Here is a 70,981-nt window from a genome sequence, read left to right as displayed (position 1 = left end):
AGAGTCAATGTGGAGGCTATATACAGGGGTACGGTACAGAGTCAATGTGGAGGCTATATACAGGGGTACTGGTACAGAGTCAATGTGGAGGCTATATACAGGGTATTACGGTACAGAGTCAATGTGGAGGCTATATACAGGGTGTTACGGTACAGAGTCAATGTGGAGGCTATATACAGGGGTACTGGTACAGAGTCAATGTGGAGGCTATATACAGGGGTACTGGTACAGAGTCAATGTGGAGGCTATATACAGGGGTACTGGTACAGAGTCAATGTGGAGGCTATATACAGGGGTATTACGGTACAGAGTCAATGTGGAGGCTATATACAGGGGTACTGGTACAGAGTCAATGTGGAGGCTATATACAGGGGTACTGGTACAGAGTCAATGTGGAGGCTATATACAGGGTATTACAGTACAGAGTCAATGTGGAGGCTATATACAGGGGGTACTGGTACAGAGTCAATGTGGAGGCTATATACAGGGTATTACGGTACAGAGTCAATGTGGAGGCTATATACAGGGTGTTACGGTACAGAGTCAATGTGGAGGCTATATACAGGGGTACCAGTACAGAGTCAATGTGGAGGCTATATACAGGGGTACCAGTACAGAGTCAAAGTGGAGGCTATATACAGGGGGTACCGGAACAGAGACAATGTGGAGGCTATATACAGGGGGCACCGGAACAGAGACAATGTGGAGGCTATATACAGGGGGTACCGGTACAGAGTCAATGTGGAGGCTACATACAGGGGTGCCAGTACAGAGTCAAAGTGGAGGCTATATACAGGGGGTACCGGTACAGAGTCAATGTGGAGGCTATATACAGGGGTACCAGTACAGAGTCAGTGTGGAGGCTATATACAGGGGTACCGGTACAGAGTCAATGTGGAGGCTATATACAGGGGGTACCGGTACAGAGTCAATGTGGAGGCTATATACAGGGGTACCAGTACAGAGTCAATGTGGAGGCTATATACAGGGGGGTACCAGTACAGAGTCAATGTGGAGGCTATATACAGGGGGTACCGGTACAAAATCAATGTGGAGGCTATATACAGGGGGTACCGGTACAAAATCAATGTGGAGGCTATATACAGGGGTACCGGTACAAAATCAATGTGGAGGCTATATACAGGGGGTACCGGTACAAAATCAATGTGGAGGCTATATACAGGGGGTACCGGTACAAAATCAATGTGGAGGCTATATACAGGGGGTACCGGTACAAAATCAATGTGGAGGCTATATACAGGGGTACCGGTACAAAATCAATGTGGAGGCTATATACAGGGGGTACCGGTACAAAATCAATGTGGAGGCTATATACAGGGGGTACCGGTACAGAGTCAATGTGGAGGATATATACAGGGGATACCGGTACAGAGTCAATGTGGAGGATATATACAGGGGGTACCGGTACAGAGTCAATGTGGAGGCTATATACAGGGGGTACCGGTACAGAGTCAATGTGGAGGCTATATACAGGGGGGTACCGGTACAGAGTCAATGTGGAGGATATATACAGGGGTACCAGTACAGAGTCAATGTGGAGGCTATATACAGGGGGTACCGGTACAGAGTCAATGTGGAGGCTATATACAGGGGGTACCAGTACAGAGTCAATGTGGAGGCTATATACAGGGGGTACCAGTACAGAGTCAATGTGGAGGCTATATACAGGGGGTACCGGTACAGAGTCAATGTGGAGGCTATATACAGGGGGTACCAGTACAGAGTCAAAGTGGAGGCTATATACAGGGGGTACCGGTACAGAGTCAATGTGGAGGCTATATACAGGGGTACCAGTACAGAGACAATGTGGAGGCTATATACAGGGGGTACCGGAACAGAGACAATGTGGAGGCTATATACAGGGGTACTGGTACAGAGTCAATGTGGAGGCTATATACAGGGGGTACCAGTACAGAGTCAATGTGGAGGATATATACAGGGGGTACCAGTACAGACTCAATGTGGAGGCTACATACAGGGGGTACCGGTACAGAGTCAATGGGGAGGCTATATACAGGGGGTACCGGTACAGAGTCAATGTGGAGGCTATATACAGGGGGTACCAGTACAGAGTCAATGTGGAGGCTATATACAGGGGGTACCGGTACAGAGTCAATGTGGAGGCTATATACAGGGGGTACCAGTACAGAGTCAAAGTGGAGGCTATATACAGGGGGTACCGGTACAGAGTCAATGTGGAGGCTATATACAGGGGGTACCAGTACAGAGACAATGTGGAGGCTATATACAGGGGGTACCGGAACAGAGACAATGTGGAGGCTATATACAGGGGGTACTGGTACAGAGTCAATGTGGAGGCTATATACAGGGGGTATCGGTACTGAGTCAATGTGGAGGCTATATACAGGGGGTACCGGTACAGAGTCAATGGGGAGGCTATATACAGGGGGTACCGGCACGGAGTCAATGTGGAGGCTATATACAGGGGGTACCAGTACAGAGTCAATGTGGAGGCTATATACAGGGGGTACCAGTACAGAGTCAAAGTGGAGGCTATATACAGGGGTACCGGAACAGAGACAATGTGGAGGCTATATACAGGGGGTACCGGAACAGAGACAATGTGGAGGCTATATACAGGGGGTACCGGTACAGAGTCAATGTGGAGGCTACATACAGGGGGTGCCAGTACAGAGTCAATGTGGAGGCTATATACAGGGTGTTACGGTACAGAGTCAATGTGGAGGCTACATACAGGGGGTGCCAGTACAGAGTCAATGTGGAGACTATATACAGGGTGTTACGGTACAGAGTCAATGTGGAGGCTACATACAGGGGGTGCCAGTACAGAGTCAATGTGGAGGCTATATACAGGGTGTTACGGTACAGAGTCAGTGTGCGGGGACACCAGTTAGTCACGGTAATTGAGATAATATGTACATGTAGGTAGTTATTACAGTGACTATGCATAGATAATAACAGAGAGTAGCAGCAGAGTAAAAGAGGGGTGGGGGGGGCAATGCAAATAGTCTGAGTAGTCATTTGACTGGATGTTCAGGAGTCTTATGGCTTGGGGGTAGAAGCTGTTTAGAAGCTTCTTGGACCTAGACATGGCTCTCCGGTACCACTTGCCGTGATGTAGCATAGAGAACAGTCTATGACTACAGTGGCTGGAGTCTTTGACAAATTGTAAGGCCTTCCTTCTGACACCGCCTGGTATAGAGGTCCTGGATGGCAGGCAGCTTGGCCCCAGTGATATACTGGGTCGTATGCACTACCCTCTGTAGTGCCTTGCGGTCAGAGGCCGAGCAGTTGCCGTACCAGGCAGTGATGCCAGGCAGGGATGCAACCATGCTCTCGATGTTGCAGCTGTGGAACATTTTGAAGAGCTCTGGACCCATGCCAAATCTTTTTAGTCCCCTGAGGGGGAATAGGTTTTTTCGTGCCCTCTTCACGACTGTTTTGGTGAGCTTGGACCATGATAGTTTGTTGGTGATATGGACACCAAGGAACTTGAGGCTACTCCAACACTCAGACATCATTTAAAAACAAAGCATTTGTGTTTAGTGAATCCAGATCAGAGGCAGAAGGGATGACCAGGGATGTTCTCTTGATAAGTGTGAGTCCTCCAGATCAGAGGCAGAAGGGATGACCAGGGATGTTCTCTTGATAAGTGTGAGTCCTCCAGATCAGAGGCAGAAGGGATGACCAGGGATGTTCTCTTGATAAGTGTGAGTCCTCCAGTTCTGATGCAGAAGGGATGACCAGGGATGTTCTCTTGATACGTGTGAGTCCTCCAGATCAGAGGCAGTAGGGATGACCAGGGATGTTCTCTTGATAAGTGTGAGTCCTCCAGATCAGAGGCAGAAGGGATGACCAGGGATGTTCTCTTGATAAGTGTGAGTCCTCCAGATCCGATGCAGAAGGGATGACCAGGGATGTTCTCTTGATAAGTGTGAGTCCTCCAGATCCGATGCAGAAGGGATGACCAGGGATGTTCTCTTGATAAGTGTGAGTCCTCCAGATCCGATGCAGAAGGGATGACCAGGGATGTTCTCTTGATACGTGTGAGTCCTCCAGATCAGAGGCAGAAGGGATGACCAGGGATGTTCTCTTGATACGTGTGCGAATTGGACAATTTTTCTGTCCTGCTAAGCTTTCAAAATGTATTGAGTACTATTGGGTATCAGGGAAAATATATGGAGTAAAAAATACAATATTGTCTTTAAGAATGCAGTGATTTGATTTGAAATAAACTTTGATTTGATTTGAAGTAAAAGTTGTAAAAAAATGTAAATAGTAAAGTATTTTTACTTAAGTACTTTACACCACTGAGCCTGACCCTAGTGGCACAGGGAAAGCGGGATACCTTCAACTGAAATATGTCTTCCGCATTTAACCCAAACCCTCTGAATCAGAGGCTGCCTTAATCAACACTTCACCCCTATGTGTTAGCAACCAGGTTGCCAGAGAACAGAGTCAGCTGACCTGATCAGCCAATCAGTGGCCTAGCCTGGGAGTAGCAGAACCCCATTCTGCATCTCAACTCTTCACAAACACTCCTAGGTCTCATAGTGGGTGACGTTACTGATTTAATGCTTTTAATGCATATCAAATGTCATATTATGTGGAAATAGTTCAAGTACAAAAGGGAAGATTAATACACATAAATATGGGTTGTATTTACAATGGTGTTTATTCTTCACTGGTTGCCCTTTTCTTGTGGCAACAGGTCACAAATCTTGTTGCTGTGATGATGTCACACTGTGGAATTTCACCCAGTAGATATGGGAGTTTATCAAAATTGGATTTGTTTTCGAGTTCTTTGTGGGTCTCTGTAATCTGAGGGAAATATGTGTCTCTAATATGGTCATACATTGGGCAGGAGTTTAGGAAGTGTAGCTCATTTTCTACATCTATTTTTGTGGGCAGTGAGCACATAGCCTGTCATCTCTTGAGAGCCAGGTCTGTCTACGGCACCTTTCTCAATAGCAAGGCTATGCTCACTGAGTCTGTACATAGTCAAAGCTTTCCTTAATTTTGGGTCAGTCACAGTGGTCAGGTATTCTGCCACTGTCTACTCTCTGTTTAGGAACACACAGCATTCTAGTTTGCTATGTTTATTTGTAAATTCTTTCCAATGTGTCAAGTAATTATCTTTTTGTTTTCTCATGATTTGGTTGGGTCTAATTGTGCTGCTGTCCTGGGGCTCTGTAGGGTGTGTTTGTGTTTGTGAACAGAGCCCCAGGACCAGCTTGCTTAGAGGACACTTCTCCATGTTCATTTCTCTGTATGTGATGGCTTTGTTATGGAAGGTTTGGGAATCGCTTCCTTTCAGGTGGTGGTGGAATTTATTGGCTCTTTTCTGGATTTTGAAAATTAGCAGGTATGGACCTAATTCTGCTCTGCATGCATTATTTGGGGTTTTACGTTGTAAATGCAGGATCATTTTTGCAAGATTCTGTATTCTGTATGCAGTCTCAATTTGGTGTTTGTCCCATTTTGTGAATTCTTATTTGTTGAGCCCCAGACCAAACAACCATAAAGGGCAATGAGGTCTACTGATTCAACTAACTAACTGTTTCAAGTATTTTTAGCCAGATCCTAATTGGTACAGTATGTCAAAATTTGATGTTCCTTTTGTTGGCTTAGAAGGCCCTTCTTGTCTCTCAGATCATTCACAGATTTGTGGAAGTAACCTGTGGCACTGATGTTTAGGCCGAGGTATGTATAGTTTTATGTATAGTTCCCAAACTTTTTACAGTCCCGTACCCCTACAAACATTCAATCTTCAGCTGTACCCCCTCTAGCAGGGTCAGCAAACTCTCAAATTTGTTTTTTTTTCTCCATCATTGTAAGCCTGCCACACACACACACTATACGATACATTTATTAAACATAAGAATGAGTGTGAGTTTGTGTCACAACCCGGCTCGTGGGAAGTGACAAAGAGCTCTTATAGGACCAGGGCACAAATAATAATATAAGAGTAATCAATAATTTTACTCTTTATTTAACCATCTTACATAATACACCATTGAAAATTTTGAATAACCGTGAGTTAATGAGAAGGGTGTGCTTGAAAGGATGCACATAACTCTTAAATCATTTTCCACAAACAGTCTGTGCCTGTATTTAGTTTTCATGCTAGTTGGGGCCGAGAATCAACTCTCACATAGGTACGTGGTTGCGAAGGGCATCAGTGTCTTAACAATGCGATTTGCCAAGGCAGGATACTCTGAGCGCAATCCAGAAATTTGGCAGTAGGAAGTAGGCCTCTCGGTGGATGCTGCAGTGGACCCAAGAGCCTCTGATTGACCTGTGTGTTGTCCTCATTAATGCAGACAGAGAAGAGCTCCAACTTCTAAATCCTAGCCTCAATTTTGTCACGCACATTGAATATAGTTGCAGAGAGTCCCTGTAATCCGAGATTCAGATTATTCAAGCGAGAAACAACATCACCCAGATAGGCCAGTCGTATGAGAAACTTGTCATCATGCAAGCGGTCAGACAAGTGAAAATTAAAGTAAAGAAATGTTTTTTGTCTCTCAATTAAAAAAACATGTCAATACTTTGCCTTGATAACCAGCGCACTTCTGTTGTAAAAGCGTAATATCGCATATCGTTGCATATCGTTGCATAGTGCAGAAAATACACGAGAGGTCAGGGGTCAACTTTAACTAAGTTAACCATTTCCACTTTAATGTTCAAAATGTATTTTCTAAGCTGTCAGGCATTCCCTTGGCAGCAAGAGCCTCTCGGTGGATGCTGCAGTGTACCCAAGAGCCTCTCGGTGGATGCTGCAGTGTACCCAAGAGCCTCTCGGTGGATGCTGCAGTGTACCCAAGAGCCTCTCGGTGGATGCTGCAGTGGACCCAAGAGCCTCTCGGTGGATGCTGCAGTCTACCCAAGAGCCTCTCGGTGGATGCTGCAGTGGACCCAAGAGCTTCTCGGTGGATGCTGCAGTGGACCCAAGAGCCTCTCGGTGGATGCTGCAGTGGACCCAAGAGCCTCTCGGTGGATGCTGCAGTGGACCCAAGAGCCTCTCGGTGGATGCTGCAGTGGACCCAAGAGCCTCTCGGTGGATGCTGCAGTGGACCCAAGAGCCTCTCGGTGGATGCTGCAGTCTACCCAAGAGCCTCTCGGTGGATGCTGCAGTGGACCCAAGAGCCTCTCGGTGGATGCTGCAGTGGACCCAAGAGCCTCTCGGTGGATGCTGCAGTGGACCCAAGAGCCTCTCGGTGGATGCTGCAGTGGACCCAAGAGCCTCTCGGTGGATGCTGCAGTGTACCCAAGAGCCTCTCGGTGGATGCTGCAGTGGACCCAAGAGCCTCTCGGTGGATGCTGCAGTGTACCCAGAGCCTCTCGGTGGATGCTGCAGTGGACCCAAGAGCCTCTCGGTGGATGCTGCAGTGGACCCAAGAGCCTCTCGGTGGATGCTGCAGTGGACCCAAGAGCCTCTCGGTGGATGCTGCAGTGGACCCAAGAGCCTCTCGGTGGATGCTGCAGTGGACCCAAGAGCCTCTCGTGGATGCTGCAGTGGACCCAAGAGCCTCTCGGTGGATGCTGCAGTGGACCCAAGAGCCTCTCGGTGGATGCTGCAGTGGACCCAAGAGCCTCTCGGTGGATGCTGCAGTGGACCCAAGAGCCTCTCGGTGGATGCTGCAGTGGACCCAAGAGCCTCTCGGTGGATGCTGCAGTGGACCCAAGAGCCTCTCGTGGATGCTGCAGTGGACCCAAGAGCCTCTCGGTGGATGCTGCAGTGGACCCAAGAGCCTCTCGGTGGATGCTGCAGTGGACCCAAGAGCCTCTCGGTGGATGCTGCAGTGGACCCAAGAGCCTCTCGGTGGATGCTGCAGTGGACCCAAGAGCCTCTCGTGGATGCTGCAGTGGACCCAAGAGCCTCTCGGTGGATGCTGCAGTGGACCCAAGAGCCTCTCGGTGGATGCTGCAGTGGACCCAAGAGCCTCTCGGTGGATGCTGCAGTGGACCCAAGAGCCTCTCGGTGGATGCTGCAGTGGACCCAAGAGCCTCTCGGTGGATGCTGCAGTGGACCCAAGAGCCTCTTGTTGGATGCTGCAGTGGACCCAAGTGGCGTCGGGAGCGCATTACCACTCCACTATGTCTCCCTGCTTTTGCGCCATCATTACAGATACCAACATGAGCAGCAGTTACGTTTGGCTCCTTACGGACCATTAGGGGAATTCCCGTGAGAGAGTAACAGTTAATGTGATTGGATGTTAATTATTGGCTACCTGTATTTGTGTTGTTAATTCGCTGAACACTAGATGGTTTAATTTTATTTTTGGCAGTGAAATGAGGCTACTCAGGTGAGAGAAAAAAAACTCACCCAAATGTATAGCCCCGTTGGAAAATAGAAATGGACTGTTTTAATGTGAATGGCATTTTTATTTGGTGTACCCCAGTTTGGAATATTTGTTTGTATAGTTGTTTGTGTACTTTTGGGCAACGGTGTCTAGATGGAATTTGTATTTGTGGTCTTGGCGACTGGACCTTTTTTGGAACACCATTATTTTGGTCTTATTGAGATTTACTGTCAGGGCCCATGAATCTGTGCAGAAGATCTAGGTGCTGCTGTAGGCCCTCCTTGGTTGGTGACAGCACCAGATCATCAGCAAACAGTAGACATTTGACCTCAGATTCTAGTAGGGTGAGACCGGTTGCTGCAGACTTCTCTAGTGCCCGCGCCAATTCGTTGATATATATGTTGAAGAGGGTGGGGCTTAAGCTGCATCCCTGTCTCACCCCACAGTCCTGTGAGAAGAAATGTGTGTGATTTTTGCCAATTTTAACCGCACTCTTGTTGTTTGTGTACATGGATTTTATAATGTTGTATGCTTTTCTCCCAACATCACTTTCCATCAGTTTATACAGCAGGCCTTCATGCCAAATTGGGTCAAAATCTTTTTTGAAATCAACAAAGAATGAGAAGATTTTGCCTTTGATTTGGTTTGGTTGTCAATTAGGGTGTGCAGGGTGAATACATGGTCTGTTGTACGGTAATTTGGTAAAAAGCCAATTTGACATTTGCTCAGTACATTGTTTTCATTGAGGAAATGTACGAGTCTGCTGTTAATGATAATGCAGAGGATTTTCCTACAGTTGCTGTTGACGCATATCCCACGGTAGTTATTGGGGTCAAATTAAAGAGTTTAAGTATAGCCAATTGGAATTTGTGGTCTGTGTATTTTATCATTTCATTGAGGATACCATCAACACCACAGGACTTTTTGGGTTTGAGGGTTTGCATTGAATGTCTCCCTCCCTCCCTCCCACCCTCTCTTTCTCTCTCACTCTCCCTCCCTACCACCCACCCAACCAACCTCCCTCCCTCTCTGCCCTCCCTTTCTCTCTTTCTCTCCCTCCCACCCTCTCCCCCTCTGCCTCTCTCTCCCCCTCCCTCCCTCCCACCCTCCCTCACTCTCTCCCTCCCTCCCTCTCTCTCTCCTTCCCTCCATCCCTCCCTCCCTCCCTCTCCCTCTCTCTCTCCTTCCCTCCATCCCTCCCACCCTCCCTCACTCTCTCTCTCCCTCCCTCCCTCCCTCTCTCTCTCCTTCCCTCCATCCCTCCCTCTCCCTCTCTCTCTCCTTCCCTCCATCCCTCCCACCCTCCCTCACTCTCTCCCTCCCTCCCTCCCTCTCCCTCTCTCTCTCCTTCCCTCCATCCCTCTCCCTCTCCCTCTCCCTCTCCCCCTCCCCCCCCCCCTCTCCCTCTCCCTCTCCCTCTCCCTCTCCCTCTCCCTCTCTCCCTCTCCCTCTCCCTCTCCCTCTCTCTCTCCCTCTCTCTCCCTCTCTCTCCCTCTCTCTCCCTCTCCCTCTCCCTCTCCCTCTCCCTCTCCCTCTCCCTCTCCCTCTCTCTCTCCCTCTCCCTCTCCCCTCCAGATCCTGGCCATCCTGTCTATCCTGTTCATAATTCTCTCCACTATCGCCTTGTCCCTCAACACCCTACCAGAGCTCCAGGTGCTAGATGAGTTCGGCCAGGCCAACGACAACCCCCAGCTGGCCCATGTAGAAGCCATCTGCATCGCCTGGTTTACCATGGAGTACCTCCTACGCTTCCTCTCCTCACCCAACAAATGGAAGTTCTTCAAAGGTAGATACATACGCCTGGTCCCAGATCTATTTGTGATCTATTTGTGCTTGTCAACTCATTATCATGTTTGATAGTACAAACTGATCTGCGACCAGGTCATATAGGCCAGCCTTTCAACTAAACTGGTTCTGATCCACTGCAGGATGGATGATGATCATTTGGTTTCATTGATCATATATTTGGTTTTATTTAACCCATTTCATTGATCATATATTATATTTGCATTTTAGTGGTTGATGTCAGGTCATTATTGTAAAAGAGAATGTTTTTCTCAATTATATTTCCTGCTAAAATAAAAGCACAATAAATAAATGTTGCTGACACAACGTCTTGTTAAAAACATTTAAGAAAAACTCTCTCTGATTCTCTCCCTCTCTTTCTTTCTCCTCTCTCTCTCCCTCATTTATCTCTCCCCCTCTCTCCATCTTTATCTCTCTCTCTCTCCTTCTCTTTCTCTTTCCACCACCCTCCCTCCCTCCATCTTTCTCTCTCTCTCCCTCCTTATTTATCTCTCCCCATCTCTCTCCATCTTTATCTCTCTCTCTCTCCTTCTCTTTCTCTTTCCACCACCCTCCCTCCCTCCATCTTTCTCTCTCTCTCCCTCCTTATTTATCTCTCCCCATCTCTCTCCATCTTTATCTCTCTCTCCCTCTTTCTCCCTCCACCTCTATCTTTCTCTCTCTTTCTTTCTCTCTCTTTCTCTCTATCAGTGCATGCTGGGAGTTTTTTGGAGTTTGAGTGTTTCATGTCCTAACTTATTTTCTTGGTTCTTTCCTTGGTCTTTTATTTTCTATGGTGGAGGGTTAATGTTATTTTACTGTTTTGTTTTACAAAGTTAGGGTGGAAGAGGACAGAGTTTTAGTTTCCTGGGGTTTGGAAGGTATGGTGTGATGGCTTCTCAGCCTAGTGCGAAGGAGACGTTGTGGATATGTATTCAGGTGTGTTCCTGAGAACGGAGTTAAGGTGGAGGAGGTTCTGCTCGCGGTCGGTGAACAGGTAGGAGCTGAGTTTATACATTCTGCTTCCAGAATTAACAAAGCTGTGGTTGTGTTCATGAAAAGAGCAAATTTGGTGGGTAGGCTCATTGCTAGTGGAATATTTGTAAGGGGTGTGTTGGTGCCAATTTCTCCTCTTTCAACTCCTTCGACCAGGGTGGTAGTCGCACATTTACCTCCGTTCATTACAAGTGATCAAATCAGAAAAGAGCTGAGTAAATTTGCTATCGGGTTTCGTGTACTGTCGGCAGGTTTACGGGCAGATGCTGTTAAGCATGTTTTATTCGTTCCAGAGGCAAGTGTTCATGTTTCTGACTAACAACGAGCAACAGTTAAATGAGCATTTTAAAGTGAGGCATGGGGAAGGGCTCTATGCAGGGTTTGCCAGCACGGATAGTCTACGGTGCTTTGAGTGTGGGGATTTGGGCCATAAGAGCTTCGTGGGCCCACATAAAGGACATAGACAAGGTGAGGGCACTAGCGCCAGTGGGGGAAATCGAGGTCAATGTGCAGGGGGCCATGAGACGCAGGCAGCAGAGGCTGGGTCTAGTCAGGTTATAGATGGTGATGTAGATGAGGCTGGGTCTAGTCAGGTTATAGATGGTGATGTAGTTGAGGCTGGGACTAGTCAGGTTATAGATGGAGGTGTAGATGAGGCTGGGTCTAGTCAGGTTATAGATGGTGATGTAGATGAGGCTGGGACTAGTCAGGTTATAGATGGAGGTGTAGATGAGGCTGGGTCTAGTCAGGTTATAGATGGTGATGTAGATGAGGCTGGGTCTAGTCAGGTTATAGATGGTGATGTAGTTGAGGCTGGGTCTAGTCAGGTTATAGATGGAGGTGTAGTTGAGGCTGGGTCTAGTCATGTTATAGATGGTGTAGATGAGGCTGGGTCTAGTCAGGTTATAGATGGTGGTGTAGATGAGGCTGGGTCTAGTCAGGTTATAGATGGTGGTGTAGATGAGGCTGGGTCTAGTCAGGTTATAGATGGTGGTGTAGATGAGACTATGTCTAGTCAGGTTATAGATGGTGTAGATGAGACTGGGTCTAGTCAGGTTATAGATGGTGTAGATGAGACTGGGTCTAGTCAGACTGTAGATGGTGGTGTAGATGAGACTGTGTCTAGTCAGGCTATAGATGGTTGTGTAGATGAGACTGTGTCTAGTCAGGTTATAGATGGTGATGTAGATGAGACTGGGTCTAGTCATGCTATAGATGGAGGTGTAGATGAGACTGGGTCTAGTCAGGCTATAGATGGTTGTGTAGATGAGACTGTGTCTAGTCATGCTATAGATGGAGGTGTAGATGAGACTGGGTCTAGTCAGGTTATAGATGGTGGTGTAGATGAGACTGTGTCTAGTCAGGTTATAGATGGTGATGTAGATGAGGCTGGGTCTAGTCAGGTTATAGATGGTGATGTAGTTGAGGCTGGGTCTAGTCAGGTTATAGATGGTGATGTAGTTGAGGCTGGGACTAGTCAGGTTATAGATGGAGGTGTAGATGAGGCTGGGTCTAGTCAGGTTATAGATGGTGATGTAGATGAGGCTGGGTCTAGTCAGGTTATAGATGGTGATGTAGTTGAGGCTGGGTCTAGTCATGTTATAGATGGTGTAGATGAGGCTGGGTCTAGTCAGGTTATAGATGGTGATGTAGATGAGGCTGGGTCTAGTCATGTTATAGATGGTGGTGTAGATGAGGCTGGGTCTAGTCAGGTTATAGATGGATGGTGTAGATGAGGCTGGGTCTAGTCAGGCTATAGATGGTGGTTTAGATGAGGCTGGGTCTAGTCAGGTTATAGATGGTGGTGTAGATGAGACTGTGTCTAGTCAGGTTATAGATGGTGGTGTAGATGAGGCTGGGTCTAGTCATGCTATAGATGGATGGTGTAGATGAGGCTGGGTCTAGTCAGGTTATAGATGGTGTAGATGAGGCTGGGTCTAGTCAGGTTATAGATGGTGTAGATGAGGCTGGGTTTAGTCATGCTATAGATGGATGGTGTAGATGAGGCTGGGTCTAGTCAGGTTATAGATGGTGGTGTAGATGAGGATGGGTCTAGTCATGTTATAGATGGTGGTGTAGATAAGGCTGGGTCAAGTCAGGTTATAGATGGTGGTGTAGATGAGGCTGGGTCTAGTCATACTATAGATGGTGTTGTAGATGAGGCTGGGTCTAGTCAGGTTATAGATGGTGTAGATGAGACTGTGTCTAGTCAGGTTATAGATGGTGGTGTAGATGAGGCTGGGTCTAGTCATGTTATAGATGGTGGTGTAGATGAGGCTGGGTCTAGTCAGGTTATAGATGGTGTAGATGAGGATGGGTCTAGTCATGTTATAGATGGTGGTGTAGATAAGGCTGGGTCAAGTCATGTTATAGATGGTGGTGTAGATAAGGCTGGGTCAAGTCAGGTTATAGATGGTGGTGTAGATGAGGCTGGGTCTAGGGGCTGACCAGAGAGGTAGTGCAGGTGGTCAGGATGAGATGAGGAGGCTTTTATTTCAGACTCCTCCTCAATGGGTCCAGAGCGGACAGCCAGTCAAGCAGAGGGGTCAAAGTCCACGGTGAGGGAACTGACAAGGTTCCTGTCCACGGTGAGGGAACTGACAAGGTTCCTGTCCACGGTGAGGGAACTGACAAGGTTCCTGTCCACGGTGAGGGAACTGACAAGGTTCCTGTCCACGGTGAGGGAATTGACAAGGTTCCTGTCCACGGTGAGGGAATTGACAAGGTTCCTGTCCACGGTGAGGGAACTGAACAAGGTTCCTGTCCACGGTGAGGGAACTGACAAGGTTCCTGTCCACGGTGAGGGAACTGACAAGGTTCCTGTCCACGGTAAGGGAACTGACAAGGTTCCTGTCCGCGGTGAGGGAACTGACAAGGTTCCTGTCCACGGTGAGGGAACTGACAAGGTTCCTGTCCACGGTGAGGGAATTGACAAGGTTCCTGTCCACGGTGAGGGAACTGACAAGGTTCCTGTCCACAGTGAGGGAACTGACAAGGTTCCTGTCCATGGTGAGGGAACTGACAAGGTTCCTGTCCACGGTGAGGGAACTGACAAGGTTCCTGTCCACGGTGAGGGAATTGACAAGGTTCCTGTCCACGGTGAGGGAATTGACAAGGTTCCTGTCCACGGTGAGGGAACTGACAAGGTTCCTGTCCACAGTGAGGGAACTGACAAGGTTCCTGTCCACGGTGAGGGAACTGAACAAGGTTCCTGTCCACGGTGAGGGAACTGACAAGGTTCCTGTCCACGGTGAGGGAACTGACAAGGTTCCTGTCCACGGTGAGGGAACTGACAAGGTTCCTGTCCGCGGTGAGGGAACTGACAAGGTTCCTGTCCACGGTGAGGGAACTGACAAGGTTCCTGTCCACGGTGAGGGAATTGACAAGGTTCCTGTCCACGGTGAGGGAACTGACAAGGTTCCTGTCCACAGTGAGGGAACTGACAAGGTTCCTGTCCACGGTGAGGGAACTGACAAGGTTCCTGTCCACGGTGAGGGAACTGACAAGGTTCCTGTCCACGGTGAGGGAACTGACAAGGTTCCTGTCCACGGTGAGGGAACTGACAAGGTTCCTGTCCACGGTGAGGGAACTGACAAGGTTCCTGTCCACGGTGAGGGAATTGACAAGGTTCCTGTCCACGGTGAGGGAACTGACAAGGTTCCTGTCCACAGTGAGGGAACTGACAAGGTTCCTGTCCATGGTGAGGGAACTGAACAAGGTTCCTGTCCACGGTGAGGGAACTGACAAGGTTCCTGTCCACGGTGAGGGAACTGACAAGGTTCCTGTCCACGGTGAGGGAACTGACAAGGTTCCTGTCCGCGGTGAGGGAACTGACAAGGTTCCTGTCCACGGTGAGGGAACTGACAAGTTTCCTGTCCACGGTGAGGGAACTGACAAGGTTCCTGTCCGTGGTGAGGGAACTGACAAGGTTCCTGTCCACGGTGAGGGAACTGACAAGGTTCCTGTCCGCGGTGAGGGAACTGACAAGGTTCCTGTCCACGGTGAGGGAACTGACAAGGTTCCTGTCCACGGTGAGGGAACTGACAAGGTTCCTGGATGAGACCAAGGGGGAAAACGTTAATCTCTAGGCTTTTTTTTGTGATCTGAGAGAAAGTTTGTAAGATCAATACAACATGCTATAAAAAATGAGGGGCATGGTGTCCTCTCACCCAGGAAATGGTTTAGATTGAAGAAGTGGGTCAAAACAGGAAACGGTTTAGGTTGAGGAAGTGGGTCACAACAGGAAACGGTTTAGGTTGAGGAAGTGGGTCACAACAGGAAACGGTTTAGGTTGAGGAAGTGGGTCACAACAGGAAACGGTTTAGGTTGAGGAAGTGGGTCACAACAGGAAACGGTTTAGGTTGAGGAAGTGGGTCACAGCAGGAAACTGTTTAAGTTGAGGAAGTGGGTCACAACAGGAAACTGTTTAGGTTGAGGAAGTGGGTCACAACAGTGAGTAAAGGTCCACCTTCAGACACTGATTAGATGTATAGTTTCTTTCTGACACTGGGGCTTTTTGAGCTTTGCTATTAGTCTCTTTCTCTGCTGACTTTTCTCCCACTTCTTATGGAGACTCGTCGGGGTAGGTTCGCTCAATATAAATGTCACCAGAGATGCGGGAAAGAGGAGTGTGTTGGGTGAATATGTAAAACAAACAAAAAAAGTACAGGTGTTGTTTCTGTGATGTGGTGAATGAAGTCGATTGGGGGCTCTGGTGGAATGGGGCAAGTGTGTTGAACCATGGGACAGATCTTAGTGCAGGAGTGGCAGTCCTTTAGCACCGGGGCTGTCTGTGTGTTGAGCCATGGGACAGATCTTAGTGCAGGAGTGGCAGTCCTTTAGCACCGGGGCTGTCTGTGTGTTGAGCCATGGGACAGATCTTAGTGCAGGGGAGACAGTCCTTTAGCACCGGGGCTGTCTGTGTGTTGAGCCATGGGACAGATCTTAGTGCAGGAGAGACAGTCCTTTAGCACCGAGGCTGTCTGGAAAACCTCCTCAAAGGAGGTGTGTAAAGGTAGGCTGCTTGTTGTAAAAGCAGAAATTAACAACATGGGTTTTGTCTTTATAAATGTGTATGCGCCTAACACAGGGAGAGAAAGAGGGGTTTCTATTTGGGAGTCTTAGACAGGAACTCTCACAGGTAGAGCCTGAGGAGACGCTGGTAGACGGAGGGGACAGGAACTCTCACAGGTAGCGCCTGAGGAGACGCTGGTGGATGGAGGGGACAGGAACTCTCACAGGTAGTGCCTGAGGAGACGCTGGTGGACGGAGGGGACAGGAACTCTCACAGGTAGCGCCTGAGGAGACGCTGGTGGTCGGAGGGGACAGGAACTCTCACAGGTAGAGCCGGAGGAGACGCTGGTGGTCGGAGGGGACAGGAACTCTCACAGGTAGAGCCTGAGGAGACGCTGGTGGTCGGAGGGGACAGGAACTCTCACAGGTAGAACCTGAGGAGACGCTGGTGGACGGAGGGGACAGGAACTCTCACAGGTAGAGCCTGAGGAGACGCTGGTGGTCGGAGGGGACAGGAACTCTCACAGGTAGTGCCTGAGGAGATGCTGGTCGGAGGGGACAGGAACTCTCACAGGTAGCGCCTGAGGAGACACTGGTGGTCGGAGGGGACAGGAACTCTCACAGGTAGCGCCTGAGGAGACACTGGTGGTCGGAGGGGACAGGAACTCTCACAGGTAGAACCTGAGGAGACGCTGGTGGTCGGAGGGGACAGTAACTCTCACAGGTAGAGCCTGAGGAGATGCTGGTCGGAGGGGACAGTAACTCTCACAGGTAGCGCCTGAGGAGACACTGGTGGTCGGAGGGGACAGGAACTCTCACAGGTAGCGCCTGAGGAGACACTGGTGGTCCGAGGGGACAGGAACTCTCACAGGTAGAGCCTGAGGAGATGCTGGTCGGAGGGGACAGTAACTCTCACAGGTAGAGCCTGAGGAGACGCTGGTGGTCGGAGGGGACTGGAACTCTCACAGGTAGAGCCGGAGGAGACGCTGGTGGTCGGAGGGGACTGGAACTGTACAATGGATTTAACGAAAGACAGAAATGGGGAAGAGCCTCATTCAGTGTCAGCGGGAGTGTTAAGGGACATCATTAATCAGTTCGACCTAGTGGATGTTTGGAGAACTAAACATCACAAGACAGTGTACATGGGTGAAGGATGAGTGCAGCCCGATTTGATTGGTTTTACATGTCCAGGAATCGGAGCAATAGGCTGTTGGGCACTACCATTATCCAGGTGGGGTTTTCGGATCATCACATAACCATTCCTCGGCTGTCTATTTCAGCAGGGCTCGGCTGTCTGTTTCAGCAGGGCTCGGCTGTCTATTTCAGCAGGGCTCGGCTGTCTATTTCAGCAGGGCTCGGCTGTCTATTTCAGCAGGGCTCGGCTGTCTATTTCAGCAGGGCTCGGCTGTCTATTTCAGCAGGGCTCGGCTGTCTATTTCAGCAGGGCTCGGCTGTCTATTTCAGCAGGGCTCGGCTGTCTATTTCAGCAAGGCTCGGCTGTCTATTTCAGCAAGGCTCGGCTGTCTATTTCAGCAGGGCTCGGCTGTCTATTTCAGCAGGGCTCGGCTGTCTATTTCAGCAGGGCTCGGCTGTCTATTTCAGCAAGGCTCGGCTGTCTATTTCAGCAGGGCTCGGCTGTCTATTTCAGCAGGGCTCGGCTGTCTATTTCAGCAAGGCTCGGCTGTCTATTTCAGCAGGGCTCGGCTGTCTATTTCAGCAAGGCTCGGCTGTCTATTTCAGCAGGGCTCGGCTGTCTATTTCACCACCATCTTATTGGAAGTTCAATGTAAAGCTCTTACAAGATGATACTTTTTTTCAGGTTTCCAGACCTTTTGGGAAAGGTGGGGGCAGCGAAGAGAGGAGTATGAGTCTCTGAGTCAATGGTGGGATGTGGGGAAAGTCCCAATTCAGCTTTTCTGTCAACAGTACACAGCTCTCTCATCCTCAGAGGCTAGGAGAGTATTGGGGGAACTAAAGCGTTGTATTAGTGAGATGGAGTTAGAGATGGTGGGGCAAGGCAATGTAGGCCTCCAGGCTAATTTAGCTGAATTTACGTAGGGACCTGGGCAGTTTTCAAGCAAAGGGAGCACTTGTACGAGCCAGGTTCTCCATGCTCAAGGAGAGAGATGCTCCCAGCTCCTTCTTCTTTGGTTTGGAATGACCGAGCCGTAAAGCCAAGGGTATGCATTGTCTACGGCTGTCTGAACGGCGGGTGACCTCTGTGGTGGGGGAGATGCAGGAATGAACTGTGGAGTTGTATAGGGCAGAAATGTGTGAACCTATGTGTGCTCAGGACTTGTTAGAATTTAACCCTCCTGGGGGAGTTTGAGGTGGTGGGAGGTAAAGCCCTCTACAACCTCTGCGTTAAGGTTAGGAACATTAGGAGCCTGAGGGAGTATGAGGTGGTGGGAGGTAAAGCCCTCTACAACCTCTGCGTTAAGGTTAGGAACATTAGGAGCCTGGGGGAGTTTGAGGGGGTGGGAGGTAAAGCCCTCTACAACCTCTGCATTAAGGTAAAGCCCTCTACAACCTCTGCGTTAAGGTGAGGAACATTAGGAGCCTGAGGGGTGGGAGGTAAAGCCCTCTACAACCTCTGCATTAAGATAAAGCCCTCTACAACCTCTGCGTTAAGGTGAGGAACATTAGGAGCCTGAGGGAGTATGAGGGGTGGGAGGTAAAGCCCTCTACAACCTCTGCATTAAGGTAAAGCCCTCTACAACCTCTGCGTTAAGGTGAGGAACATTAGGAGCCTGAGGGAGTATGAGGTGGTGGGAGGTAAAGCCCTCTACAACCTCTGCGTTAAGGTGAGGAACATTAGGAGCCTGAGGGAGTATGAGGTGGTGGGAGGTAAAGCCCTCTACAACCTCTGCGTTAAGGTGAGGAACATTAGGAGCCTGAGGGAGTATGAGGTGGTGGGAGGTAAAGCCCTCTACAACCTCTGCATTAAGGTAAAGCCCTCTACAACCTCTGCATTAAGGTGAGGAACATTAGGAGCCTAACAGGAGTGAAGGCACATCAGTGGCAGGGGGTATGTGGGGAGGAGAGTATGGTGGGTTTTAGATGGAGGGGGCTCTACAAAGCCCCAGTTCCAAAGAGGTCAGGGGACCTCCAGTGGAGGGGGTATGTGGGGAGGAGAGTACGGTGGGTTTTAGATGGAGGGGGCTCTACAAACCCCCAGTACCAAATAGGTCAGGGGACCTCCAGTGGAGGGTTCTTCATGGAGCCCTGGCCACTAACACCTGGTTGGTACGGGTTGAACCGGGAGTCGGACAGGGGTGTCCTTTCTGTGTTATGAGAGAAACTGTGATTCATGTCTTTTCTGTGTGCACCAGGTTAATAACCATTAATGTCTCTGTTGGAATGTCTGTGTGAGAGGTTGGGGGTGGAGTTTACTGTTGGAATGTCTGTGTGAGAGGTTGGGGGTGGAGTTTACTGTTGGGATGTTTATAATTGGGGTACAGGTATTAGAATAAGGAAAAGGACAAATGTGTGTCATTGAATTTTCTGTTGGCGATCTGGCTAACAAGGAGGAACAGGGTCAAAGGTGGGGGGATAACAGAACCTATACTATATTTAATGGGATGGTTTCTGCGCGCCTTAGGGTGGAATTTGAGTTCTATAAATGATGAAAAGTGTGGAGATGTTTCAGGAGATATGGTGTGTTGGGGGAGCTGACTGTATAGAGGGCTGTCTGTATAGCTGGGGAAGATGTTTGAGGAGATATGGTGTGTTGGGGGAGCTGACTGTACAGCCGGGGAAGATGTTTCAGGAGATATGGTGTGTTGGGGGAGCTGACTGTACAGCCGGGGAAGATGTTTCAGGAGATATGGTGTGTTGGGGGAGCTGACTGTACAGCTGGGGAAGATGTTTCAGGAGATATGGTGTGTTGGGGGAGCTGACTGTACAGCTGGGGAAGATGTTTCAGGAGATATGGTGTGTTGGGGGAGCTGACTGTACAGCTGGGGAAGATGTTTCAGGAGATATGGTGTGTTGGGGGAGCTGTCTGTATAGCTGGGGAAGATGTTTCAGGAGATATGGTGTGTTGGGGGAGCTGACTGTACAGCTGGGAAAGATGGGTTGAATATACGGTTGTAGAAGAGGTGAGGATTTGGTTTTTGTGATGTGTGGTGGTGTTTTGGTATCGTGGTGTAGAGGGCAAGGTGAGTATGGTACATCTAGGCAGTACTGCAGTACAAGAGATTTTTGCGTGTTTTGTTTTTAAGGGGTTGTGAGGGTGGTGAGGTTTTAATGAAATGAGAATGTTTCAATTAAATAAAGACAAAAAAGTCAAAAGTCGCTCTCCCTCTCTTTCTCTTCCTGTCCGTCTCAAAGGTCCCCTGAACGTCATTGACCTGCTGGCCATCCTCCCTTATTATGTTACCATCTTCCTGACGGAATCCAACAAGAGTGTTCTACAGTTCCAGAACGTTCGGCGTGTGGTGCAGATATTCCGGATCATGAGAATATTGAGGATTCTGAAGCTGGCCAGGCATTCCACAGGGCTGCAGTCTCTAGGTCTGTATGCATGTTGTTTAGCCCGGTGTATCATAATCCTGGTCCTGGGGACCCAAAGTGGTGCATATTTGAGTTTTTTCCCTAGCACTACGCAGCTCAGTTGATTCATGGAATCAGGTCTGTAGTGCAAGGGGGGGAAAAATGTAAGTTTAGGTCCACAGAACCAGGATGAAGAAACACTGGCGTTTGCCTCATTGAGGACATTGAAGTTTTTCTAATGTAATGTAATGTAATCTAGGCTTCACCCTGAGGCGGAGTTACAACGAGCTGGGCCTGCTCATCCTCTTCCTGGCCATGGGCATTATGATCTTCTCCAGCCTCGTCTTCTTCGCCGAGAAGGACGAAGACGCCACCAAGTTTACCAGCATCCCCGCCTCTTTCTGGTGGGCCACTATCACTATGACTACGGTGGGTTACGGTGACATCTACCCTCAGACTCTGCTGGGTAAGATAGTCGGGGGTCTCTGCTGTATCGCCGGGGTGTTGGTCATCGCTCTGCCCATCCCCATTATAGTCAACAACTTCTCTGAGTTCTACAAGGAGCAGAAGAGGCAGGAGAAGGCCATAAAGAGGCGGGAGGCCCTGGAGAGGGCCAAGAGGAACGGTAGTATCATCTCCATGAACTTGAAGGATGCGTTCGCCCGGAGTATGGAGCTGATGGATGTAGTTGTGGAGAAAGGAGGAGAGGACAACCAGCTGTCTCCCAGCTGGGCCGGCACACACAAATACACTGCCTCCGACATCAGCCTGAGGTCGTTGGATAAGAAGTACCCCGAGTCCGTCCTCCTGGGGTCCACCCACCGCATCACCATCACCACCAGCGGTAGCCCCGAGCGGAGGCCCCTCAGTAGCTTTCAGTATAAAGGCCGTATCCCAGAATTCAGAGGCAGTACCTCTCAGCTTCTTAACGCTCAGAACCTAGAGATCATGTTCAACCAGCTGACCAGGTCTCAGTCCTTTACCAACCTCAACACTTCCTGCTCTGTGAGCACTATGAGCACCTCCGCCACCACAGCAACCTCTGTATCTTCGCGGCAACAGCACCCAGGGTCCCCGCCCTCCCCGGCCCGGCCCCCACAGGAAGTGGAGCTGGAGAGGCAGGAAGTCCCACCCTCTTCCTCGACAGAGCCCCTGCTGAAGGAAAGCGAAGCACTACGCAGCCTGTCGAGCATGCACAGCTTCGCCAGCTGCAGGGCTGAGTTCGGGGAGGGCTCTGGATACGGAAGAAAGTTCCCTCCGTCTCTCGACCTCCTCCCAGAATTGAGGGTCAACGATGTCCAAAGCCTCCAGGACGCCGCCTCCCTCAAAAACAGCATGTATGAGTTTGTCCCCTACAACCAAGATGGCTGCACACAGTTCCCGAGAGACGACGTGGAGAACATCCGTAGCACCCTGAGAGACGGCATCAACCTTGTCGTCAAGGGGACCAAAGAGCTAAAGGAGACCTTCATCAAGGGCCCATCCACCGAGCACCCCCCGACACCACCCAGCACCATCTCTCCCCATGACATCAGCTTCAGCTTCCTGGAGAATGAATCCCCAGAGAGGGAGACCTCGCTGCTCTTCCCCAGCACAAAAGTCGTCATCCTGGGCACAGAAGACGAGACCAGCCCCCTGTCCCGCGACAGGCTGGTGGTGGACACCCCGCCAGGGGATGAGGAAGGTCAAGGTTCGTCCAACGAGGAGAAGAATCAGATGGAAGCAGTGGAAACGGCAGGGGGGGCACCGGCTGGGAACTGCACCCAGGATGTGGTGGTGGTGGTGGGAGGAGGGGCAGGTGGGGAGGGCAAGGTCGACAGCAACCAAAGTGGACACGACAAAGCAGAGAACCACATGTTTACACCGGAGATTCACCTGATGCCTGGGGACGGCAGTATGTCCCCGACCTGCGAAACCAGCATGTAACCCACTGGAACTACGTTTAATTAACCTGACCCTTGACCTGCTGAAAAAGACCGAAGATGAATGAGGAGATATTGGAAAAAGAGAACACAGATCGTGAAATAGTGGAAGAGATATTTGCATGGCATGACATGTGGGGCTCAAAACGAGAAACTCATACGGACAGAGATCATTTATCCAAGTATGAGGACATTTTTTTTGATCCTGATGTATATTTCAACCGTGTTCCTTTTTATTCTAGCAACAAAATGCACGGAGGGATTTATCTTTAAGCATGCATTTAAAAAGAACTATATATACATATTAAGTACTTGGCTGAAAGCGTTCCACTGTACGTAATATGACAACAAAGGCAATGCACAGAAGAAGGGAAAGAAGAAATCCATGTTTGCCAAAAAAGGTACAAATATTTCCAATGTGAGGAGAATGGAAGTAAATACATTGACAGACCTCAGACAGAGTGTGTATCCCAAATGGCACCCTTATACCTTAAACTGTATAGTGCCACAACTCTTTCCCTATATAGAGAAGTGCACTACGTAGGGCATAGGATGCCATTTGGGACGTCGACCAGAGTGTTGCAACGTAGCGACCTATGACAAACATATCACAACGTTTCGTGGAAATGCAATGTGTATAAAAACCACGACAACTATGTCATGTTTTTGGCGTTAATGATGAGATTTATGTGTGTGAAATTTAATGTCATTAACATTATTGTTTTAAGTTTTCATTACAATTGGTTTGTCATTATTAAAAAGACCTTAGGCTAAATGACCAGAATATTATTATTTTTATAATTATTTATGTTACAAAGATGGATTTAAAAAGAAAACCTTTTCTTCCTCTCGAGTACACAACTATAAATTGCCTAAATCTGTAGTTAGTGAGGACAACTGGCAAATGCTTCAGCTACTAGCCTAAACATAATAAATAAGCATTTATATCAGCAAGCAATATAGGTTTATAGAAAGAATAAAATCATTAGGCTGGTTGAAATACAACACTATACCCTTTTCCACTTCTTTGATTCCATCAAAAAAATCACACTAATAATAAACATGTACTTCTGAATGTAGCTTTTGCGGATTTAAATTCTCTAAAAACAGTAAAAGTAGGCCTACAGTTAAGTTAGTTAAGATAATCCTAGATGCCTTCTATTTGGGCAGTGGGGAGGATCCGACTTAATAACAAGTTTATTGATCAACCTGATAGATATGTTAGTCATTGATCCTTGCATATGCTACCGTAGCTCTTCCTTTAGACAATGTCAACAATGGTACATCCCAAGTAGCACCTTGTTTCCCTATGTAGGGCACTATAGTCCCATAGGGTTCTGGTCAAAACTAGTGGGCTTTGTAGTGGGCTTTGTAGTGGGCTTTGTAGTGGGCTTTGTAAGGAATAGGGTACTACCATGTTGGAAGCAACCAATGAGAAAATATCACAGAGAAAAACTCAAGTACAGTATATTTGTACTGTCAGAGATTTTATCTATCAATCTATCAGTGCATCCAAGCTGCTAAATAGTGTCATCAGTAAATGTGTGCTTTTATTTTCCCTCGTGGGTGGTGGGTCTGTAGTATCATCAGAACCAGTGGGTCTGTAGTACCATCAGAACCGGTGGGTCTGTAGTATCATCAGAACCAGTGGGTCTGTAGTATCATCAGAACCAGTGGGTCTGTAGTACCATCAGAACCAGTGGGTCTGTAGTACCATCAGAACCGGTGGGTCTGTAGTACCATCAGAACCGGTGGGTCTGTAGTACCATCAGAACCGGTGGGTCTGTAGTATCATCAGAACCGGTGGGTCTGTAGTATCATCAGAACCAGTGGGTCTGTAGTATCATCAGAACCGGTGGGTCTGTAGTATCATCAGAACCGGTGGGTCTGTAGTATCATCAGAACCAGTGGGTCTGTAGTATTTCTAGTTTATTATTGTCATCCTGATCATCTGATAATTCAAAACATCTATTTGTTTTTATTGCTCTTGTGTCTTGGACTGTACAGGATTCAGTTTTAACCCAGAATGATTTCATTCAAACTTTAAAACACAAACTCGTACTTTCCCTGCTTTCTTTTTTCACTGAATGACAATATCTGTTTTTATGTTGCTGTTTATTCCAATTTTCTGCTGGAAAAAATATATATATATATATATATATATATATATATATATATATATATATTGCTTTAGCATGGCACTTGGCTGAGTTTATAATATTAAAACTAGCACTGAGTTTGAGAAAGCCACATAGATCCGAATGGTAGACCTACAGATAGGAGGATGAGAAGGAGGAAGAGGAGGAGGAGGAGGAGCTTTACAGTTTAGGGTGCGTTTATAAATTATAGTCTGAGTGGGCCAGAGTGCAGAATAACTGATGTATTTACCAACGCTCAACACCCGTTGAATATGGTCGTTGCCGGTAAACGTCGGAGAAAAAAAGCGTAATTCAATTATTGCCTGCAGCACAGTTACAGTCACCAACGCTCTGGATAACAGAAAAACAGCCTCACCAGCTCTGCTAGGGTGAGTAAAATGGTCAGAGTGAGCTGTTCTCTCATTTGTGTCTTGAAGTAGCTAGCAAGCTAGCCAACTTTAGCCAGTTACCTTGGGTGCTTGACTGCCGTTGTGAGGTCACCACGGGCTTGACGTACCCGTTGTGGTATGACACAACATTTATTTTTACTGCTCTAATTACGTTGGTAACCAGTTTATAATAGCAATAAGGCACCTCAGGTGTCTGTGGTATATGGCCAATATACCACGGCTAATAAGGGCCGTGTCCAGGCACTCCACTTTGCGTCGTGCATAAGAACAACCCTTAGCCGTGGTATATTGGTCATATACCACACCCCTTCTGGCCTTATTGCTTAAATCTTCTTAGGGCTGCAATCCCGTTAACGGGATTGATATGACAACAGCCAGTGAAAGTGCAGGGCGCCAAATTCAAAACAACAGAAATCTCATAATTAAAATTCCTCAAACATACATGTATCTTATACCGTTTTAAAGGTAATCTTGTTGTTAATTCCACCACAGTGTCCGATTTCAAATAGGCTTTACAGCGAAAGCACCACAAATGATTATGTTAGGTCACCACCAACTCACAGAAAAACACAGCCATTTTTCCAGTCAAAGAGAAGAGTCACAAAAAGCACAAATAGAGATCAAATTAATCACTAACCTTTGATGATCTTCATCAGATGACACTCATAGGACTTCATGTTACACAATACATATATGTTTTGTTTGATAAAGTTCATATTTATATAAAAAAAATCTCAGTATACATTGGCGCGTTACGTTCACTAGTTCCAAAAACATCCGGTGATATTGCAGAGAGGCACATCATTTTACAGAAATACTCATGATAAATGCTAATGAAAATACAATTGTTAGACATGGAAATATAGATATACCTCTTCTTAATGCAACCGCTGTGTCAGATTTCAAAACAACTTTACAGAAAAAGCCATGCAATAATCTGAGAACGGCGCTCAGAAAAAAAATAATTATCCGCCATGTTGGAATCAACAGAAACCAGAAATAACATTATAAATATTCCCTTACATTTGATGATCTTCATCAGAATGCACTCCCAGGAATCCTAGTTCCACAATACATGTTTGATTTGTTCGATAATGTCCATTATTTATGTCCAAGTAGCTACTTTTGTTATGGCGTTTAGTACACAAATCCAAACACTCGTGCAGGTCCAGCATAACGTAGGACAAAAACTTTAAAAAGTTATATTACAGGTCGTAGAAAAATTTCAAACTAAGTATAGAATCAATCTTTAGGATGTTTTTAATCATAAATCTTCAATAACTAATACTAATAATAATATGCGTATACTAGCAACTGGGACTGAGGAGCAGGCCGTTTACTCTGGGCACCTTTCATCCAAGCTCCTCAATACTGCCCCTGCAGCCATAAGAAGTTCATTATAACACGGTACTGTTGAATGCTTGTTTCTGATTGGCTTGAAGGGCATTCTAGACCGTGCATGATTTCCCTATAACGCACGGTGTATTTACACTGTAGAATTCAATAGTTCATTCTTACTTGTTCTCTGTTTAAGCTATAGTTCATTCTTACTTGTTCTCTGTTTAAGCTATAGTTCATTCTTACTTGTTCTCTGTTTAAGCTGCTTTTGAAAGCAAAAGTCGAATTTAAAACATTATTGGCGTTGTTGAATTCAATTTTCACAATGGTGAGCTAGGGCTGATTTGTTTGTTTAGCTAAGCTAGCTAAGTCTGTCTGCTTGGTTACCACGGCAACTACTGTGGCTCTCTAGTAAAAATGCTACTTCAATGGATGTTAAACAAGGTGCTACTTCAGCTACATTTAATTGGTATAAAAGGGATAAGGGATATGAAAGGGATGATGAACTTGGGGCTCCATGCGTTCTCTGGAAAGGTCGATTTCCCTCCAGAACATACCTTTTCACGTCTTTCATTATTTTCCATAGAGAGCATAGCCCCTCGCTGATTATTCCTTATACATATTGGTGTGGCTGGCGATGTGTTGTCAGTCATCCTAACCATTCCCCCACGGCAATAGAACTCAAATTCGATTCTGCTTTGGAGAGAGACTAATCCAAATGAACCATGAGGGCGTTTTACAATTCACAAAAAAAAAAAACTCCACACAATTATGGAAGATTTAAGATTTTATTTATTTATTTATTTATTTCCAATGGCCATTAATAAATACAAAGGATTTTATCTTTTTTTTTGTGAAATAATGTTATGAATAATTCAATTTTTTTCTAAACCAAAATCAAGAAGCAAGACCAGGATTTCCTGTCGTCACTGTTGTTTAACGATGTTTTATTCATGAGGTGGCCAGTCATATGCCTTTGTTTTATTCATGAGGTGGCCAGTCATATGCCTTTGTTCATACTCTAGTACTGTACAGAAAATTATCATTTTTATAGGAAGAATTCAGGTCTTTAAAAGTAATAGATACAACTAATATTATTGAGTTCTCAGGCTTTCTATCTATCAACGCTCTGATGTTTCGATTGGATATCGACTTTGTTTTCCATTTACAGGTATTATAATATCAGCTAGTTGTGGCTATTACTTTATAAAATATGTTTTGTGAAATCCACATTGATGTGTTGACTACCAGGGAGCAGCTGTTTCTGGATATCTTCCCCCTCATCAACTTATCATTGGATTGGCTTAGCAGGGAGGTAGGGAGAGAGGGAGAGAGAATCATTGGACCTCAGACAGGAAGACAACCCTCTGGGTGAATCAATCGCTCTGATTGGCTCCTACTGAAGCCAAGCCAATGATGTCAGTATTGTAGATAAACTGAAGGAGCAATGGGTAAGATCCCCATGGAATTCTCAAGGGAAGAATGGTCCATTGGGTACTGGTCAGGACAGGGAGGGAGACAGTTTTTTGGGATGCAGGGAGGGACAATAATCTTTGAGCAAAAGGAGACCTTGTCTCTAGGTGACAGCTGTATGAAGGGAGAGAGAGCAGTTCTTAGGTGTGAGTGTGACCAGTCATTGTAGACCGTGGTCAACAGTGATCCAACCTTCCCTAGCACACATATGAAACACATATGAACAATGGCTATATAACTTTATGCAGACACAAGGGAATGCAACCTGGTCTCAGTTGCATTTCGTATTATTCTGTACGTAAAATCCAAGACACTCCATTTAGTATGTTATGTTTGGTGTGGCTACATAAAAAAGTCAAGTCAAAAATGAAAAGGGGGGATTGGATGGGTCGGTGTATAACAAGAACATCTAGCAAATCAAAGATTACGATTTAGAATCTCATCATGGACATCTTTAGCATTTTATCTAATTAGCAACTTTCCAAATAAGTTAGCTAACCCTTCCCATAACTTTAACCCTTTTAGCTAACTCTTCCCTTAACCTAACTCCTAAACTTTACCCTAACCCCTAGCCTAGCTGACGTTAGCGAGCTTGCTAATGTTAGCCACCTAGCTAGAATTCGTAATATATCATACATTTTGCAAATCCTTATCATATTGTAGGTTTTGCAAATTTGTAACAAATAATACAAATTGTAATTTGTAACATATCGCACGAAATGGGTGATGAATATCCACAAATTAATAAATACCACACGAAAAATAACATACAACAAGGAGTGTATCAAATGTACGTACAGAATAATACGAAATGTACAGAGACCAGGTTGGGAATATCCTAATGAAAGACACAAGCTTAAATACAAAACAACACAGGAACACATGTAATCATATCACAAGACTTCAGTGTCCAGTCCACCCCACAGAACTCAATGAACTCAATGTTCTGTGGTGTGTGTGTTATGTCTCCAATCTCCCGACTTCCAAAAATCCTTTGACTACTTTTTAAAAATTATTATTATATTATATATATATTTTTTTAAACATTTTCTGCCCAAGGTTGATCTGCTAAATGTGAGAGGACATGATGCAATGTTTCTGTGTTCTCTCAAAGTGATCCTACATGCTAAAATACCTACCTGACGGCTACAATACCTACCTGACGGCTACAATACCTACCTGACGGCTACAATACCTACCTGACGGCTACAATACCTACCTGACGGCTACCTGACCTACCTGACGGCTACAATACCTACCTGACGGCTACAATACCTACCTGACGGCTACAATACCTACCTGACGGCTACAATACCTACCTGACGGCTACAATACCTACCTGACAGCTACAATACCTACCTGACGGCTACCTGACCTACCTGACGGCTACAATACCTACCTGACGGCTACCTGACCTACCTGACGGCTACAATACCTACCTGACGGCTACAATACCTACCTGACGGCTACAATACCTACCTGACGGCTACCTGACCTACCTGACGGCTACAATACCTACCTGACGGCTACAATACCTACCTGACGGCTACCTGACCTACCTGACGGCTACAATACCTACCTGACGGCTACAATACCTAGCTGACGGCTACAATACCTACCTGACAGCTACAATACCTACCTGACGGCTACCTGACCTACCTGACGGCTACAATACCTACCTGACGGCTACCTGACCTACCTGACGGCTACAATACCTACCTGACGGCTACAATACCTACCTGACGGCTACAATACCTACCTGACGGCTACCTGACCTACCTGACGGCTACAATACCTACCTGACGGCTACAATACCTACCTGACGGCTACAATACCTACCTGACCTGCCACATTGGTATTTAAAAAGGTTTGACAAGTGTAAAAGAAGGGGATTTGATATTCCACTGGTAGTTTTATTTTAAGTCATTGTTTTCCTCATTCTCTCATCTGTTTTAAAGGAGGGTATGATAACTAAACATTTTTGAAACTCCTCTACTGTCATTCTACATGTTTTTCTCTTCTCTTTGTGTTCTCGTCCTCGATGTGACTGTATAGTAATGATTCATTTCACAGGTAGTGTAGTGAAGCACTGGGCGATCTGAGTGAGCCAGAATGTTTCCTCAGGATGCTGTATTGATGGAGGAAAATCTGAAATGGCACCCTATTCTCTATATAGTGCACTATTTTAGACCAGAGCCCTATGGAACCCTATTCCCTATATAGTGCTCTATTTTAGACCAGAGCCCTATGGAACCCTATTCCCTATATAGTGCTCTATTTTAGACCAGAGCCCTATGGAACCCTATTCCCTATATAGTGCACTATTTTAGACCAGAGCCCTATGGAACCCTATTCCCTATATAGTGCACTACTTTAGACCAGAACCATATGGCACCCTATTCCCTATATATAGTACCCTACTTTAGATCAGAGCCCTGTGTATGGAATAGGGAGCCATGTAGGACACAAGCCAGTCTATGTGTGTGTGTGTGTGTGTGTGTGTGTGTGTGTGTGTGTGTGTGTGTGTGTGTGTGTGTGTGTGTGTGTGTGTGTGTGTGTGTGTGTGTGTGTGTGTGTGTGTGACTGTGTGTGTGTGTGTGTGTGTGCGTGTGACTGTGTGACTGTGTGACTGTGTGTGTGTGTGTGTGTGTGTGTGTGTGTGTGTGTGTGTGTGTGTGTGTGTGTGTGTGTGTGTGTGTGTGACTGTGTGTGTGTGTGTGTGTGTGTGTGTGTGTGTGTGTGTGTGTGTGTGTGTGTGTGTGTGTGTGTGTGTGTGTGACTGTGTGTGTTTGACTGTGTGCGTGTGACTGTGTGCGCGTGTGTGTGTGTGTGCGTGTGCGTGTGTGTGTGTGTGTGTGTGTGTGTGTGTGTGTGTGTGTGTGTGTGTGTGTGACTGTGTGTGTGTGTGTGTGTTTGACTGGGTTGATGCTGAAATGAACTCTGTGAGCGTTCACCAGAAGGACTGTGCCATGTGGTACTACAGTCTCACCATCGCTTGATCATTTGTGATTCTGCTAATATGGCAGAAAGAAATATTGTATTTTCTTTGAGAGATATATATCTGATCCCCATGTCTATATGTCTAATCCCCATGTCTATATGTCTAATCCCCATGTCTATATATCTAATCCCCATGTCTATATGTCTCATGCCCATGTCTATATGTCTAATCCCCATGTCTATATGTCTAATCCCCATGTCTATATATCATATCCCCATGTCTATATGTCTAATCCCCATGTCTATATATCTAATCCCCATGTCTATATGTCTCATGCCCATGTCTATATGTCTAATCCCCATGTCTATATGTCTCATGCCCATGTCTATATGTCTACTCCCCATGTCTGATCCCCATTTCTATATGTCTAATCCCCATGTCTATATGTCTAATCCCCATGTCTATATGTCTAATCCCCATGTCTATATGTCTCATGCCCATGTCTATATGTCTAATCCCCATGTCTATATGTCTAATCCCCATGTCTATATGTCTACTCCCCATGTCTGATCCCCATTTCTATATGTCTAATCCCCATGTCTATATGTCTAATCCCCATGTCTATATGTCATATCCCCATGTCTATATGTCTAATCCCCATGTCTATATTCAGTAGACACCCTTTTCAGCTGCAGACTGTTTTGACATATCTTTGTAAACATGTTATTAGTCCCAACAATGATGTGACCACAGAACACTGTTATATGTATGTTACATGTATGTCAACATTTCTGTCGCGATTAAAACAGCATTGTACCCCGTTAAATCTACTAGCATATGCAGGATGTCAAATAAATGAGTATATAAATCAGCCTTGTCTTCTCCTTCTACAAGATTGGCACCCTATTCACTACATAGTCCACTACTTTTGACCAGAGCCAAGTAGCCCACTATATAGGAAATAATCCAATTGAAACCAAATCAAATCAAACTTTATTAGTCACATACGAGGAATAGAACAATTGTAGAACTGTGAAATGCTGATTTACAAGCCCTTAAACCAACAGTCCAGTTCAAGAAAAGTAAAGAAAATAAACCTAAGTTTTAAAAATTATAAAAAGTAACACAATAAAATAACAATAACGAGGCTATATACAGGTGGTACCGGTACAGAGTCAATGTGGAGGCTATATACAGGGGGTACCAGTACAGAGTCAATGTGGAGGCTATATACAGGGGGTACCGGTACAGAGTCAATGTGGAGGCTATATACAGGGGGTACTCCATCGCAGTGCTAGCTGGCCACTAGGGATCCTGGTTTGAGTCCAGGCTCTGTCGCAGCCGGCCACGACCGGGAGACCCATGGCGCGGCGCGCAATTGGCCCAACGGCGTTAGGGGAAGGTTTGGCTGGCCGGGATGTCCATGTCCTTTTCGCGCTCCAGTGACTCCTGTACGGTGTTTCCTCCGACACGTTGGTGCTTCCGGGTTAAGTGGTTATTGTGTCAAGAAGCAGTGCGGCTTGGTTGGGTCGTGTTTTGGAGGACGCACGGCTCTCGACCTTCGCCTCTCCCGAGTCCGTGCGGGAGTTGCAGCGATGAGACAAGACTGTAACTACCAATTGGATATCATGAAATTGGGGAGAAAAGGGAAGAGAAAAGAAATCTCTTTCTCTGAGCAATTAAATTAGTATACTATAATTACCCAAATGTAGAGGATGCAATATAGCTCAGTATTTGAATTATTTTTCATACACTCATTATTGCTCATCTTGATCAAGGCTGAATCATTTGGGACCCCACTGCATATTTCAGGGAAGCAACCGAGCTAAATCAGACAGCAACCGAGCTAAATCAGATCGCAACCGAGCTAAATCAGATTGCAACCGAGCTAAATCAGATAGCAACCGAGCTAAATCAGATCGCAACCGAGCTAAATCAGATAGCAACCGAGCTAAATCAGATTGCAACCGAGCTAAATCAGATAGCAACCGAGCTAAATCAGATTGCAACCGAGCTAAATCAGATAGCAACCGAGCTAAATCAGATAGCAACCGAGCTAAATCAGATAGCAACCGAGCTAAATCAGACAGCAACCGAGCTAAATCAGACAGCAACCGAGCTAAATCAGATAGCAACCGAGCTAAATCAGATAGCAACCGAGCTAAATCAGATAGCAACCGAGTTAAATCAGATAGCAACCGAGCTAAATAAGATAGCAACAGCATTCATTGCATCATCGTGCTTTCGACCAAAAAATGTGAGTTAATTAATCACCTCAATCAATCACTTAATTACTCAGAACAAGTATTCCATTTCCAACAGTGGGTTCAATAATGTGTGTCTGTGTGTCTAATGAGGATGAACAATTTATCACAAAGAGGAAATGGATTACATTTCAAATACACACTTTGAATTCATAGTGCCTGTTTAAGTCATGGTCCATAACTCTAATTCTCAAGGGGAGAAGTAGAATGTCTGGTTTCAGGACCAGTCTCCTACAACAGGTGAATAATCTTACCAACTAGTTTATATTTCTGCACATAAATTGGAGGTGATGATCGACCTGCCTTAAAAACACACCCTGTGGTCCCAAATAGCTCTCATTTCTCCCAAGTGTGCACTTGTTCCCTACCAGGAAATGACTGGCATGTAGGAAACTCCATCTAGCCCATAATAACCACCAATCAGATGCTTTCACTTTTAGTCAACAAGAACACAAGTGCACACTTCAAAGGAAGGATAACGTATTGAGATTAAACCCCTGCATTGTACTAATCTAGTAGGTATCCGTCATTGGTCAGATGTGGTGGAGGGATCCCTCATTGGTCAGATGTGGTGGAGGGATCCCTCTTTGGTCAGATGTGGTGGAGGGATCCCTCATTGGTCAGATGTGGTGGAGGGATCCCTCATTGGTCAGATGTGGTGGAGGGATCCCTCATTGGCCAGATGTGGTGGAGGGATCCCTCATTGGCCAGATGTGGTGGAGGGATCCCTCATTGGCCAGAAGTGGTGGAGGGATCCCTCATTGGCCAGATGTGGTGGAGACAGGTGAACCTACAGTAACCCTCCCTCATTGGCCAGATGTGGTGGAGACAGGTGAACCTACAGTAACCCTCCCTCATTGGCCAGATGTGGTGGAGACAGGTGAACCTACAGTAACCCTCCCTCATTGGCCAGATGTGGTGGAGACAGGTGAACCCACAGTAAACCTCCCTCATTGGCCAGATGTGGTGGAGACAGGTGAACCTACAGTAACCCTCCCTCATTGGCCAGATGTGGTGGAGGGATCCCTCATTGGCCAGAAGTGGTGGAGGGATCCCTCATTGGCCAGATGTGGTGGAGGGATCCCTCATTGGCCAGATGTGGTGGAGGGGTCCCTCATTGGCCAGAAGTGGTGGAGGGATCCCTCATTGGCCAGATGTGGTGGAGGGATCCCTCATTGGCCAGATGTGGTGGAGGGATCCCTCATTGGCCAGATGTGGTGGAGGGATCCCTCATTGGCCAGATGTGGTGGAGGGATCCCTCATTGGCCAGATGTGGTGGAGGGATCCCTCATTGGCCAGATGTGATGGAGGGATCCCTCATTGGCCAGATGTGGTGGAGGGATCCCTCATTGGCCAGAAGTGGTGGAGGGATCCCTCATTGGCCAGATGTGGTGGAGGGATCCCTCATTGGCCAGAAGTGGTGGAGGGATCCCTCATTGGCCAGATGTGGTAGAGGGATCCCTCATTGGCCAGATGTGGTGGAGGGATCCCTCATTGGCCAGATGTGGTGGAGGGATCCCTCATTGGCCAGAAGTGGTGGAGGGATCCCTCATTGGCCAGATGTGGTGGAGGGATCCCTCATTGGCCAGATGTGGTGGAGGGATCCCTCATTGGCCAGATGTGGTGGAGGGATCCCTCATTGGCCAGATGTGGTGGAGGGATCCCTCATTGGCCAGAAGTGGTGGAGGGATCCCTCATTGGCCAGATGTGGTGGAGGGATCCCTCATTGGCCAGAAGTGGTGGAGGGATCCCTCATTGGCCAGATGTGGTGGAGGGATCCCTCATTGGCCAGAAGTGGTGGAGGGATCCCTCATTGGCCAGATGTTGTGGAGGGATCCCTCATTGGCCAGATGTGGTGGAGACAGGTGAACCTACAGTAACCCTCCCTCATTGGCCAGATGTGGTGGAGACAGGTGAACCTACAGTAACCCTCCCTCATTGGCCAGATGTGGTGGAGACAGGTGAACCTACAGTAACCCTCCCTCATTGGCCAGATGTGGTGGAGACAGGTAAACCTACAGTAACCCTCCCTCATTGGCCAGATGTGGTGGAGACAGGTGAACCTACAGTAACCTTCCCTCATTGGCCAGATGTGGTGGAGACAGGTGAACCTACAGTAACCCTCCCTCATTGGCCAGATGTGGTGGAGACAGGTGAACCTACAGTAACCCTCCCTCATTGGCCAGATGTGGTGGAGACAGGTGAACCTACAGTAACCCTCCCTCATTGGCCAGATGTGGTGGAGACAGGTGAACCTACAGTAACCCTCCCTCATTGGCCAGATGTGGTAGAAAACAGGTGAACCTACAGTAACCCTCCCTCATTGGCCAGATGTGGTGGAGACAGGTGAACCTACAGTAACCCTCCCTCATTGGCCAAATGTGGTGGAGACAGGTGAACCTACAGTAACCCTCCCTCATTGGCCAGATGTGGTGGAGACAGGTAAACCTACAGTAACCCTCCCTCATTGGCCAGATGTGGTGGAGACAGGTGAACCTACAGTAACCCTCCCTCATTGGCCAGATGTGGTGGAGACAGGTGAACCTACAGTAACCCTCCCTCATTAGCCAGGTGTGGTGGAGACAGGTGAACCTACAGTAACCCTCCCTCATTGGCCAGATGTGGTGGAGACAGGTAAACCTACAGTAACCCTCCCTCATTGGCCAGATGTGGTGGAGACAGGTGAACCTACAGTAACCCTCCCTCATTGGCCAGATGTGGTGGAGACAGGTGAACCTACAGTAACCCTCCCTCATTAGCCAGGTGTGGTGGAGACAGGTGAACCTACAGTAACCCTCCCTCATTGGCCAGGTGTGGTAGAAAACAGGTAAACCTACAGTAACCCTCCCTCATTAGCCAGGTGTGATGGAAAACAGGTAAACCTACAGTAACCCTCCCTCATTAGCCAGGTGTGATGGAAAACAGGTAAACCTACAGTAACCCTCCTTCATTAGCCAGGTGTGGTAGAAAACAGGTAAACCTACAGTAACCCTCCCTCATTAGCCAGGTGTGGTAGAAAACAGGTAAACCTACAGTAACCCTCCCTCATTAGCCAGGTGTGGTAGAAAACAGGTAAACCTACAGTAACCCTCCCTCATTAGCCAGGTGTGGTAGAAAACAGGTAAACCTACAGTAACCCTCCCTCATTGGCCAGGTGTGATGGAAAACAGGTAAACCTACAGTAACCCTCCCTCATTAGCCAGGTGTGGTAGAAAACAGGTAAACCTACAGTAACCCTCCCTCATTAGCCAGGTGTGATGGAAAACAGGTAAACCTACAGTAACCCTCCCTCATTAGCCAGGTGTGGTAGAAAACAGGTAAACCTACAGTAACCCTCCCTCATTAGCCAGGTGTGGTAGAAAACAGGTAAACCTACAGTAACCCTCCCTCATTAGCCAGGTGTGGTAGAAAACAGGTAAACCTACAGTAACCCTCCCTCATTAGCCAGGTGTGATGGAAAAGAGGTTAAACCTACAGTAACCCTCCCTCATTAGCCAGGTGTGGTAGAAAACAGGTAAACCTACAGTAACCCTCCCTCATTAGCCAGGTGTGATGGAAAACAGGTAAACCTACAGTAACCCTCCCTCATTAGCCAGGTGTGATGGAAAACAGGTAAACCTACAGTAACCCTCCCTCATTAGCCAGGTGTGGTAGAAAACAGGTAAACCTACAGTAACCCTCCCTCATTAGCCAGGTGTGGTAGAAAACAGGTAAACCTACAGTAACCCTCCCTCATTAGCCAGGTGTGGTAGAAAACAGGTAAACCTACAGTAACCCTCCCTCATTAGCCAGGTGTGGTAGAAAACAGGTAAACCTACAGTAACCCTCCCTCATTAGCCAGGTGGTAGAAAACAGGTAAACCTACAGTAACCCTCCCTCATTAGCCAGGTGTGGTAGAAAACAGGTAAACCTACAGTAACCCTCCCTCATTAGCCAGGTGTGATGGAAAAGAGGTTAAACCTACAGTAACCCTCCCTCATTAGCCAGGTGTGGTAGAAAACAGGTAAACCTACAGTAACCCTCCCTCATTAGCCAGGTGTGGTAGAAAACAGGTAAACCTACAGTAACCCTCCCTCATTAGCCAGGTGTGGTAGAAAACAGGTAAACCTACAGTAACCCTCCCTCATTAGCCAGGTGTGATGGAAAACAGGTAAACCTACAGTAACCCTCCCTCATTAGCCAGGTGTGGTAGAAAACAGGTAAACCTACAGTAACCCTCCCTCATTAGCCAGGTGTGGTAGAAAACAGGTAAACCTACAGTAACCCTCCCTCATTAGCCAGGTGTGATGGAAAAGAGGTTAAACCTACAGTAACCCTCCCTCATTAGCCAGGTGTGGTAGAAAACAGGTAAACCTACAGTAACCCTCCCTCATTAGCCAGGTGTGGTAGAAAACAGGTAAACCTACAGTAACCCTCCCTCATTAGCCAGGTGTGGTAGAAAACAGGTAAACCTACAGTAACCCTCCCTCATTAGCCAGGTGTGATGGAAAACAGGTAGACTCACAGAAGCCTCTCTATAGAATTTCCCACCACTTCTCCTTCTTCTTCTTCTTCTTCTTCTTCTTCTTCTTCTTCTTCTTCTTCTTCTTCTTCTTCTTCTTCTATGGTATTATGGCGGACCTCAAACAATGTTAGAGGTGAATGTCGCCACCTACTGGATGGGTGACAACTGATAAACTTTATTGCAGAAATAATATTGGAAGGTGGAAAGGTATACAAATACTCAAACTTTTCTCCTTCAATCGGACTCAACTGTAATGACAGGTCCCTACACAGGTTCAGGAGCATGAGAAGGGGAAACCTGTCCATTCAGTATTCCCTGTAACGTTTTCCTGAAGATCCAACAATTTTTGCCGCCTTCACAAGAATTTCTCATTTTTTTCATTTTGTATTAGTTTTTCCAGTGCAGTTCATCAGTTGCTCAAATAACACAACAAGCTGTGGAGCATCTCTCTCATCTCATCTCCACTGCAGGCTGTGGAGCATCTCTCTCATCTCTACTGCAGGCTGTGGGGCATCTCTCTCATCTCCACTGCAGGCTGTGGAGCATCTCTCTCATCTCCACTGCAGGCTGTGGAGCATCTCTCTCATCTCATCTCCACTGCAGGCTGTGGAGCATCTCTCTCATCTCCACTGCAGGCAGTGGAACATCTCTCTCATCTCATCTCCACTGCAGGCTGTGGAGCATCTCTCTCATCTCATCTCCACTGCAGGCTGTGGAGCATCTCTCTCATCTCATCTCCACTGCAGGCTGTGGAGCATCTCATCTCATCTCCACTGCAGGCTGTGGAGCATCTCTCTCATCTCATCTCCACTGCAGGCTGTGGAGCATCTCTCTCATCTCCACTGCAGGCTGTGGAGCATCTCTCTCATCTCCACTGCAGGCTGTGGAGCATCTCTCTCATCTCCACTGCAGGCTGTGGAGCATCTCTCTCATCTCATCTCCACTGCAGGCTGTGGAGCATCTCTCTCATCTCATCTCCACTGCAGGCTGTGGAGCATCTCTCTCATCTCCACTGCAGGCTGTGGAGCATCTCTCTCATCTCCACTGAGGGCTGTGGAACATCTCTCTCATCTCATTTCCACTGCAGGCTGTGGAACATCTCTCTCATCTCATCTCCACTGCAGGCTGTGGAGCATCTCTCTCATCTCCACTGCAGGCTGTGGAGCATCTCTCTCATCTCCACTGCAGGCTGTGGAGCATCTCTCTCATCTCCACTGCAGGCTGTGTGGCATCTCTCTCATCTCCACTGCAGGCTGTGTGGCATCTCTCTCATCTCCACTGCAGGCTGTGGAGCATCTCTCTCATCTCCACTGCAGGCTGTGGAGCATCTCTCTCATCTCATCTCCACTGCAGGCTGTGGAGCATCTCTCTCATCTCCACTGCTGGCTGTGGAGCATCTCTCTCATCTCCACTGCAGGCTGTGGAGCATCTCTCTCATCTTATCTCCACTGCAGGAGACCTCCTGGACAGCCCTGATCCTGGCTACTGCAACCTCTTTTACTTTTTAAACATTTTGTTTTACAAAATCAAATCACATTTTGTTTGTCACGTACGCCGAGTGCAACTGGGGTAGACTTTACTGTGAAATGCTTATGTGCCCCAACGATGCAGAGTTAAAACATTACAATACAAACTGTCTCTGCCTCTAACCCTATGACAGGGGCTGAGTAATGGCTTACTGGTGCTCTTCCATGCCGTCTCTAGGAGGGGTGCGTCACTTGAGTGGGTTGAGTCTTTGACGTGATCTTCCTGTCCTGGTTGGCGCCCCCCTCGGGTTCGTGCCAAGGGTGAGATCTTTGTGGGCTCGGCCTTGTCTCAGGATGGTAAGTTGGTGGTTGAAGACATCCCTCTAGTGGTGTGGGGGCTGTGCTCTGGCGAAGTGGGTGGGGTCATATCCTGCCTGGTTGACCCTGTCCGGGGGTATCGTCGGACGGGGCCACAGTGTCTCCCGACAACTCCTGTCTCAGCCTCTAGCATTTATGCTGCAGTAGTTTATGTGTCGGGAGGCTAGGGTCAGTCTGTTATATCTGGAGTTATTCTCCTGTCTTATCTGGTGTCCTGTGTGAATTTAAGTATGCTCCCTCTAATCCCCCCCTCCCCCTGTTGCTCCAGTTTCAACTGGAACCCTGGCATGTTCACTGGACATGCTACCTGTCCCAGACCTGCTGTTTTCAACTCTCTAGAGACAGCAGGAGCGGTAGAGATACTCTGAATGATCGGCAATGAAAAGCCAACTGACATTTACTCCTGAGGTGCTGACCTGTTGCACCCTCTACAACTACTGTGATTATTATGATTTGACCATGCTGGTCATCTATGAACATTTTAACGTCTTGGCCATGTGCTGTTATAATCTCCACCCGGTACAGCCAGATGAGGACTGGCCACCCCTCATAGCCTGGTTCTACTCTAGGTTTCTTCCTAGGTTCCTGCCTTTCTAAGGAGTGTTTCCTAGCCACCGTGCTTCTGCATCTGCATTGCTTGCTGTTTGAGGTTTTAGGCTGGGTTTCTGTATAGCACTTTGTGCCATTGACTGATGTAAAAAGGGCTTTAAAAATATATTTGATTGATTGATTGATTGATTGATGAGTTACAGACAGTTGTTTTGCATCTCTGGTTTTTGTATGCCTCTTTTGTTATTTTTATAGCATAACTTTAGTCCATATTTTATAGGAAATGTTTTTTTACTAAGTGTACAAAGCATTAGGAACACCTTAATATTGAGTTGCACCCCGTTTTTCCCTGAGAACAGCCACAAAGGACTCGAAAGCGCTCCACAGGCACGCTGGCCCATGTTGTCTCCAATGCTTCCCACAGTCTAGTTGGCTGCATGCTGGCCCATGTTGTCTCCAATGCTTCCCACAGTCTAGTTGGCTGCATGCTGGTCCATGTTGTCTCCAATGCTTCCCACAGTCTAGTTGGCTACATGCTGGTCCATGCTGTCTCCAATGCTTCCCACAGTCTAGTTGGCTGCATGCTGGCCCATGTTGTCTCCAATGCTTCCCACAGTCTAGTTAGCTGCATGCTGGCCCATGTTGTCTCCAATGCTTCCCACAGTCTAGTTGGCTGCATGCTGGCCCATGTTGTCGCCAATGCTTCCCACAGTCTAGTTGGCTACATGCTGGCCCATGTTGTCTCCAATGCTTCCCACAGTCTAGTTGGCTGCATGCTGGCCCATGTTGTCTCCAATGCTTCCCACAGTCTAGTTGGCTGCATGCTGGCCCATGTTGTCTCCAATGCTTCCCACAGTCTAGTTAGCTGCATGCTGGCCCATGTTGTCTCCAATGCTTCCCACTGTCTAGTTGGCTGCATGCTGGCCCATGTTGTCGCCAATGCTTCCCACAGTCTAGTTGGCTGCATGCTGGTCCATGTTGTCTCCAATGCTTCCCACAGTCTAGTTGGCTGCATGCTGGTCGATGTTGTCTCCAATGCTTCACACAGTCTAGTTGGCTGCATGCTGGCCGATGTTGTCTCCAATGCTTCCCACAGTCTAGTTGGCTGCATGTCCTATTGGCGGTGGACCATTGTCGATACACACAGGAAACTGTTGAACGTGAAGAAAAACAGCAACGTTGCAGTTCTTGACTCAAACCGGTGCACCTGGCACATACTACCTTTCCCCCGTTCCAAGGCACGAAGATATTTTGTCTTGACCTTTCACCCTCTGAATGGTCACACGTACACAATCCATGTCTCAAGGCTTTAAAATCCTTCTTTAACCTGTCATCCTCCCCTTCATTCTACACTGAAGGAAGTGTATTTAACAAGTGACATCAATAAGGATCATATGTTTCCCCTGGATTCACCTGGTCTGTCTGTGTCATGGAAAGAGTTTTATTGCAGGGAGTGCTTCTCACGGTCTCCATAATCTATGTCTGCTGGGAGACAGTATGTGCGTAAGGAGCCCGTATTAAATGAACGGTTTTGTACAACGAACCAGCACTCTTGTGAAAAAATATTTTGACTATTTAGCTGGGCCTCCGTCTGTTTCATTCAACCAGTATCTTACACATTCTGGGTTGCAGACCGAGTAGGTTAATTGAATTGGGTTATGAACATTGAGAACATAATTCTCGTAACACCAGTCTCCTCCCCTTCATTCTACACTGAAGGAAGTGGATTTAACAAGCGACATCACTGAGGATCCTATCTTTCCCCTGTATTCACCTGGTCTGTCTACGTCATGGAAAGAGCAGGCGTGTTACACTCAGTGATTATACAAAAACAATTGTTGTTGTTGTTGTTGTTTATAGTTCTAGTTGTTTGGGATCAAAAACAAAACACATTCACAGTTCATAAAAGGTTGAGATTAGAAGGAATTCAAAAGTTAAGAATCTTACATTTTCCAATTTATATCATTTAAATATAATGTAGTTTCTTGTTTTATTCGGGCTAAGATATAATTTTGTCATCTCCCTTTTGGCCTATCTATTATTTTGTGCTTTATCTAAATATTTGCACTTGAATAAAAATAAATATGTTATTCAAGGCTATTTTTTGTGTTTCATGCTTCAATTTGGGCTCCTGAGTGGCGCAGAGGTCTCTACGCAGAGGTCACTACGCAGAGGTCACTACGCAGAGGTCTCTACGCAGAGGTCACTACAGACACCCTGGTTCAATTCCAGGCTGTACCAGTGTCGTCTGGGTTTGGCCGGGGTAAGTCATCATTGTAAATAAGAATTTGTTCTTCACTTACTTGCCTAGTTTAATAAAATATTTACCATGTCATTGTTTTCCAGACATTTCACATTGAGTAGCCTACTGGGGCGAGGGGTAACCCTCTACATATTTATTCATCAGTTATCACAACCCAATGTTCGCTTAAGAATTCTAGACATATGCTAAATAAATTAAAATAGAAAACATATTGACCAAAATAAAAACCATTACAACGTGCCTCCTCAAATGTGTATGACTCCCTGATCAAATAAAGGTTAAATAAAATAAATAAACAAAAGTTGAGCTTGTGTTAGCCACTCCGAGGCGCTAGGGGGCGCTGTGTTCAACAGACCGTCCCATCACCTGATGGACGCGCACATTTTGAATCAATAAGGAAAAAATGGTGTTTATTTCCTGTCATAGTAAACAGTTTGAAAAACATTAGCGATGGATGCTGATCCAAATAACAGAACATTGACAATTACAAGCACGACAGATGAAAATGTATGCTTTTCCGATGTGACAACTGTTGTTAAAAGATGGATGATTGACTTCAGTTTTGTTAGTTTGTGTCAATTCTTCAAAGAGGGTAAATTTGAAGAATTCAACCAAACGATTTCGACGCTGGAAAGTAAGTTTTGCTGGTTGAGGTTAATTTAGTTTATATGGACTAATGTAGTTACTCGCTATAACGGGTGTGTATCATTCTGTTTTAGCGATCATTGATGGTACCCCTCATTTAAACACCGAACAGAGACAGAAAAGGCAGATATGTGGCTTCCTCGCACGGATAATGCACGGCAAACATTTAGGTAAGTTAACCCAGCTATATTTTAGTTTCGTTTTGTTGCCTTTCGTTTGTTTGCATTGCAGGTATCAATCAGTACTGATCTTTACGTGTAGATGTCTCGATAGCTTTATTAACTAGTATAATAATAATAATAATAATAATAATAATATGTCGTTGTTTGTTATAGACGTGTCCTTCGACAGAGACGAGCGGTTGTCGCCTCTGATGTCGGCTGTCGGTGTCTGGGCGTCTCAGGAAGAGACTGTGGCGGATGTCACTCTGTTCCAGCACATCACCAATCTACTCTATGTTCAGGTGATGATTTACTGTGTTGGTTTTCTGTGCTCTACATTCCTACTGTGTATACTGTCTGTCTACATGTAACAATTCATTTTTATTATAGTCACACACTAACCAGACCGGGAGCCGCATCAAAAGTCTCGGAGCAGAAGGGGATTTTGTTTTTTGTTTTTTTGAGGGTCAGTTTTGTCTTTTGTAAATTCCAATGAAAAATGTTACATGCTAGATAGCATGAGGATGAAAAGGGCAGGTTTCCAGGAAAACCGTAGTATTTAAATCGTCTCTGGGGCAGTGTGGATAAATGTAACATTTGGAGAACAGTGGCATATCCCATCCCTGCATTGAGGTACGTTGTCCGTCCCATATCTTGTACCAGTCCACGGTGTCTTACTCTAACTATATAATTGACTTCCGACCTCAATGCAGCTTAGTGTAAACCAGCGTAATGGTATCATCTGGCAACATGGACAAAACAAAAGCTAATCCTTGATCGGCACTCTTATTCTGAGAGGAATACAGTACATTCAGGCTGTGAAACCAGGCTTGGATTTCTAGGTATTGTCTTGAATTCTGCACTGATGAGCTGTGCTTAACTCACTGGTCTTCTCTTCCAGAGTGTTGCTGTGTGTTTTGACTCACTGGTCTTCTCCTTCCAGAGTGTTGCTGTGTGGTTTGACTCACTGGTCTTCTCCTTCCAGAGTGTTGCTGTGTGTTTTGACTCACTGGTCTTCTCCTTCCAGAGTGTTGCTGTGTGGTTTGACTCACTGGTCTTCTCCTTCCAGAGTGTTGCTGTGTGGTTTGACTCACTGGTCTTCTCCTTCCAGAGTGTTGCTGTGTGGTTTGACTCACTGGTCTTCTCCTTCCAGAGTGTTGCTGTGTGGTTTGACTCACTGGTCTTCTCCTTCCAGAGTGTTGCTGTGTGGTTTGACTCACTGGTCTTCTCCTTCCAGAGTGTTGCTGTGTGGTTTGACTCACTGGTCTTCTCCTTCCAGAGTGTTGCTGTGTGTTTTGACTCACTGGTCTTCTCCTTCCAGAGTGTTGCTGTGTGTTTTGACTCACTGGTCTTCTCCTTCCAGAGTGTTGCTGTGTGTTTTGACTCACTGGTCTTCTCCTTCCAGAGTGTTGCTGTGTGTTTTGACTCACTGGTCTTCTCCTTCCAGAGTGTTGCTGTGTGTTTTGACTCACTGGTCTTCTCCTTCCAGAGTGTTGCTGTGTGGTTTGACTCACTGGTCTTCTCCTTCCAGAGTGTTGCTGTGTGGTTTGACTCACTGGTCTTCTCCTTCCAGAGTGTTGCTGTGTGTTTTGACTCACTGGTCTTCTCCTTCCAGAGTGTTGCTGTGTGTTTTGACTCACTGGTCTTCTCCTTCCAGAGTGTTGCTGTGTGGTTTGACTCACTGGTCTTCTCCTTCCAGAGTGTTGCTGTGTGGTTTGACTCACTGGTCTTCTCCTTCCAGAGTGTTGCTGTGTGGTTTGACTCACTGGTCTTCTCCTTCCAGAGTGTTGCTGTGTGGTTTGACTCACTGGTCTTCTCCTCCCAGAGTGTTGCTGTGTGGTTTGACTCACTGGTCTTCTCCTCCCAGAGTGTTGCTGTGTGGTTTGACTCACTGGTCTTCTCCTTCCAGAGTGTTGCTGTGTGTTTTGACTCACTGGTCTTCTCCTTCCAGAGTGTTGCTGTGTGTTTTGACTCACTGGTCTTCTCCTTCCAGAGTGTTGCTGTGTGTTTTGACTCACTGGTCTTCTCCTTCCAGAGTGTTGCTGTGTGTTTTGACTCACTGGTCTTCTCCTTCCAGAGTGTTGCTGTGTGGTTTGACTCACTGGTCTTCTCCTCCCAGAGTGTTGCTGTGTGGTTTGACTCACTGGTCTTCTCCTTCCAGAGTGTTGCTGTGTGTTTTGACTCACTGGTCTTCTCCTCCCAGAGTGTTGCTGTGTGTCTGGAGAAAGGGAACTGCGTCTTGGCTTCATCAGCTCTCAAATGGCTCGAGGAGGAGTGTGAAATCCCACAGGTAAGCAATGCCTCCACAGCACATATATGACTGGGGACTTCTAAAGTACTTGTCCAGTGTTTATTCCCATTAAATAATGAATGACTATATATATATATATATGAGTGGTCCCGGGTCTGTGTGTGCTCTTGCCATCTCCATTGATGTCATTGTCAAGCCATTTGGAATGACAATGAATGACAGGTAGCTGTCGTGATCGCACCAACAGAGTGGCACTCGGGCTATATTTCCCTCCCTTCGTTTCCAGAATTTGGGAATCAAGCTGTCATTGATCGTGAATAAGAGGGACACGTACCACCCGTTCCTGCTCAACTTCAGCTGGAACCGTCTGCTGGAGAACATACAGACCTTCCTGGATCGCTTCCTGGAGAAACACCCATCAGACTTCCTGTTCCAGGTAGGGACCTGAACCAGTGACTAGAGTTGGGTTATCCAGATGTTCATACCGTTCTTCTCTCACCCTTGGAATTTTGGGGGATTTACCGGTTTAGAAACACAAAGGGGGGGGTCCAAAACAATTATTAGAATGCTAACATCATGAGCACAAGTAATAGTGATTTTTACATGGAGGCTGCTAGCTAAATATGCTAACGATGCAAACAAAAAATAAATGAATTGTAAAGATATACAGTACCGGTCCAAAGTTTTAGAACACCGACTCATTCAAGGATTTTTTTTTTTTTTTTTTTACTATTTTCTACATTGTAGAATAATATCGAAGACATTAAAACTATGAAAGAGTGCATCAAATGGTAAAGGGTGGCCATTTGAAGAACCGCCAAATATAAAATATATTTTGATTTGTTTAACACTTCTTTGTGGGGAGTACCTACATGATTCCATGTGTGTTATTTCATAGTTTTAATGTCTTCACTATTATTCTACAATGTAGAAATAAAGAAAAACCCTTGAATGAGTCGGTGTTGTAAAACATTTGACCGGTAGTATACACTATCCATTTCTCAATTGTCGCAATGCTTAAAAAAATCCTTATTTAACCTGTCTTCTCCCCTCAATCTTGACTGATTTTTGAAGTGGGTGTAACAGGTGACATCAATAAGGGATTGGGGTGTACTGGTGCATCAACTACAGAAGCAGGGAATAGCCTCCTGTCCTATGGGTCCTTCTGGCTCGTACAAGGCTTACATACTTACTTAGGGATAATTGTGTGCCTTTTGGGAAGTAACCCCTGTAATAGTGTTTTTTTATTCTGCTTGACCCCCTGTTTTTCAGGCAGCCACTAAGGTGGTCAAGGCAGGCCAGGAGACAGGGGAGGATTCTGAGACTCGGGAGGCGTCATATACTACCAGCCAATCTTCTGAACACTCCAAAGTGTAAGGACTGGTTCAATATGTCTTTTATCTACTATAATCTCACTATTTATAGATCTATTGAAACATTGCTTTTAATAACCCTGCATACATAATCAAAATGATTTGAATTAGACTTCCTATTATTTGATTTTTCTGAATTGAATGTAGTGTTTTCTTGTGTTGTCTTCATCGTAACCGTGCATTCTGTGTAATTCAGTCTTGTCGAGTACGAGCGTGAATTCAAATGAAGATGCTCAACCAAAGCATTATGGGGGAAACCACCTCAAACGGTCATATGTTCAGTTCAGAAATGATCTTTGAGGTGAACGTAACGTATGCTGCTTTTTCCTAGCAGGAATCAAGAGACCGGTGTTCTTATGAGGTGAGTGTTTGTAGTAAGTTACTTTGAATGAATGAGGGGGGCCTCCCGGGTGGCGCAGTGGTTAAGGGCGCTGGACTGCAGCGCCAGCTGCGCCACCAGAGACTCTGGGTTTGCGCCCAGGCTCTGTCGTAACCGGTCGCGACCGGGAGGTCCGTGGGGCGACGCACAATTGGCCTAGCGTCCGGGTTTAGGGAGGGTTTGGGCGGTAGGGATATCCTTGTCTCATCGCGCACCAGCGACTCCTGTGGCGGGCCGGGTGCAGTGCGTACTAACCAATGTCGCCAGGTGCACGGTGTTTCCTCCGACACATTGGTGCGGCTGGCTTCCGGGTTGGATGCGCGCTGTGTTAAAGAAGCAGTGCGGCTTGGTTGGATTGTGTATCGGAGGACGCATGACTTTCAACCTTTGTCTCTCCCGGGAGTTGTAGCGATGTAGACAAGTTAGTAGCTACTAAACAATACCATGAAATTGGGGAGAAAAAGGTGTCAAATTTTTAAAAAAATTAAAGAATGAATGACGGACCGTTGGGATAACCTTGTAAAATAAAGACTTGTTTCAGCTAACGGAGAGGAGGAAGGTTACCTTCATGAAAACAGCACTCCTGTGAATGCTCTGTATACAGTATATTCTGAATGTATTCAGACCCCAAACAATTTACGTTACAGCCTTATTCTAAAATTCAGTTAATTGTTTTCCTCGTCAATCTATACACCTTAATGACAAAGCTAAAACTGTTTGTTTTTACATTTTGCAAATGTATTAAAAGTTTTTTTTTTAAACGTATTAAGACCCGTTGGAAACCACCAAGACTCTTCCTAGAGCTGGCCGCCCGGCCGAACTGATCAACCGGGGAAGAAGAGCCTTGGTCAGGGAGGTGACCAAGATCCCCATGGTCATTCTGACAGGGTTCTAGAGTTCTTCTGAGTGAGAGAACCTTCCAGAAGGACAACCGTCTCTGCAGCACTTCACCAAATCAGGCCTTTATGGTAGTGGCAAGACGGACTCCTCGGTAAAAGGCACATCACAGCATGCTTGGAGGCATCTAAAGATTCTCTGGTCTGATGAAACCAAGATTGAACTCTTTGGCCTGAATGCCAAGCGTCACGTCTGGAGGAAACCTGGTACCATCCCTACGGTGAAGCATGGTGGTGGCAGCATCATGCTGTGGGGATGTTTTTCAGCAGCAGGGACTGGGAGACTAGTTAGGATCGAGGGAAAGATGAACGGAACAAAGTACAGAGAGATCCTTGATGAAAACCTGCTCCAGAGTGCTCAGGACCTCAGACTGGGGTGAAGGTTCACCTTCCAACAGGACAATGACAGTAAGCACACAGCCAAGACAACGCAGGAGTGGCTTCGAGACAAGTCTCTGAATGTCCTTGAGTAGCCCAGCCAGAGCCCGGACTTGAAACCGATCGAACATCTCTGAAGAGACCAGAAAATAGATGTGCAGAGACGCTCCCCATCCAACCTGACAGAGCTTGAGAGGATCTGCAGAGAAGAATGGGAGAAACTCCCCAAATACAGGTGTGCCAAGCTTGTAACTGAGTAAAGGGTCTGAATGCCTTTTAAAAAATATATATTTAATAGATTAAACCTGTTTTTGCTTTGTCATTAAGAGGTTTTCTATTGTGATGTCATTATGGGCTATTGTGATGTCATTATGGGCTATTGTGATGTCGTTATGGGCTATTGTTATGGGCTATTGTGATGTCGTTATGGGCTATTGTTATGGGCTATTGTGATATATGAGGGGGAAAAAAACTAATTTAATCCATTTTAGAATAAGGCTGTTATGTAACAAAATGTGGAAAAGGTCAAGGGGTAGAAATGCAAGTTTAGGGCGTTGGTCAAAAATTGTGCTCACTCATCCTCAAGTCAAACCACTTTAGTTTTGACCAGAGGATTATGGGGGATTATGACCTTGCTATAGTAGGTCAATGTCTTCTTCCCGGGGGGGGGTGTGTCGTTTATAAACTGTTGTGCTATTTCTGAGAAGACTACACGCACACACAATGATTTATGAAGTTGACGCACACCATACACACTTGTGCTTCCTGTTTATAAATCAGACCTGTCAGAAAACGGCGCGCGTGAACGAGCATCATAACTCCGTCTGAAAACACCCATCAGTCACCTTGTTTTTAACGGTGACGGTGACATTTTTTGTTGTTGTTTATGCAAGACAGAAACAAATGCACATTTGTTGTGGAGTTGTAAACAGATCATTTTATTTTTTTATTTTCAGTAATGATTGGCGTTTTTTTACTTTTGTCCTGACCCCTAAATATGCGGCCCCGCCCACAACATTCAGAAATATTGCCTACTTGAACACAATAAAAAAAAACTACAGTAGATGGTAACATGTTAAATTCTACTGTATGTTGTAAACCACGCACCCTGTCCTCTATGTATACTAGCCTATCTAATATCAAACACTTCAAATGTATATTAAACTATCTAATTGGCCCAATTTAACGAGATGCTTATGCTAATTTATTGTATGGCTACTTGGTGAATATGAAACTCATCATGGCCAGAAAATATTAAATGTTTATGATATATGTATTATGTTTCTAAATGAAATATATGCACGACATTTCCTCGTTCCAGTTATTCAGACCAAACAAACATCAACCGTCTGTCTGTTTTACCATTTCAACTATAGAGCAAAATTAGGCTGCTTGAAATAGCGTATCTATTTACTACTGTGAAGTGGGTCTGTTTTTTAAATGAGAGCTGGGACGAATGGTAAGCCTATCCATCGTTCTTGGTCTATAGGCTATTTTCACCAGTGTGAAACCATCCAGTCAGAAAATTAATTTATTCTGCAGTGGTCATGGAAACTAAATAAATCATAGAAAATCAATGTTTTGTTTTTATAATTTTACAATGCAAAGATGCATCTATTTTTCACTCTTCTCACTAACAGCAGATGATTGTATCTTGTTATATTTGTCTAAATGTTATTTTAGTTCTTTTAAAGGCCTCTTAAATGCCAGGAAGTGTGTACGCACGAGAAACTGTACGCATCTGGTCTGAAGTTTGTTGGAGGATAAGCACATTTCTCACGTCTAGTTCAGTCTTTATAAACTTTTACGTGAACTCGTGTTTTGAGTTATATTTTGCGATGTTTATAAACGAGGCCCCCATGTACCAGCGCTGTCAAACCTCATGTGGTCATTAAGCTGGCTGTGGGGCCCTGGTCAAAAGGAGCTGGCTGTGGGGCCCTGGTTAAAAGGAGCTGGCTGTGGGGCCTTGTCAGAAGGAGCTGGCTGTGGGGCCTTGTCAGAAGGAGCTGGCTGTGGGGCCTTGTCAGAAGGAGCTGGCTGTGGGGCCTTGTCAGAAGGAGCTGGCTGTAGGGGCCCCGGTCAAAAGGAGCTGGCTGTAGGGGCCCCGGTCAAAGGAGCTGGCTGTAGGGGCCCCGGTCAAAAGGAGCTGGCTGTAGGGGCCCCGGTCAAAAGGAGCTGGCTGTAGGGGCCCCGGTCAAAAGGAGCTGGCTGTAGGGGCCCCGGTCAAAAGGAGCTGGCTGTAGGGGCCCCGGTCAAAAGGAGCTGGCTGTAGGGGCCCCGGTCAAAAGGAGCTGGCTGTAGGGGCCCCGGTCAAAAGGAGCTGGCTGTAGGGGCCCCGGTCAAAAGGAGCTGGCTGTAGGGGCCCCGGTCAAAAGGAGCTGGCTGTGGGGCCCTGGTCAAAAGGAGGTTAGGAAGCATCATTTAGGAAGCATCATTGTCTAATGACATATTGCATTTCTCCTCAGACCCAAGAAGAAGCTGCTGTCAACAAGGAATATTCATCCCTGGAAACCAGAGTCTGGCAAGAAGCCTGCACTCACTGTTATGAGAAAAGGGGGTATGGTCTTCCACTCTCTGTCAGGACGTACCGTGTATTTAAGATCTTGGGTGCTCTTTTTTTAATGCTCTTTGTTCTGTCACAGTAATTCTCCTATTGCTCTTGAGAAAGAACATGGTTGTAATGCCAAGTAGAAGAACTAGCTACAATGTTGTCCATGTAAAATGGACAATCTATTTATCATGCTGTTTGTCCATGTAAAGTTCTCTCTCTCTCTCTCTCTCTCTCTCTCTCTCTCTCTCTCTCTCTCTCTTTGTCCCTGTAAAGTTCTCTCTCTCTCTCTTTGTCCCTGTAAAGTTCTCTCTCTCTCTTTGTCCCTGTAAAGTTCTCTCTCTCTCTTTGTCCCTGTAAAGTTCTCTCTCTCTCTTTGTCCCTGTAAAGTTCTCTCTCTCTCTTTGTCCCTGTAAAGTTCTCTCTCTCTCTTTGTCCCTGTAAAGTTCTCTCTCTCTCTTTGTCCCTGTAAAGTTCTCTCTCTCTCTTTGTCCCTGTAAAGTTCTCTCTCTCTCTCTCTCTCTCTCTCTCTCTCTTTGTCCCTGTAAAGTTCTCTCTCTCATTCTCTCTCTCTGTTTGTCCCTGTAAAGTTCTCTCTCTCTCTCTCTGTTTGTCCCTGTAAAGTTCTCTCTCTCTCTCTGTTTGTCCCTGTAAAGTTCTCTCTCTCTCTCTGTTTGTCCCTGTAAAGTTCTCTCTCTCTCTCTCTCTCTTTGTCCCTGTAAAGTTCTCTCTCTCTCTCTCTCTCTTTTGTCCCTGTAAAGTTCTCTCTCTCTCTCTCTCTCTCTTTGTCCCTGTAAAGTTCTCTCTCTCTCTCTCCCCTGTAAAGTTCTCTCTCTCTCTCTCTCTGTAAAGTTCTCTCTCTCTCTCTCTCTCTCTCTCTGTAAAGTTCTCTCTCTCTCTCTGTAAAGTTCTCTCTCTCTCTCTGTGTGTTTGTCCCTGTAAAGTTCTCTCTCTCATTCTCTCTCTCTGTTTGTCCCTGTAAAGTTCTCTCTCTCTCTCTCTGTTTGTCCCTGTAAAGTTCTCTCTCTCTCTCTCTGTTTGTCCCTGTAAAGTTCTCTCTCTCTCTCTGTTTGTCCCTGTAAAGTTCTCTCTCTCTCTCTCTTTGTCCCTGTAAAGTTCTCTCTCTCTCTCTCTCTCTTTGTCCCTGTAAAGTTCTCTCTCTCTCTCTCTCTCTCTTTTGTCCCTGTAAAGTTCTCTCTCTCTCTCTCTCTCTCTTTTGTCCCTGTAAAGTTCTCTCTCTCTCTCTCTCTGTAAAGTTCTCTCTCTCTCTCTCTCTCTCTCTCTCTCTGTAAAGTTCTCTCTCTCTCTCTCTCTCTGTAAAGTTCTCTCTCTCTCTCTGTAAAGTTCTCTCTCTCTCTCTGTGTGTTTGTCCCTGTAAAGTTCTCTCTCTCATTCTCTCTCTCTGTTTGTCCCTGTAAAGTTCTCTCTCTCTCTCTCTGTTTGTCCCTGTAAAGTTCTCTCTCTCTCTCTCTGTTTGTCCCTGTAAAGTTCTCTCTCTCTCTCTGTTTGTCCCTGTAAAGTTCTCTCTCTCTCTCTCTCTTTTGTCCCTGTAAAGTTCTCTCTCTCTCTCTCTCTGTTTGTCCCTGTAAAGTTCTCTCTCTCTCTCTCTCTCTTTGTCCCTGTAAAGTTCTCTCTCTCTCTCTCTCTCTTTGTCCCTGTAAAGTTCTCTCTCTCTCTCTCTTTCTTTGTCCCTGTAAAGTTCTCTCTCTCTCTCTCTCTTTGTCCCTGTAAAGTTCTCTCTCTCTCTCTCTCTCTCTTTGTCCCTGTAAAGTTCTCTCTCTCTCTCTCTCTTTGTCCCTGTAAAGTTCTCTCTCTCTCTCTCTTTTTGTCCCTGTAAAGTTCTCTCTCTCTCTCTCTCTCTCTCTTTTTGTCCCTGTAAAGTTCTCTCTCTCTCTCTCTCTTTTGTCCCTGTAAAGTTCTCTCTCTCTCTCTCTCTCTCTTTGTCCCTGTAAAGTTCTCTCTCTCTCTCTCTCTCTCTGTAAAGTTCTCTCTCTCTCTCTCTCTCTCTCTCTCTGTAAAGTTCTCTCTCTCATTCTCTCTCTCTGTTTGTCCCTGTAAAGTTCTCTCTCTCTCTCTCTCTTTGTCCCTGTAAAGTTCTCTCTCTCTCTCTCTCTCTCTTTGTCCCTGTAAAGTTCTCTCTCTCTCTCTCTCCCTGTAAAGTTCTCTCTCTCTCTCTCTCTGTAAAGTTCTCTCTCTCTCTCTCTCTCTCTCTCTGTAAAGTTCTCTCTCTCTCTCTGTAAAGTTCTCTCTCTCTCTCTGTGTGTTTGTCCCTGTAAAGTTCTCTCTCTCATTCTCTCTCTCTGTTTGTCCCTGTAAAGTTCTCTCTCTCTCTCTCTGTTTGTCCCTGTAAAGTTCTCTCTCTCTCTCTCTGTTTGTCCCTGTAAAGTTCTCTCTCTCTCTCTGTTTGTCCCTGTAAAGTTCTCTCTCTCTCTCTCTTTGTCCCTGTAAAGTTCTCTCTCTCTCTCTCTCTCTTTGTCCCTGTAAAGTTCTCTCTCTCTCTCTCTCTCTCTCTTCTTTGTCCCTGTAAAGTTCTCTCTCTCTCTCTCTCTCTCTCTTTGTCCCTGTAAAGTTCTCTCTCTCTCTCTCTCTCTCTCTGTAAAGTTCTCTCTCTCTCTCTGTGTTTGTCCCTGTAAAGTTCTCTCTCTCATTCTCTCTCTCTGTTTGTCCCTGTAAAGTTCTCTCTCTCTCTCTGTTTGTCCCTGTAAAGTTCTCTCTCTCTCTCTTTGTCCCTGTAAAGTTCTCTCTCTCTCTCTCTTTGTCCCTGTAAAGTTCTCTCTCTCTCTCTCTCCCTGTAAAGTTCTCTCTCTCTCTCCCTGTAAAGTTCTCTCTCTCTCTCTCTCTCTCTCTCTCTGTAAAGTTCTCTCTCTCTCTCTGTAAAGTTCTCTCTCTCTCTCTGTTTGTCCCTGTAAAGTTCTCTCTCTCTCTCTGTTTGTCCCTGTAAAGTTCTCTCTCTCTCTCTCTGTTTGTCCCTGTAAAGTTCTCTCTCTCTCTCTCTGTTTGTCCCTGTAAAGTTCTCTCTCTCTCTCTGTTTGTCCCTGTAAAGTTCTCTCTCTCTCTCTCTTTGTCCCTGTAAAGTTCTCTCTCTCTCTCTCTCTCTTTGTCCCTGTAAAGTTCTCTCTCTCTCTCTCTCTCTCTTTGTCCCTGTAAAGTTCTCTCTCTCTCTCTCTCTCTCTCTTTGTCCCTGTAAAGTTCTCTCTCTCTCTCTCTCTCTCTCTCTCTCTGTAAAGTTCTCTCTCTCTCTCTGTGTGTTTGTCCCTGTAAAGTTCTCTCTCTCATTCTCTCTCTCTGTTTGTCCCTGTAAAGTTCTCTCTCTCTCTCTCTGTTTGTCCCTGTAAAGTTCTCTCTCTCTCTCTGTTTGTCCCTGTAAAGTTCTCTCTCTCTCTCTCTCTCTTTGTCCCTGTAAAGTTCTCTCTCTCTCTCTCTCTCTCTTTGTCCCTGTAAAGTTCTCTCTCTCTCTCTCTTTGTCCCTGTAAAGTTCTCTCTCTCTCTCTCTCCCTCTTTGTCCCTGTAAAGTTCTCTCTCTCTCTCTCTCTCTCTCTTTTGTCCCTGTAAAGTTCTCTCTCTCTCTCTCTCTCTCTCTCTCTCTCTCTCTCTCTCTCTTTGTCCCTGTAAAGTTCTCTCTCTCTCTCTCTCTTTGTCCCTGTAAAGTTCTCTCTCTCTCTCTCTCTCTCTTTTGTCCCTGTAAAGTTCTCTCTCTCTCTCTCTCTCTTTTGTCCCTGTAAAGTTCTCTCTCTCTCTCTCTCTCTCTTTTGTCCCTGTAAAGTTCTCTCTCTCTCTCTCTCTCTCTTTGTCCCTGTAAAGTTCTCTCTCTCTCTCTCTTTGTCCCTGTAAAGTTCTCTCTCTCTCTCTCTCTCTCTCTCTCTGTAAAGTTCTCTCTCTCTCTGTGTGTTTGTCCCTGTAAAGTTCTCTCTCTCATTCTCTCTCTCTGTTTGTCCCTGTAAAGTTCTCTCTCTCTCTCTCTGTTTGTCCCTGTAAAGTTCTCTCTCTCTCTCTCTGTTTGTCCCTGTAAAGTTCTCTCTCTCTCTCTGTTTGTCCCTGTAAAGTTCTCTCTCTCTCTCTCTCTTTTGTCCCTGTAAAGTTCTCTCTCTCTCTCTCTTTTGTCCCTGTAAAGTTCTCTCTCTCTCTCTCTTTGTCCCTGTAAAGTTCTCTCTCTCTCTCTCTCTCTCTCTCTTTGTCCCTGTAAAGTTCTCTCTCTCTCTCTCTCTCTCTCTCTCTCTGTAAAGTTCTCTCTCTCTCTCTGTGTGTTTGTCCCTGTAAAGTTCTCTCTCTCATTCTCTCTCTCTGTTTGTCCCTGTAAAGTTCTCTCTCTCTCTCTTTGTCCCTGTAAAGTTCTCTCTCTCTCTTTGTCCCTGTAAAGTTCTCTCTCTCTCTCTCTCTCCCTGTAAAGTTCTCTCTCTCTCTCCCTGTAAAGTTCTCTCTCTCTCTCTCTCTCTGTAAAGTTCTCTCTCTCTCTCTCTCTCTCTCTCTCTGTAAAGTTCTCTCTCTCTCTCTGTAAAGTTCTCTCTCTCTCTCTGTGTGTTTGTCCCTGTAAAGTTATCTCTCTCATTCTCTCTCTCTGTTTGTCCCTGTAAAGTTCTCTCTCTCTCTCTCTCTCTCTCTTTGTTTGTCCCTGTAAAGTTCTCTCTCTCTCTCTGTTTGTCCCTGTAAAGTTCTCTCTCTCTCTCTCTGTTTGTCCCTGTAAAGTTCTCTCTCTCTCTCTCTCTCTTTGTCCCTGTAAAGTTCTCTCTCTCTCTCTCTCTCTTTGTCCCTGTAAAGTTCTCTCTCTCTCTCTCTCTCTCTCTTTGTCCCTGTAAAGTTCTCTCTCTCTCTCTCTCTCTCTCTTTGTCCCTGTAAAGTTCTCTCTCTCTCTCTCTCTCTCTTTTGTCCCTGTAAAGTTCTCTCTCTCTCTCTCTCTCTTTTGTCCCTGTAAAGTTCTCTCTCTCTCTCTCTCTCTCTTTGTCCCTGTAAAGTTCTCTCTCTCTCTCTCTCTCTCTTTGTCCCTGTAAAGTTCTCTCTCTCTCTCTCTCTCTCTCTTTTGTCCCTGTAAAGTTCTCTCTCTCTCTCTCTCTCTCTTTTGTCCCTGTAAAGTTCTCTCTCTCTCTCTCTCTCTCTCTTTGTCCCTGTAAAGTTCTCTCTCTCTCTCTCTCTCTCTTTTGTCCCTGTAAAGTTCTCTCTCTCTCTCTCTCTCTTTTGTCCCTGTAAAGTTCTCTCTCTCTCTCTCTCTGTAAAGTTCTCTCTCTCTCTCTGTGTGTTTGTCCCTGTAAAGTTCTCTCTCTCTCTCTCTCTTTGTCCCTGTAAAGTTCTCTCTCTCTCTCTCTCTCTTTTGTCCCTGTAAAGTTCTCTCTCTCTCTCTCTCTCTCTCTCTGTCCCTGTAAAGTTCTCTCTCTCTCTCTCTCTCTCTCTCTTTGTCCCTGTAAAGTTCTCTCTCTCTCTCTCTCTCTGTCCCTGTAAAGTTCTCTCTCTCTCTCTCTCTCTCTCTTTGTCCCTGTCCCTGTAAAGTTCTCTCTCTCTCTCTCTGTTTGTCCCTGTAAAGTTCTCTCTCTCTCTCTGTTTGTCCCTGTAAAGTTCTCTCTCTCTCTCTCCCTGTAAAGTTCTCTCTCTCTCTCTCCCTGTAAAGTTCTCTCTCTCTCTCTCCCTGTAAAGTTCTCTCTCTCTCTCTCTCTCTTTGTCCCTGTAAAGTTCTCTCTCTCTCTCTCTTTTGTCCCTGTAAAGTTCTCTCTCTCTCTCTCTGTTTGTCCCTGTAAAGTTCTCTCTCTCTCTCTCCCTGTAAAGTTCTCTCTCTCTCTCTCCCTGTAAAGTTCTCTCTCTCTTTCTCTCTCTGTTTGTCCCTGTAAAGTTCTCTCTCTCTCTCTCTCTTTCTTTGTCCCTGTAAAGCTCTCTCTTTCTCTCTCTCTCTCTCTCTCTCTCTCTCTCTCTGTTTGTCCCTGTAAAGTTCTCTCTCTCTCTGTTTGTCCCTGTAAAGTTCTCTCTCTCTCTCTCTGTCCCTGTAAAGTTCTCTCTCTCTCTCTCTGTTTGTCCCTGTAAAGTTCTCTCTCTCTCTCTCTCTTTTGTCCCTGTAAAGTTCTCTCTCTCTCTCTCTCTCTTTTGTCCCTGTAAAGTTCTCTCTCTCTCTCTCTCTCTCTTTGTCCCTGTAAAGTTCTCTCTCTCTCTCTCTCTCTCTCTTTGTCCCTGTAAAGTTCTCTCTCTCTCTCTCTTTGTCCCTGTAAAGTTCTCTCTCTCTCTCTCTTTGTCCCTGTAAAGTTCTCTCTCTCTCTCTCTCTCTCTCTCTCTGTAAAGTTCTCTCTCTCTCTCTGTTTGTCCCTGTAAAGTTCTCTCTCTCTCTCTGTTTGTCCCTGTAAAGTTCTCTCTCTCTCTCTTTGTCCCTGTAAAGTTCTCTCTCTCTCTCTCTTTGTCCCTGTAAAGTTCTCTCTCTCTCTCTCTCCCTGTAAAGTTCTCTCTCTCTCTCTCTCTCTGTAAAGTTCTCTCTCTCTCTCTCTCTCTCTGTAAAGTTCTCTCTCTCTCTCTGTAAAGTTCTCTCTCTCTCTCTGTGTGTTTGTCCCTGTAAAGTTCTCTCTCTCATTCTCTCTCTCTGTTTGTCCCTGTAAAGTTCTCTCTCTCTCTCTGTTTGTCCCTGTAAAGTTCTCTCTCTCTCTCTGTTTGTCCCTGTAAAGTTCTCTCTCTCTCTCTCTCTCTTTGTCCCTGTAAAGTTCTCTCTCTCTCTCTCTCTCTCTTTGTCCCTGTAAAGTTCTCTCTCTCTCTCTCTCTTTGTCCCTGTAAAGTTCTCTCTCTCTCTCTCTCTTTTGTCCCTGTAAAGTTCTCTCTCTCTCTCTCTCTCTTTGTCCCTGTAAAGTTCTCTCTCTCTCTCTCTCTCTCTTTTGTCCCTGTAAAGTTCTCTCTCTCTCTCTCTCTCTCTTTGTCCCTGTAAAGTTCTCTCTCTCTCTCTCTCTCTCTCTTTTTGTCCCTGTAAAGTTCTCTCTCTCTCTCTCTCTCTCTTTGTCCCTGTAAAGTTCTCTCTCTCTCTCTCTCTCTCTCTTTGTCCCTGTAAAGTTCTCTCTCTCTCTCTCTCTCTTTTTGTCCCTGTAAAGTTCTCTCTCTCTCTCTCTCCCTGTAAAGTTCTCTCTCTCTCTCTCTCTGTAAAGTTCTCTCTCTCTCTCTCTCTCTCTCTCTCTGTAAAGTTCTCTCTCTCTCTCTGTGTGTTTGTCCCTGTAAAGTTCTCTCTCTCATTCTCTCTCTCTGTTTGTCCCTGTAAAGTTCTCTCTCTCTCTCTCTGTTTGTCCCTGTAAAGTTCTCTCTCTCTCTCTCTGTTTGTCCCTGTAAAGTTCTCTCTCTCTCTCTCTGTTTGTCCCTGTAAAGTTCTCTCTCTCTCTCTGTTTGTCCCTGTAAAGTTCTCTCTCTCTCTCTCTCTCTTTGTCCCTGTAAAGTTCTCTCTCTCTCTCTCTCTTTGTCCCTGTAAAGTTCTCTCTCTCTCTCCCTTTGTCCCTGTAAAGTTCTCTCTCTCTCTCTCTCTCTCTCTTTTGTCCCTGTAAAGTTCTCTCTCTCTCTCTCTGTAAAGTTCTCTCTCTCTCTCTGTGTTTGTCCCTGTAAAGTTCTCTCTCTCATTCTCTCTCTCTGTTTGTCCCTGTAAAGTTCTCTCTCTCTCTCTGTTTGTCCCTGTAAAGTTCTCTCTCTCTCTCTTTGTCCCTGTAAAGTTCTCTCTCTCTCTCTCTCTCTCTTTGTCCCTGTAAAGTTCTCTCTCTCTCTCTCTCCCCCTGTAAAGTTCTCTCTCTCTCTCCCTGTAAAGTTCTCTCTCTCTCTCTCTCTCTGTAAAGTTCTCTCTCTCTCTCTCTCTCTCTCTCTCTCTCTGTAAAGTTCTCTCTCTCTCTCTGTAAAGTTCTCTCTCTCTCTCTGTGTGTTTGTCCCTGTAAAGTTATCTCTCTCATTCTCTCTCTCTGTTTGTCCCTGTAAAGTTCTCTCTCTCTCTCTCTCTCTCTCTCTGTTTGTCCCTGTAAAGTTCTCTCTCTCTCTCTGTTTGTCCCTGTAAAGTTCTCTCTCTCTCTCTGTTTGTCCCTGTAAAGTTCTCTCTCTCTCTCTCTCTCTTTGTCCCTGTAAAGTTCTCTCTCTCTCTCTCTCTCTTTGTCCCTGTAAAGTTCTCTCTCTCTCTCTCTCTCTCTCTTTGTCCCTGTAAAGTTCTCTCTCTCTCTCTCTCTTTTGTCCCTGTAAAGTTCTCTCTCTCTCTCTCTCTCTCTTTCTTTGTCCCTGTAAAGTTCTCTCTCTCTCTCTCTCTCTCTCTCTCTTTGTCCCTGTAAAGTTCTCTCTCTCTCTCTCTCTCTCTCTCTTTTGTCCCTGTAAAGTTCTCTCTCTCTCTCTCTCTCTCTCTTTTGTCCCTGTAAAGTTCTCTCTCTCTCTCTCTCTCTCTCTGTAAAGTTCTCTCTCTCTCTCTCTCTCTGTAAAGTTCTCTCTCTCTCTCTCTCTCTCTCTGTAAAGTTCTCTCTCTCTCTCTGTGTGTTTGTCCCTGTAAAGTTCTCTCTCTCATTCTCTCTCTCTGTTTGTCCCTGTAAAGTTCTCTCTCTCTCTCTCTCTCTTTGTCCCTGTAAAGTTCTCTCTCTCTCTCTCTCTCTCTCTTTGTCCCTGTAAAGTTCTCTCTCTCTCTCTCTCTCTCTCTCTCTGTCCCTGTAAAGTTCTCTCTCTCTCTCTCTCTCTCTCTCTCTTTGTCCCTGTAAAGTTCTCTCTCTCTCTCTCTCTCTCTCTCTCTGTCCCTGTAAAGTTCTCTCTCTCTCTCTCTCTCTCTTTTGTCCCTGTAAAGTTCTCTCTCTCTCTCTCTGTTTGTCCCTGTAAAGTTCTCTCTCTCTCTCTCTGTTTGTCCCTGTAAAGTTCTCTCTCTCTCTCTCCCTGTAAAGTTCTCTCTCTCTCTCTCCCTGTAAAGTTCTCTCTCTCTCTCTCTCTCTTCTTTGTCCCTGTAAAGTTCTCTCTCTCTCTCTCTGTTTGTCCCTGTAAAGTTCTCTCTCTCTCTCTCTTTTCTTTGTCCCTGTAAAGCTCTCTCTTTCTCTCTCTCTCTCTCTCTCTCTCTCTCTCTCTCTGTTTGTCCCTGTAAAGTTCTCTCTCTCTCTGTTTGTCCCTGTAAAGTTCTCTCTCTCTCTCTCTGTCCCTGTAAAGTTCTCTCTCTCTCTCTCTGTTTGTCCCTGTAAAGTTCTCTCTCTCTCTCTCTCTTTCTTTGTCCCTGTAAAGCTCTCTCTTTCTCTCTCTCTCTCTCTCTCTCTCTCTCTGTTTGTCCCTGTAAAGTTCTCTCTCTCTCTCTCTCTGTTTGTCCCTGTAAAGTTCTCTCTCTCTCTCTCTCTGTTTGTCCCTGTAAAGTTCTCTCTCTCTCTCTCTCTGTTTGTCCCTGTAAAGTTCTCTCTCTCTCTCTCTCTCTTTCTTTGTCCCTGTAAAGCTCTCTCTTTCTCTCTCTCTCTCTCTCTCTCTCTCTCTCTCTCTCTCTCTCTCTCTCTCTCTCTCTCTCTCTCTGTTTGTCCCTGTAAAGTTCTCTCTCTCTCTCTCTGTTTGTCCCTGTAAAGTTCTCTCTCTCTCTCTCTCTCTCTCTCTCTCTCTCTCTCTCTCTCTCTCTCTCTCTGTAAAGTAGAGTTTAAATGCTCTTGTTCTATAATAGTTACATGTATATTTACTATCTATCCAGATGTAATATGTATTACATTACTTCATTCTTGCTATGTAATAACTGGGGGACAAAAATGGCATGTATGTAAAGTGTATAAAAGACGAAAACACGTTTATTTTTGTCCTCTGAAGGGAGGATGGACCCAAAAATAAACCATAAAAAGAGAATTTGACTCTCTCTCTCTCTCTTTCTCTCTCTCTCTCTCTCTCTCTCATATGCTGTTTGTCCATGCAGTGTCGACGAGGTTGACCTTCCGAAGAGCCTCGTCTGAGACGACCCTGAACACCACGACTCTTAGCAACACAACTCTGAACACCAATACAACCAGGAAGACTCATGGGGTAGGTCAACTAGAGCTTGTTTCCCTGATGGGGGCACACTTTAGCCATTTCTCCAATTAAATGTTCCAAAAATATATGTATACAAGTTTTTTATTATTTATGTATATATATATATATTTAGTTCTGATGGCGTACAACAGTTGAATTAAGCTCATGAGGCGTTTAGAAGTTATATTCTTCAAGTATCAAAGGCTATTGTTACTTTTTTTTAAGTCCAAAATGGATGTACCAACCCTCAGATTGCCCCTTTTTCTCCCCCGTGTAGAGGTGGCCGTGGGATCTGGACTTGGCGCTGAAGGCGGGAGTGAAGCGCCACGGGGAGGGGAAATGGTCGCGTATCCTCCAGGAACACGACTTCCAGGGTCGCACGGGGGTTCAACTCAAAGACCGTTGGAGGGTCCTCAAGAAGGCGCATAAAGTCAACTCCTCCTAAGGCCCGTGTCTCAAATGGTATCTTATTCACTAAGAAGCGCACTACTTTTGACCAGAGCCCTATGAGACCTCCTGAATAGGGGGGGAAAAAAGGGTGCAGATTGGGACGTGACCTTCGGGACTAAGTTTAAGTCCGTTTGTGGATTCTGGGGTTTATATACGGTACTCTACTGTTAGTGATCTTGCCTAGTTTTAATAAATAGTGTTATAGTTCAGGCTCCTTGGTTTTCTCTTCTTTAAATTCTGTTTTAAACTAGTGTATTAGTACCGCTCACTGTACAGTTTTATATAAGGGATTGTAAATAGGTTATGCTCTTGTGTCCTTGTATTTCCAGAGTTGGTGTGTGTGTGAGTTTAACTAAGGCTGTGATTCAATCCGAGGGAGACAATGTCCCATTTGAGTGGAAATATGCCTGGGTTTACCATGAACAAACACGAGAACGTTTTTTTTTAAAAGCTGCATTGTGTTCAACCTGAAACTGGATTGAATCCCGGCCTTTCTTAACACAAGGCTTCAATGTCATTAACCGGTAACCACCAGTAGCTGGCATGATATTACTACCAGTAACCAGCAGAGGGAGCTATATATATCTTTCTGTGGACAATAGCAGCTTAACTTGTATTTCAACTTTATTTTTTAGTTTTTTACAAAACCATTTATCCTTCTAGTTATCAATGGCTAAAGAAAGAACGATTAGAACCATCTGAACAAATTGTTCAATAGAAATTGAAAAAATTGTCAAACATTAATAAAAATGTCTTTGTTTATTTTATATATTTCACAGTATTTATTTCTGCAATAGGGACTATACAAAAGCACACCTGTGTTATTGTAAAGTAGTCATCTCTCCATTTGGAACGTCATATCTTGTCTGTACGCAGGAAGGAGATACTCAAATGTGTTCTTAAAATATTTTGTTAAATAAAGATCACTGATTTGGTGTGTGATTTATTTTATTTTTTTGCTGTTTAAGTACGAATATAGCTTGTTGAAGCTTGTGTCTGAAAAGTCACCCTATTCCCTACAGAGTGCACAACTTTTGATCAGAGCTCAAAGGGCCCTAGTCTCACCTGGCCAGCCTTCCTAAAAAAAAAACCTGTCTGGTTCACTAGAGCCACTGTGAGAAGGTTTCTGAAGCTTTCTAGGCTGGTTGCAACTAAACCAACTTTGGGGTAACACAGGCAGGGTTGGCTTACGTTGTTGACACCGAGTAAACTATATTTCATCACCAAATGTTTATTGAAAACATAAATACTGAGCACTTGTATCTCAAATATATCGTTACGTTTGTTAGTTAGCTAGCTAATTAGCGTCATGTTAGCGTTGACATGAAATGAGTCAAGACAAGACATGATGTCCAGATTATATTTTACATGGTGTGAAGTTCTGGGCCTTGCTGTAGCTCGTAAATGTATTTTGTGGTAATAGAAGTTTAAAAACGTTTCACTTTGTTATTTCAAAAAAGCCGTTACGTATAGTGAAAGTTAAATAATCGGTCTGATTACTTTAATATAGTACTATATCAACCTTTTAACTTTGGGTTGTGGGGCAGTTAGATCACACATTTCATCAGACATAACTACAATCTGACTACTACACTTCCATACACTCTGACTACTACACTTCCATACACTGACTACTACACTTCAATACACTCTGACTACTACACTTCAATACACTGACTACTACCCTCAATACACTCTGACTACTACACTTCAATACACTCTGACTACTACACTTCCATACACTCTGACTACTACACTTCCATACACTGACTACTACACTTCAATACACTCTGACTACTACACTTCCATACACTGACTACTACACTTCAATACACTCTGACTACTACACTTCCATACACTCTGACTACTACACTTCCATACACTGACTACTACACTTCAATACACTGACTACTACCCTCAATACACTCTGACTACTACACTTCCATACACTCTGACTACTACACTTCCATACACTGACTACTACACTTCAATACACTCTGACTACTACACTTCCATACACTGACTACTACACTTCAATACACTCTGACTACTACACTTCAATACACTGACTACTACCCTCAATACACTCTGACTACTACACTTCCATACACTCTGACTACTACACTTCCATACACTGACTACTACACTTCAATACACTCTGACTACTACACTTCAATACACTCTGACTACTACACTTCCATACACTGACTAATACACTCTGACTACTACCCTCAATACACTCTGACTACTACACTTCCATACACTGACTAATACACTCTGACTACTACCCTCAATACACTCTGACTACTACACTTCCATACACTGACTAATACACTCTGACTACTACCCTCAATACACTCTGACTACTACACTTCCATACACTGACTAATACACTCTGACTACTACCCTCAATACACTCTGACTACTACACTTCCATACACTCTGACTACTACACTTCCATACACTCTGACTACTACACTTCCATACACTCTGACTACTACACTTCCATACACTCTGACTACTACACTTCCATACACTGACTACTACACTTCAATACACTCTGACTACTACACTTCAATACACTGACTACTACCCTCAATACACTCTGACTACTACACTTCCATACACTCTGACTACTACACTTCCATACACTGACTAATACACTCTGACTACTACCCTCAATACACTCTGACTACTACACTTCCATACACTGACTAATACACTCTGACTACTACCCTCAATACACTCTGACTACTACACTTCCATACACTCTGACTACTACACTTCCATACACTGACTACTACACTTCAATACACTCTGACTACTACACTTCAATACACTCTGACTACTACACTTCCATACACTCTGACTACTACACTTCAATACACTCTGACTACTACACTTCCATACACTGACTACTACACTTCCATACACTGACTACTACACTTCAATACACTCTGACTACTACACTTCCATACACTCTGACTACTACACTTCCATACACTGACTACTACACTTCAATACACTCTGACTACTACACTTCCATACACTGACTACTACACTTCAATACACTCTGACTACTACACTTCCATACACTCTGACTACTACACTTCCATACACTGACTACTACACTTCAATACACTGACTACTACCCTCAATACACTCTGACTACTAAACTTCCATACACTCTGACTACTACACTTCCATACACTGACTACTACACTTCAATACACTCTGACTACTACACTTCCATACACTGACTACTACACTTCAATACACTCTGACTACTACACTTCAATACACTGACTACTACCCTCAATACACTCTGACTACTACACTTCCATACACTCTGACTACTACACTTCCATACACTGACTACTACACTTCAATACACTCTGACTACTACACTTCAATACACTGACTACTACCCTCAATACACTCTGACTACTACACTTCAATACACTGACTAATACACTCTGACTACTACCCTCAATACACTCTGACTACTACACTTCCATACACTGACTAATACACTCTGACTACTACCCTCAATACACTCTGACTACTACACTTCCATACACTGACTAATACACTCTGACTACTACCCTCAATACACTCTGACTACTACACTTCCATACACTCTGACTACTACACTTCCATACACTCTGACTACTACACTTCCATACACTGACTACTACACTTCAATACACTCTGACTACTACACTTCAATACACTGACTACTACACTTCAATACACTCTGACTACTACACTTCAATACACTGACTACTACCCTCAATACACTCTGACTACTACACTTCAATACACTCTGACTACTACACTTCCATACACTCTGACTACTACACTTCAATACACTCTGACTACTACACTTCCATACACTGACTACTACACTTCCATACACTGACTACTACACTTCCATACTCTGACTACTACACTTCCATACACTCCTACTAGGCTACCACAGTATAAGATAACTGTAACAATAGACTACAGAATACAAGGAGACATTGTTGGAGTTTTAAATAAATACACTTTTTTTTCACAATGTATTTGGGCAAAGTCCTCTCTGGGCTAGATGGGGATCTGTGGAAGAGGGCCCCCCTTCTCTGTGAGCTACTCTGCCCCCAGGGTGGACAAGTTAACTTGAGCATACATACACAGGGAACTATGAAATCCATTATTTTCCCCAAAACTATTTTCTCCTTTTAGATTTTTCAGGTTTTATATGAATTGTTTTTAGGGTTTTCGCTCTCAAGCTTTTACATTTTTTTTTTTTTAACATGTAATGTTCTATAGGACACAAATCTTATTATTGTTGTGTGTCGTTACCCAGAGTGCACCAGCAGGAGACCGTTGTTTGGTTAGCAATGTTTCTGTAGCGCTCATGTGATTACAGAGTTTACAAAACAAATGACCATTGAAATGATGTAAATAATCGTGATATCTTTCTGCCAGGTAGGCAGAAGGTTACTTTTAGTTTACATTTAATTGAGAAAAGAGACACACACAGACAGAGACATTCCTTTGCTGTTTCAGAACGTTGCAGGAAAGTGGGAATGCTGACTGACTGAACTGAATAGGCTACGTAACACTCGTTAAAAATGTCTAAACTTCAGTTGTTTGCGTGTGAAACCTGAAAGAAGTTTTGACACGCAAAAAATATATATATAAACAGAAATACGATTTCCCGATTAGCCTACATATCTGGTTAATCTACTGTGTTGTTAGGGGTGTGACAACCTTACTATACTCGTAATCGTACACGGAAATTGTCAGTTGATACTCGGGATTGGAAAAAAAACGTGTTTTATTATGCCTATAAATAGATAGCCATCTCCCTGCAGGTTTAAAGTCACAAAAAGTTGCAGATTAAGAGCAGCGTGGCAGACAAATTTTGTATTTTATTAGGATCCCCATTAGCTGTTGCAAAAGCAGCAGCTACTCTTCCTGGGTTCCACACAGAACACAGAACTCAGAACACAGAACTCAGAACACAGAACTCAGAACACAGAACTCAGAACACAGAACACGAAACATAATACAGAACATCAATAGACAAGAACTACATACACTGCTGTTCAAAGGTTTAGGGTCACTTAAAAATGTCTTTGTTTTTGAAAGAAAACCCCCAAAAATGGTCCATTAAAAATAACATCAAATTGATCAGAAATACAGTGTAGATGTTGTTAATGTTGTAAATGACTTTTGTAGCTGGAAACGGCAGATTTTTAATGGAATATCTACACAGGTGTACAGAGGCCCATTATAGGCAACCATCAGTCCTGTGTTCCAATGGCACATTGTGTTAGCTAATCCAAGTTTATCATTTTAAAAAGCTGATGGATCATTAGAAAACCCTTTTGCAATTATGTTAGCACAGCTGAAAACTGTTGTTCTGTTGTACTGTTTAAAAAAGCAATAAAACTGGCCTTCTTTAGACTAGTTGAATATTTGGATCATCAGCATTTGTGGGTTCGATTACAGGCTCAAAATGGCCAGAAACAAATAACTTTCAAATGAAACTCGTCAGTCTATTCTTGTGCTGAGAAATGAAGGCTATTTAATGTGAGAAATTGCCAAGAAACTGAAGATCTTGTACAACGCTGTGTACTACTCCCTTCACAGAACAGCACAAACTGGGATGAGAGGATCTGCAGAGAACAATGGGAGAAATTTCCCAAATACAGGTGTGCCAAGCTTATAGCGTCATACCCAAGAAGACTGGAGGCTGTAATCGAGTAAAGGGACTGAATACTTATGTAAAAGTGATATTTCAGTTTTAAACATTTTATACATTTGCCAAAATGTCTAAACCTGTTTTTGCTTTGTCATTATAGAGTATTGTGTGTAGTTTTGTTGTGACGTTGCTATCATTAATGCGATGACGGCTATTCATCGAATACTTACATACCACGTTCAATTATTACTCAATTAAATTAATCGTGTAACAATTAATTAAGTAGTAATCTGGGGCACCACGGGAAACATTTATTTAACGAGTTACCGTGTCCCGAATTAACAAAAAAATATCAGAATATCTCGATAAACTATCCGTCATCCATCAATCATTTGCTCCTATTTCAGTCTCATTCTGAATGTCGTAATATCCTATAAATCTGCACGAACCCTAGTCTCCGTGATGAATCAGCGATACACAAATTGGCTTAATTATTTATTTACTAACTAATGAAATAATCACACGGAAATACAAAAAAACACACACAGGATAGATTATACAGTGAGTATTAACATGATACAATGAAAAGTCCTTAGTGGCCTACCCCGATATTACGTCTTGTTACACAATGAAAAGTCCCTAGTGGACTACCCCGATATTACGTCTTGTTACACAATGAAAAGTCCCTAGTGGACTACCCCGATATTACGGCTTGTTACACAATGAAAAGTCCCTAGTGGACTACCCCGATATTACGGCTTGTTACACAATGAAAAGGGGGGGAGACAAAGGAATTCAACTATCATACATCCAGTTGAAGTCGGAAGTTCACATACACCTTAACCAAATACATTTAAACTCAGTTTTTCACAATTCCTGACATTTAATCAGAGTAAAAATTCCCTGTCTTAGGTCAGTTAGGATCACCACTTAATTTTAAGAATGTGAAATTTCAGAATAATAGTAGAGAGAATGATTTATTTCAGCTTTTATTTCTTTCATCACAAACCCAGTGGGTCAGAAGTTTACATACACTCAATTAGTATTTGGTAGCATTGCCTTTAAATTGTTTAACTTGGGTCAAACGTTTCGGGTAGCCTTCCACAAGCCTCCCAAAATAAGTTGGGTGAATTTTGGCCCATTCCTCCTGACAGAGCTGGTGTAACTGAGTCAGGTTTGTCGGCCTCCTTGCTCTCACACGCTTTTTCAGTTCTGCCCACAATTTTTTTATGGATTGAGGTCAGGGCTTTGTGATTGCCACTCCAATACCTTGACTTTGTTGTCCTTAAGCCATTTTGCCGCAACTTGGGGTCATTGTCCATTTGGAAGAATGTTGAGGAAATGGATGTCACAATAAGGCCTTCAGAATGTTGAGGAAATGGATGTCACAATAGGGCCTTCAGAATGTTGAGGAAATGGATGTCACAATAGGGCCTTCAGAATGTTGAGGAAATGGATGTCACAATAGGGCCTTTAGAATGTTGAGGAAATGGATGTCACAATAGGGCCTTCAGAATGTTGAGGAAATGGATGTCACAATAGGGCCTTCAGAATGTTGAGGAAATGGATGTCACAATAGGGCCTTCAGAATGTTGAGGAAATGGATGTCACAATAGGGCCTTTAGAATGTTGAGGAAATTAAATGAGTTGGATGACAAAAAGAAGGACAAAAATCTTAATAGTTAAAAAATATATCAAATATATCAAAAAGTTGTATACAAGCAAATTAATCCAGACCGGTCTACACGTTTTAAAGTTTGAATCAGTTTTCTATCTTAATTTAAGAGGAGTAGCGTTCCAAATGATAACTATAATGAGTAGGAAAAACACTACATGACCAAAAGTATGTGGACACCTGCTCGTCCAACATCTCATTCCAGAATCATGGGCATTAATATGGAGTTGGTCCCCACTTTGCTGCTACAACAGCCTCCACTCTTCTGGGAAGGCTTTCCACTAAATGTTGGAACATTGCTGCGGGGACTTGCTTCCATTCAGATACAAGAGCATTAGTGAGGTCGGGCACTGATGTTGGGCGATGAAGGCCTGGCTCGCAGTTGACATTCCAATTCATCCCAAAGGTGTTCAATGGGGTTGAGGTCAGGGCTCTGTGCAGGCCAGTCAAGTTCTTCCATACCGATCTCGACAAACCATTTCTGTACGAACCTCGCTTTGTGCATGGGGGCATTGTCATGCGGAAACAGGAAAGGGCCTTCCCCAAACTGTTGCCACAAAGATGGAAGCACCGAATTGTCTAGAATGTCATTGTATGCTGTAGCGTCAAGATTTCCCTTCACTGGAACTAAGAGGCCTACCCCGAACCATGAAAAACAGCCCCAGACCATTATTCCTCCTCCACCAAACTTGACAGTTGTTACAATTAATTCGGGCAGGTAGCGTTCTCCTGGCATCCGCCAAACCCAGATTCGTCCATCAGACTGCCATATGGTGAAGCGTGATTCATCACTCCAGAGAACGCGTTTCCACTACTTCCAGAGTCCAAAGGCGGCGAGCTTTACACCACTCCAGGTGACGCTTAGCATTGTTCATGGTGATCTTAGGCTTGTGTGCGGCTGCTCGGCCATGGAAACCCATTTCATGACTTTAGAGACGAACAGTTCTTGTGCTGACGTTGCTTCCAGAGGCAGTTTGGAACTCGGTAGTGCGTGTTGCATCCGAGGACAGAGGATTTTTACGCGTTATGCACTTCAGCACTCACCGGTCCCGTTCTGAGCTTGTGTGGCCTACCACTTTGAGGTTGAGCCGTTGTTGCTCCTAGACATTTCCACTTCACAATAACAGCACTTACAGTTGACCGGGTCAGCTCTAGCTGGGCAGACAATTGAAAACTGACTTGTTGGGAAGGTGGCATCGTATGACGGAGCCACGTTGAAAGTCACTGAGCTCTTCATTCTACTGCCAATGTTTGTCTATGGAGATTGTATGACTGTGTGCTCGATTTTATACACCTGTCAGCAAAAGGGTGTGGCTGAAATAGCCGAATCCACTAATTTGAAAGGTTGTCCATACACTTTTGGCCATGTAGTATATGTTGAAGATTTAAAGTGGGGACTCTTGCTTCGCAAGCAACACTAACTACCTGAAATGAGCCACGTACAATTCCTCACATGGCAGCTTCTTGTCATTGTTGCTAGCTATTTGACCATTCACAATCACACACACTGCCTTCTTCCCCATCTATGAGCACACATCATGTTCGTGCTGTTGTCAGCCAACCTGTCTATATAATGAACAGGGTGCCAGTTGCCAGACTGGGGGCTTGCTGTGTGTTTATATGAAGAGGAAGCTGTGGACGTGAGGACAGGAGCAGTGTGCTGTTCTCTGGACCTTCTTCCATGTTCCTCGACAGCGAGAGTTCCCCACAGCCAGCCAATGGAGCAGCTCCTCACTGCAAAACATACAGGATGCAGGTTAGTATGGCTCACAGCCAGCCAATGGAGCAGCTCCTCACAGGTCGTAGGTTAGTATGACCCACAGCCAGCCAATGGAGCAGCTCCTCACAGGATATAGGTTAGTATGGCTCACAGCCAGCCAATGGAGCAGCTCCTCACAGGTCGTAGGTTAGTATGGCCCACAGCCAGCCAATGGAGCAGCTCCTCACAGGTCGTAGGTTAGTATGGCTCACAGCCCAGCCAATGGAGCAGCTCCTCACAGGATATAGGTTAGTATGGCTCACAGCCAGCCAATGGAGCAGCTCCTCACAGGTCGTAGGTTAGTATGGCTCACAGCCCAGCCAATGGAGCAGCTCCTCACAGGTCGTAGGTTAGTATGGCCCACAGCCAGCCAATGGAGCAGCTCCTCACAGGACATAGGTTAGTATGGCTCACAGCCCAGCCAATGGAGCAGCTCCTCACAGGTCATAGGTTAGTATGGCCCACACACTTGTCCAATAAGAAATACTTGTTTCCATTTTCCGCAGGAAAACTTTTCTCACTACTCGGGTCAGTACTTCCCACAAAGATAATATATAATGGATTGATGGAGGCAGACAGTAATACCAGGAAATACCACTGATCTGAAAGG

At 45.4% G+C, this 70,981-nt stretch overlaps 3 protein-coding genes across 4 annotated transcripts in view; 2 read left to right on the top strand and 1 right to left on the bottom strand.

Moving 5' to 3' along the window:
• The window catches only part of LOC112247818 (potassium voltage-gated channel subfamily B member 2), a 394,377-nt gene extending 371,043 nt beyond the window's left edge, over window positions 1-23,334 (top strand). Inside the window, exons 2-4 of the mRNA XM_042298692.1 lie at window positions 9,885-10,095; window positions 20,436-20,618; window positions 20,857-23,334. Of these exons, the coding sequence (XP_042154626.1) occupies window positions 9,885-10,095; window positions 20,436-20,618; window positions 20,857-22,523 (2,061 nt within the window). The 3' untranslated portion in view covers window positions 22,524-23,334. The remainder of the gene's footprint in view (window positions 1-9,884; window positions 10,096-20,435; window positions 20,619-20,856) is intronic.
• A 19,292-nt stretch (window positions 23,335-42,626) lies between these two features.
• Window positions 42,627-62,190, top strand: terf1 (telomeric repeat binding factor (NIMA-interacting) 1). 2 transcript variants are annotated; one of them, XM_042298689.1, is made up of 10 exons: window positions 42,627-42,877; window positions 42,963-43,058; window positions 43,224-43,351; window positions 45,253-45,339; window positions 45,587-45,736; window positions 46,573-46,673; window positions 47,005-47,034; window positions 50,792-50,883; window positions 60,698-60,804; window positions 61,070-62,190. In XM_042298689.1, the coding sequence occupies exons 1-10, from the start codon at window positions 42,694-42,696 to the stop codon at window positions 61,235-61,237; spliced, it is 1,143 nt and encodes a 380-aa protein (XP_042154623.1). In that variant the 5' UTR covers window positions 42,627-42,693; the 3' UTR covers window positions 61,238-62,190. The 2 variants fall into 2 exon arrangements, with proteins under 2 accessions (XP_042154623.1, XP_042154624.1); XM_042298690.1 differs by having other exon boundaries at window positions 42,628-42,877; window positions 47,008-47,034.
• A 7,766-nt stretch (window positions 62,191-69,956) lies between these two features.
• Window positions 69,957-70,981, bottom strand: part of LOC121839566 (somatomedin-B and thrombospondin type-1 domain-containing protein-like) — a 20,351-nt gene continuing 19,326 nt past the window's right edge. The window contains exon 6 of the mRNA XM_042298623.1: window positions 69,957-70,346. Within this exon, the coding sequence (XP_042154557.1) occupies window positions 70,229-70,346 (118 nt within the window). The 3' untranslated portion in view covers window positions 69,957-70,228. The remainder of the gene's footprint in view (window positions 70,347-70,981) is intronic.

Source organism: Oncorhynchus tshawytscha, linkage group LG16 (genome assembly GCF_018296145.1).
Source record: "Oncorhynchus tshawytscha isolate Ot180627B linkage group LG16, Otsh_v2.0, whole genome shotgun sequence".
NCBI classification, from domain to species: Eukaryota; Metazoa; Chordata; class Actinopteri; order Salmoniformes; family Salmonidae; genus Oncorhynchus; species Oncorhynchus tshawytscha.
This window is presented reverse-complemented; position numbering and strand designations above follow the sequence as displayed.

Bases quoted from the DNA above. Each gene is read 5' to 3' on its own strand.
- terf1 (XM_042298689.1), top strand. From the start codon at position 42,694: ATGGATGCTGATCCAAATAACAGAACATTGACAATTACAAGCACGACA. The intron at 45,340-45,586 runs GTAAGCAATGCC...CTTCGTTTCCAG, and splicing joins AGGAGTGTGAAATCCCACAG to AATTTGGGAATCAAGCTGTC. The intron at 50,884-60,697 runs GTATGGTCTTCC...TTGTCCATGCAG, and splicing joins CACTGTTATGAGAAAAGGGG to TGTCGACGAGGTTGACCTTC.